This window comes from Engystomops pustulosus, chromosome 8 (genome assembly GCF_040894005.1).
Source record: "Engystomops pustulosus chromosome 8, aEngPut4.maternal, whole genome shotgun sequence".
NCBI classification, from domain to species: Eukaryota; Metazoa; Chordata; class Amphibia; order Anura; family Leptodactylidae; genus Engystomops; species Engystomops pustulosus.
Window position 1 is genome coordinate 46,085,116 of NC_092418.1, and position 71,552 is coordinate 46,156,667.

The window sequence follows — 71,552 nt, forward strand, 5'->3', positions numbered from 1 at the left end:
GACGCGACTCTGCCGGCAAGAGAACAGAGAAGAAAGAAGAAGAGCCGCTAAGACCCGCGCCAACGATCCGGACACCGGAGGGTGAGTATTAAGTTTTTTATTTTCTGCTTGATTCGTGTATAAGCCGAGATGAGTTTTTCAGCACATTTTTTGGTCTGAAAAACTCGGCTTACACACGAGTATATACGGTATACAATTTTCCAATATACTTTCTGTATCAATTCCTCATGGATTTCTAAATCTCTGCTGTCATTCTATAGAAAGCTTCTATGTTTACTTCCAGCGGACACAAATCTGACCATGGTCACACAGGTACGCGGCTCGTTATAACACACAACTCTTATTACCCTCTGTGATACTGATGAGCCGTACATCATGGTTAGATTTCTGTCCACTCAAAGTAAACATAGAAGCTTTCTATAGAATGACAGCTAGCAGAGATCTAGAAAACTGAGGAATTGATACAGAAAGAATATTGGAAAGTTGCATAACTTTTTATAATACAAAAAATAACATTAATTTGCTGAAATGGGACAACCCCTTTAAGAACAAACGCTCAGGACATACCCTGACCATAACCTGGGAACTACCTATACTGTCGAGCATACGAATCATAATGGTGGTGCAAAGGGTCGTCCAGCTGAATAGAGTAACCAGACATAAACATGATCCTTTGATCCTCCTGGCAGAAGGGTGAGAGAACCTGAGAAGACCATATGTGAAGAAAGCTCCTCTTATTCTCAAAAAATTTAGACTGCAGTGTGGAGGATAGGTCTATATCCACTTCCCACTGTGGGAGTTGGGATGCAACAATAAGCTGCCAAATGTGTATATTGTGTATATCAGAAGGGGCTTCCAGCAGGGCATAACTATTCAAAAGAGGACTTATCTCATGAAAATTGAGTGGGTAGATAGTGAAGATAAATAATATCTTAGTTGTCTGGCCCTTCAAATCCCCTAAGGTAATGGGTTGGTCACAGATCTGGCCAATGTTAGAAAAGAATTTCAGCTGCACTCAAGGTTCCTAAGAGCAGAGTGGTCCCATAATCCTTAAATGGAAGAAGTTATGGCCGTCCAGCCAAACTAAGCAATTGTGGGAGAAGAACCTTGGTGAGAGAGGTAAAGAAGAACCCCAAGATCACTGTGGCTGAGCTCCAGAGATGCGGTAGATGGGAGAAAGTTCCACCAGTCAACTAGTGGAGGCTTTATGGCAGAGTGTGCCGACGGAAGCCTCTCCTCAGTGCAAGACATATGAAAGCCTAAATACCGTTTGCACATGAAGGACTTCCTGACTATGAGAAATAAGATTCGCTGGTGTGATGAGACAAATATTGAACTTTTTGGTGTCAATTCTAAGCAGTATGTGTAAAGAAAACCAGGCATTGCTCATCACCTGCCAAATACAATCCCAACAGTGAAACACGGTGGTACCAGCACCATGCTATGGGGGTGTTTTTCTGGTGCGGGGACATGACGACTGGTTGCAATTGAAGGAAAGATGAATGCAGCCAAGTACAGAGATGTCTTGGATGAAAACCTCTGCCAGAGTGCTCTGGACCTCAGGTTCCAAAGGTTCAAATTACAATAAGACAATGACCCTAAGCACATACCTTGCATAAAGCAGTGGCTTCAGAACAACTCTGTGACCATTCTTGACTGGCTCAGCCAGAGCCCCAGCCTAGACCCAATTGAGCATCTTCTTGAGAGACTTAAAATAGCTTCCTCCAACATTTACCATCCAACGTGAGGTAAAACTTGTTGAATCATTCCCAAGAAGACTCATGGCTTTACTAGCTCAAAAGGTGCTTCTACTCAATACTGAGCAAAAGGTCTTTTTTTTTTTTATAAATTAGCAAAAATATCTACATCTCAGTTTTTTCTGTCAAGATGGGTTGCAGAGTGTGCATTAAAGAGCAAAGAAGAACTTGTTTTTTATTTTACCAATTGACTGCAATGAAACAAAGAGTGAAAAATTTGAAGGGGTCTAAATACTTTCTGTAAACACTGTAACATACAATATAATGGGCTATTAACCCCTTAACGCTCTGCGCCGTAGCTCTACGGCGCAGAGGTATAAGGGATGTATGAAGAGGGCTCACGGGCTGAGTCCTCTTCATACAAAGGTGGGGTTTTTTGCATTTTGCAGAAAACCCCCACCGCTAATAACCGCGGTCGGTGCTAGCACCGATCGCGGCCATTAACCCTCTCAACGCCTTTGCCGGCGCCGCCATCTTTATTACGATCGCCGCGCCCCCGAACGTCTGTAGTGGCGTGGTAATTAGTGTGATTTTTTCAATCATCGGGTTCCATTTATTCCGAGCCCGATCATGTAGTGCGGAATCCAAATTATTGTCTCTTACAAAAGTACAGTGTGATGTTAAATTGGTTTGAACCTTCCCTGAAAGTCCTCTTCAAAAGATGGCTGTCTGAATCCGTAAAGGACACCTGGGTTGGTCATCCTGACCCTGGCTCTTTGGAGCCAGCTATGGCATTGTCAGTCTGTATTGACCACCGCTTAAAGGATTATCTGATGGTAGATTATTACAACTCACCTCTCCATTCCATCACTGATCTCCTTTAAATATAACTTATGAATGGCTGCAAATGTAATGGCTTAGTAGAAATGAAATGTAACCTCCTTGCTCCGCCGATATATATTTTTTCAAACCCTGGCTCAGACTTCATAGGTAATCTGATGGTAGATTTGGTTTAAGGGATAGGCGCAAGTCTAGAGTAGACATGGCTCATTACTCTAGGTTCCATTCTCTATCTTCTAAAAAGTTTAGTCTCTCCTGCTGTTGTGTCTGAACAAGAGCAAAGGCATCAGGTATCTTCCGGGTCAGTCTCTAAGATATTGTAGCCAGTATCTTTGTCTATGAAAGATAGGACTATTGTCAGAACCGTTCAGTGTGAATTGTGCCTCTGGAGTCTGGACACACCCGATGACTATGGTCCAGCAGTTAATGAGTTACCTGGTCTTTGCTGGACTGATGCAGCTGATTTCAGCTCTAATCAGCACTAGTCCTATCAGCTTCTTGTCTGTCTCTCCAGCTTTACTTATAAGGCTGCCAGTGGCTCAATTGCGTGCTGGCTATTGTCTAAGTTCTTACCTGGATATCCCAGCTCCCCATATTTCCCTGTGACCTCTTTGTACCTTCTGTTATCGTTGCCGAACCTTTGCCTGACTTTGACTACCGTTTTTGCCTACTGAATTTGTACTGCGATTCTTCTGGTTTTGATTCTGGCTTGTCGACTACCCCTTATTGTGTTGTCTGTCTTGTCCAGTTACGTGTGTCACTTACATAGTATAGGGACCGCCACCGAGGTTGTCCGCAGTTGCTAGAGCTGTCTTGAGGCAAGTAGGTAGGGACAGTGGGAGGGGGTTCAGCCTCAGGGCTCACTGTCTGGTTGTCTTTCCCCCCACCAACTGACAGAATAGCCAGCCCAAAATATACTGTCGCTGTCATGGACAGCAGAACTACGTTGACAAATATTGTGGAACAGATGCAGCAAATCAACACCATGGTGCAGGAACTAGCTGTTCGGCTTCATGAGCAGGAGACGGCCCCACGTCAGTTTACCATGGCTTCCCCAGCACCACCTGAGCCACCTGTACAACTCCCAGATAAGTTCAGTGGGGATAGAAAGAGATTCTGTGCCTTTCGGGAAGGGTGTAAATTGTTTTTTAGATTGCGCCCCCGCTCTTCTGGGGATGAGGTCCAGAAGGTGGGCATAGTTATGTCTCTACTCCAGGGGTCACCACAGGAATGGGCTTTTTCGTTACCTCCTAGTTCTCCTGAGTTGCAGACGGTGGATGGGTTTTTTCAGGCCCTAGGGCTACTGTATGATGACCCGGATAGTGCAGCTAATGCTGAACGTCACTTGACAGGTCTGAGGCAGGGTAGGCGTCCTGTGGAGGAATATTGCTCGGAGTTTAGGCAGTGGAGTGGCCCCTCCACTTGGAATGACTCGGCACTCCGATTTCAGTTTCGTGTCGGACTGAATGATCGGTTGAAGGATCTGTTGGTAGCTTATCCCACTCCTAGTTCACTTGAGGATAGCATGACATTAGCTATCCGAGTTGACAGACGCTTGAGAGACAGGCTAAAGGAGAGAGGTACATCAGACGCTTTTAGACCTTCACCTATTCGTGTTACCAACCCTAGTCCTTCCCCTCCTGCTATACCCCCATCAGAGGAACCTATGCAAGTGGATTCTACTGATGCCAAGACCAGACGTGCATATCGTGTGTTGAACAACTTATGTTTCTACTGTGGGAAAGCAGGACATCGAGTCCGGCAATGTCCATCCCTTCCTGGACCACCGCCGGAAAACTTCTACGCCTGAGTGACTATCGAGGGGGTCACTCAGGCGAACAGGTAACCTTCACCAATAAGAATAAGTTATTATTGCCTATTTCATTGTCTTTGGGAGGGAGAAACATCTCTGGTTATGCTCAGATTGACTCGGGGTCTTCTGCTAATTTTGTTAACCCTATGTTCTTTTCCGGTCTAGAGGTGTGTCCCCTTCTGCTCCAATCTCCTGTTAATGTCACAGGAGCAGACTCAGCCCCCTTTGCTCAGGGGGATATATACGTTACATCACTCCCTGCCTTGAGGTTAAGGTGGGGGCAGTTCATGTGGAACGTATGAAGTTTTTGTGTCTGCATAACCTGTCGTCTGATGTGATCTTAGGTTTGCCTTGGTTGGAGAAGCACAATCCTGTTTTTAATTGGGCAAACCGGGAACTGGTGAAATGGGGGACTGAATGTGACTCCCATTGTGAGGTGGTTTCTTTTGCTGAGTGCTCTTCCATGGAAGAGGATATTCCGAGTTTTTTGTCCGATTATGCGGATGTATTTGATGAAAAAACTGTGGACGGATTGCCGCCACACAGATCATACGACTGTGCCATTGAATTAATTCCCGGCGCCAAGTTTCCTCGAGGTCGTATTTTTAACTTGTCTTGTCCGGAAAGGGAGGCTATGCGGGAGTATATTAAGGAAAGTCTCCAGAAGGGTCACATTCGCCCATCTTCATCCCCATTGGGAGCAGGGTTCTTTTTTGTGGGAAAGAAGGATGGGGGATTACGACCCTGTATAGATTATCGACAACTTAACAGAATCACTGTTAAGAATCAACACCCTCTACCCCTGATTCCTGACTTATTTAACCAAATTGTGGGGGCCAAATGGTTTTCCAAGATAGACTTGCGAGGGGCTTACAATTTGATTAGAATCAGAGAGGGTGATGAATGGAAGACCGCTTTCAATACACCAGAGGGTCATTTTGAATATCTAGTGATGCCTTTCGGTCTATGTAATGCCCCGGCGGTCTTTCAACATTTTGTGAATGATATATTTCGTCAGCATCTAGGTCGTTTTCTTGTGGTCTACTTAGATGACATTTTGATTTTTTCTCCCGACTGGGCTTCACACATAAAACATGTTCGTGTAGTGATGGAACTGCTTAGACAAAACAGTCTGTTTGCTAAGTTGTCTAAATGTCAGTTTGGTATCCAGGAGGTCTCTTTTTTAGGTTACTACATCACCCCTAATTCCTTCCGTATGGATCCCCTTAAGGTGGTGGCCATCGAAAAGTGGGAACGTCCCAATAATTTGAAGGCCTTACAAAGATTTCTGGGGTTCGCTAATTATTATAGGAAATTTATTAAGGGGTTTTCTGTTATAGCCAAACCACTTACTGATCTCACCAGGAAGGGGGCAGATCTTGTCAACTGGTCTCATGAGGCTATCCGAGCTTTTGACAAGCTCCGTAAGTGTTTTTCAGAGGCCCCAGTATTGACTCAACCTAATTTTGAACGTCCATTTATTGTGGAGGTGGACGCATCAGAGGTAGGGGTAGGAGCGGTGTTGTCCCAAGGATCGGACACTCTTACTAACCTGCGACCTATTGCGTTCTTCTCAAAGAAGTTCTCTCAAGCTGAATGTAACTATGATATCGGTAATAGAGAACTATTGGCCATCAAGTTGGCATTTGATGAATGGAGGCATTTCCTTGAAGGTGCCAAACATAAGGTGGTGGTACTCACTGATCATAAGAATCTGGTTTACCTAGACAATGCTAAACGTCTCTCGCCACGTCAAGCCCGATGGGCTTTGTTTTTTACCAGATTCGATTTTGAAGTCACTTACCGACCTGGTTCCCGTAATATCAAGGCTGACGCCTTGTCTCGTAGCTTTGATATAGAAAGTTCCCCCAGGACTCAATCTGATACTGTTTTAAGACCCGGGGTAGTAGTGTCTATTTTGCAACCTGACTTGGTGACCCTGATTGCAGAATCTCAGGGTCAAGCACCTCATAACACTCCAGACTCTTTGTTGTATGTACCGCCTAACCTTCGACTCCGAGTTCTTGAAGAGATTCATAGTTCAGTTTTGTCTGGTCATCCAGGTGTGGCAGGTACTAAGTATCTGCTCTCTCGCCATTACTGGTGGCCATCTTGGGCTCGAGATGTCAAGGCTTTTGTCGAAGCTTGTGAGGTTTGTGCTAGGTCCAAGGTCCCTCGTAGACCACCCGAGGGTCTGTTACATCCTCTACCGGTTCCTACGAGACCTTGGACGCATCTTTCTATGGATTTTATTACCGACTTGCCACTATCTAAGGGTAAGACAGTCATTTGGGTAGTGGTGGATAGATTTTCTAAGATGTGTCATCTCATCCCACTACGCAAACTGCCTAACGCTCGCACACTCGCCACACTTTTTATTAATCATATTCTACGTCTTCATGGGGTGCCTGAGAATGTTGTTTCCGACAGGGGTGTCCAGTTTGTGGCTAGGTTTTGGAGGGAGTTCTGTGGCAAATTAGGTATCTCTCTGTCCTTCTCGTCTGCATTCCATCCTCAGACCAATGGACAGACAGAGAGGACCAATCAATCGTTAGAGCAATTTCTAAGATGTTTTGTGGCTGATACTCAGAATAAGTGGAAAGACTTCATTTCTCTAGCAGAGTTTGCTATAAACAATCATGAACAACGTTCTATTAAGATGTCACCTTTCTTCTGTAATTATGGTTTTAACCCCAGGTACTCGTCTGTTCATTCTGCAGAATCTATTAATCCCTCAGCCGAGGCCATTTTCTCTAAACTGTGCACAGTTTGGGCCCAAGCTCATCAGAACTTGGTAAAAGCCCAAGAGGCTTATCAAAGACATGCTAATAAAAGACGTATATCTGGTCAGCAATATGTACTAGGTGAGAAGGTCTGGCTTTCAGCTAAAAATCTGAAACTTAGGGTGCAGTCAGGGAAACTGGCACCCAAATATATTGGACCTTATACCATTGTGGAAATCATTAATCCGGTAACCTTTAGGTTGAAACTACCCAATGCTCTTCGTATCCATCCTGTGTTTCATAAGTCTCTTCTTAAAAGATATGTGCCATCGGTGTTGCCTTCACCTCCTCCGGCTCCACTCATCGTCCAGGGGGAATTGGAGTATGAGGTGGAGAAAATTCTGAATTCCCGCTGGGTACAGGACTCCTTACAGTATCTGGTCCACTGGAAGGGTTTCGGACCGGAGGAGCGCACGTGGATCTCTGCTAAAGACATGCATGCGCCCCGTCTGGTCCGGCGGTACCATTTACATAATCCTTCTAAGCCTGGTCCAATGATTAAGGGTCCTGAGGCCCCTCATAAGAGGGGGGGTACTGTCAGAACCGTTCAGTGTGAATTGTGCCTCTGGAGTCTGGACACACCCGATGACTATGGTCCAGCAGTTAATGAGTTACCTGGTCTTTGCTGGACTGATGCAGCTGATTTCAGCTCTAATCAGCACTAGTCCTATCAGCTTCTTGTCTGTCTCTCCAGCTTTACTTATAAGGCTGCCAGTGGCTCAATTGCGTGCTGGCTATTGTCTAAGTTCTTACCTGGATATCCCAGCTCCCCATATTTCCCTGTGACCTCTTTGTACCTTCTGTTATCGTTGCCGAACCTTTGCCTGACTTTGACTACCGTTTTTGCCTACTGAATTTGTACTGCGATTCTTCTGGTTTTGATTCTGGCTTGTCGACTACCCCTTATTGTGTTGTCTGTCTTGTCCAGTTACGTGTGTCACTTACATAGTATAGGGACCGCCACCGAGGTTGTCCGCAGTTGCTAGAGCTGTCTTGAGGCAAGTAGGTAGGGACAGTGGGAGGGGGTTCAGCCTCAGGGCTCACTGTCTGGTTGTCTTTCCCCCCACCAACTGACAACTATGGTTGATTCTGGATCTGTTGCTAATGTTATTGATATTGCTTTTGTTTCTAGGGCAGGATTCGGTCACCCAGGATCGGTCACCCAGGATCCTCCGGGGGGGGGGGGGGGGTGTAGTTTCAAGACTCAAGAAATATCCATGCAAGTGGTTCTATCCACACTGAACTTGTAGTGTTTTTGTCATCTGATGTTTTGGATTTTCTTTGGTTAACTGTAAATAATCCTATTTTAGACTGGAGTATAGGGGAATTATTTAAATGGGGCCCTACGTGTTCTTCCCATTGTACTGCTTTGTTCATGTCTGTATTGAAAGAGGAAAAGCTGCCTGATTTATTTGCTGATTTCTTTGATGTGTTTGATAAGAAAACAGTCTTTACCACTGCATAGGTTTTATCCCAAGGGAAGGATTTTCAATCTGTCTCCCCCAGAATGTGAGCTTAAGTGTGAAGGGTCCCATCCGTCCCTCACATTCCACCTTGGGGGAATGTTTTTTCTGTGTCGGAAAAAAGTTATGGAATTAGACTTTGTATTGATCATCGTGAGCTCAATAACATCATGGTCAAAAATCAATATCCAGTGTCTTTAATTCCTGGTTCTCTAAAATTGATCTGCACAGAGCCTATAACCTGATTTGCATGAGAGGAGGGGATGAATGGAAGACTGCATTAAAAACACCAGAGGGACACTTTAAATATCTTTGTGATGCCCTTTGGGTTGTGTAATGCACCTGCAGTCTTCCAACAAATTGTTAACAACATTTTTTGTGATCTTTAGGGTTAATATGTAGTAGTTTATCCGTACAATATTATTATTTCTCCCCCCGACTGGACTAATGGAGTGTTCTCTCAAGACTACATAAAAATGTTTTGCTTGCTAAACTGTGTAAATGTCTGTTTGTGGTTAAAAAAAACCAAAAACTTTTTAAAGCCCTACACTGATTTCTGGTGTACACACAAGTGTATTAAAAATTGTATTGTTTTGGCTAAGCCGTTGACATATCGTACTAAAAAGGGTGCTGATTTTACCAATTGGACTTTAGAAGCTGAAAAAGAATTAGCACAGTTAAAAAAATGCTTTGTTACTTCGCCAGTTTTGGTCCAACCTGATTTGAATCATCCGTTTGTGGTAGAGGTTGATGTACCTCAGGTAAAAGTTCTCGCTAATCTTAAGCCTGTGGCTTTCTTTTTGAGAAAATTTGTTGTGGGCAACTGAGAGCTTTTGGCCATGGTGTTCAAGAAATGGAGACATTTCCTTGAGGGAGCAAAACCTGGTAACTTAGCATAGACTATAAAAACATGTTGTATTTGGATAACACTAAGCAGATTTCTCTTAGACAGGTTCGCTGGGCACCTTTCTTTACTTTTAATTTAATTTTAATTTGGTCATCTCATACCGCTCGGGCACAAAGAATATTAACCCCTTAACGCTCTGCGCCGTAGCTCTACGGCGCAGAGGTATAAGGGAAGTATGAAGAGGGCTCACGGGCTGAGTCCTCTTCATACAGAGGTGGGGGTTTTTGCATTTTGCACAAAACCCCCACCGCTAATAACCGCGGTCGGTGCTTGCACCGATCGCGGCTATTAACCCTCTAAACGCCGCCCGCAAAGTCGCGGGCGGCGTTTAAAAGACGGCGGCGCGCGGGCGCCGCCATCTTTTTTTCGATCGCCACGCCCCCGAACGTCATCGGGGGGCGGCGATCGGTTACCATGGTAGCCTCGGGTCTTCTCTTGACACGAGGCTACATGGTTTATGCAGGTTCGTTACAATGAGCCAGTGGCTCATTGTAATGTAAGACCTGCAAAAACGCCATATATTGCAATACTGTAGTATTGCAGTATATGGTAGGAGCGATCTGACTATCTAGGGTTAATGTACCCTAGATGGTCTAAAAAATAGTGAAAAAAAAAAGAAAAAAAAAAGTTTAAAAAATAAAAAAAATTAATAAAATATTAAAAGTTCAAATCACCCCCCTTTCCTTAGAACGGATATAAAACATAACAAACAGTAAAAATCACAGACATATTAGGTATCGCCGCGTCCCAAAATGCCCGATCTATCAAAATATAAAAACGGTTACGGCCGGCGGTGACCTCCGAGGCGGGAAATGGCGCCCAAATGTCCGAAATGCGACTTTTATACCTTTTTACATAACATAAAAAATGAAATAAAAAATGATCAAAATGTCGCACAGACCTCAAAATGGTAGCAAACGTCGCCTCATTTCGCAAAAAATGACCCCTCACACATTTCCGTGCGCCAAAGTATGAAAAAGTTATTAGCGTCAGAAGAAGGCAAAAAATTTTTTTTCTTTTTTGTACACATTCGTTTAATTTTTGAAAATGTATTAAAACACAATAAAACCTATATAAATTTGGTATCACCGCGATCGCACCGAACCAAAGAATAAAGTAGGCGTGTTATTTGGAGCGAAGAGTGAAAGTCGTAAAAACTGAGCCCACAAGAACGTGACGCACGTGCGGTTTTTTTTCAATTTTTCCACATTTGGAATTTTTTTTCAGCTTCGCAGTACACGGCATGTTAAAATAAATAACATTACGGGAAAGTAACATTTGTTACGCACAAAATAAGCCCTCACACAGGTCTGTACACGTAAAAATGAAAAAGTTATGGATTTTTGAAGTTGGAGAGCGAGAAATGAGCCGGAAAACCCTCCGTCCTTAAGGGGTTAAGGTAGATGCCCTTTCACGCACCTTTGGTTATAACAGCACCCCAGAGGTTGTCCCAGATAGAATCACCTGGAATTGTGATTTCTGTTATTAATCATGATCTTGCCACCTCTGTTGCTAACTCTCAGGATCTAGTGCCTACAAATACTCCTGTGGTTAAATAATATCTCTACCTTCAAGTGCTGGAAGAGATTGTTGGGCGTCTCCGACCCACAAGCTACTTTGAGTGTGTCGGGGAGTGGGCAAGGGTGTGAACACCTGACCCACCACATTTAATATAGTAAAAATAACTGCCAGTTCAGACTTGGTCTGCAGGTCAGAACTGATGGAGTTTGCACCCGTACAGATGCCGAAGCACTAGTGGGGGGAATTTTATGACTGGCATTAAAACCACCAGTCATAATGGGGCAAATTTACTTACCTGGTCCTGTCACGATCCCCGATTCGGATGGTCCGACGAGGATGAAGTCCGGCGCGATTCATGAAGATCGTGCGCCCGAGTTCCTGCATCCGTCGCTTCCCCACCGAGGTCTGCCGGAGTTCACCTTCTTCTTCCCGGTGCTTTTAAGTGCGTGTCTTATGACACAATTCTCAATGTTAAATCTTGCATGTTGTCCGAATCCGTTGGGCTGTCTTACGCCCCCCCCCCCCTTTTCTGTCGTGTGCAAGCCGGCGCCGATGCGTCAAAATCTAATCACGTGCGCCAAAAACCCGGGGCAATTCAGGGCAAATTGGAAAAATTCGGAGAACCCAACGGAAATGCGTATGACAGACCCTTAGTAAATGAGCCCCAATGTATTCCTACCATTTTTCTGTGTTAACCTGTGTTCTGTGTTAACCTGGTACACCCTGGTATTGCTAGCACTAAATATCTAGTAGAAAGGTCATAAAGCTGGTTCTTATGGTCACGTGATGTTCAAGAGTTTTTAACAGCATGTGAAGTATGTGTCAGGTCTAAGTTGCCCGAAGGCTACCAGAGGGACTCTTTCATTTTCCGCTGCTTAGAAAAAGCTAGACTAATATTTGTATGGATTTCATTACAGCTTTACCTATCTACCAGGGGAAAACTGTCATTTGGGAGCTTTGTGATAGATTCTCTAAAATGTGTCATCTTGTACCTCTCAGAAAACTGCTCAGGGCTAAACTATTAGCATCTTATCGGTCACATTCTGCGCCTGCATGGCATTGTGGAAAATATTCTCTCTGATCTGTGATTCTCCAATTTAGAATCTGAGACCTGAGTATGTTTTGAGGGAATGAGTGTGGCTATCTACCAAGAACCTGCATCTCAAAGTTCCATCTGAGAAATTTACTCCATGTTATAATGGTCCGTTTAGTATTACCAAAAATTTAAACTCTGTGTCTTTCAAATTACAATTATAGAATGCAGTGTAATGTAAAGTAAAGTTGGCTGAATTCCAGTCCGGTTCGAGAAACCCACTCTAACCTCCTCAGCTGAAACGGCGCTGCTGAACTCAGGCCAAGGGGACTCGTCCGTATGTGAGTATGCTGTCAAGTTCCGTACCCTGGCTTCCGAGCTCTCCTGGAATTACGCGGCCCTGTCCGCAACATTTAAAAAAGGACATCTCAGGTCAAAAACGCATTGGCTGCCCGGGACCTGCCGGGTACTATGAATGGTCTCATCACCCTCGCCACTCGGATTGACGTGCGGTTCATGGAGCATGCTGAATAGTTGCGTCACGAGCAACCGCAAGTCCGGCTTCCACGTCTACCTAGCTTGGCTCTGGTTTTTCCAAAGGCTGCTCCAGCCTCCGGCCGCACTGTCTGCAGAGGAGCCTATGCAAATGGACCGTGCCTGACTCACCATCCAGGAACGTTCCAGACGTTGTAAGGAGAGTCTCTGCTTGTATTGTGCCACTCCTAAGCACTTCATTGGGGCTGGTCCTGTTCGTCCCCTATGTCCAGGAAATGCCAGCACCTATGGCCCTGGGAGAAGCGTCCCTAGGTGTGACTACAGCTTCTCCAAGCCTGACAGTTTCTGTGCACCTCAGTGTCTCCTGTGCAAGCCTCATCATTTTTGGACTCTGGTTCTGTGGGGAACTTTGTGGATGCCACCCTTGTCTCCCGGCATCATTCCGGTGGTTCCGCTCAAGCCACCCCTTGCCATTTCCTCAGTCAGCGGACAGCTTCTCTCAGATCCGGTACCCCACTGATCAGTCTTCAAGTGGGAGTTCTTCACAAGGAGAAACTGTCCTACATTTTGCCACACTCCACCTCATCAGTCTTCCTGGGTCTTCCTTGGCTGCAACTCCATGCTCCGGTCCTCAACTGGAAGACTTTGGAGATCCTGAGTTGGGGATCCTAATGCCACTCGCTTTGCATTGGGAAACCTCTAGCTCTTCTGACTTCTTCTGTGTCACCCAACTCTCTGGCGGGTCTGCCAGCATGCTACCGGGACTTTGCTGATGTTTTTTCCAAAAAACAGGCAGAGACTTTGCCACCGCATTGTTCCTATGATTGCCCTGTGGATCTCCTGCTGGGTGCCTCTCCTCCTAGAGGCCGTGTCTACCCTCTATCTGTTCCTGAGATGGCTGCCACGTCCGAGAACATCAAAGAGAACCTGCAAAGAGGTTTTATTCGCAAGTCCTCCTCTCCTCCTGGCGTAGGTTTCTTTTTTGTCACCAAGAAGGACTGCTCTCTGCATCCCTGCATAGACTATCATGGGCTGAACAAGGTCACGGTTAAAAAACTTAACCCCCTGCCGTTGATTACAGAGGTCTTCGACCGTCTACGTGGTTCCAAAGTGTTCTCCAAGCTGTACCTACATGGGGCCTACAATCTCGTCCGGATACGCATGGAAGACGAATGGAAGACGGCATTAAACAGCCGTGATGGACATTTTGAATATTTAGCGATGCCATTGGGACTCTTTAATGCTCCTGTTGTCTTCCAGGAGTTTGTGAATGAAAATTTCAGGGACCTTCTGTATATGTGTGTCGTGGTCTACCTGGGCGACATCTTGGTCTATTCTCCAGACTTCAAGCCCCATCAGTCACATGTACATCAGGTTCTTGGCCTGCTATGGGCTAATCATCTCTAGGCCAAGCTTAAAAAATATCAGTTTCATCAGCGGAGCCTTCCTTTCCTCAGCTACATTATCTCTGATTGAGGCCTCCATATGGATCCTGCTAAATTGTCTGCAGTTCTTCAGTGGCCACACCCAGAGGTTTCTGGGTTTTGCAAACTATAATTGGCAGTTTATTCTGCATTCCTATTGTGGCATTTACCAAGAAAGGTGCCAATCCCCGTGCCTGGTCCTCTGCGGCTGAAGAGTCCTTCTCCAGGTTGAAGTCCACCTTTGCCTTGGCTCCTGTTCTCACGAGGATAGACTCTGAGAAACCCTTTCATCTTGAGGTGGATGCATCCTCCATGGGAGCTGGAGCAGTGCCTAAGGGCTGAACTCTCACATGCGATTTCTTTTCCAGGACTTTTTCTCTGGATTACTCTATTGGTGACAGAGAACTGTTAGCTATCAAACTTGCTCTGGAGGAGTATCGGTATCTACATGAAGGAGCTCTCCATCCCGTTTTTGTATACACAGAACACAAGAACCTACTGTACCTCCAGACAGCCCAGCGCCTGAATCTTATACAAGCCTGTTGGTCGTTGTTCTTCTCACGCTTCAATCTGTTAATCCACTTCTGTCCTGCGGAAAAGAATGTCAAGGCTGATGCCCTGTCCCATGCTTCGGATGTCGTTGGAGAGGAGCTAGTTCCTCGGCATATCATCTCTCCTGAACAACTTGTTGTTGCAGCACCGCTGGCTCTTCAGCAGTTACCTCCCGACAAGACGTATGTTAGACCTGCACTCTGGAAGAGAATCCTGTCTTGGGGAAATTCTCTGCGATTGGCTGGACACCCACGGGTGCAATGTACCGTGGCCCTCATATCTCGCTACTACTGGTGGCCAGACCCGGGCAAAGACGTCCGGGATTTTTTGGGTTCCTGCTCCTCCTGTGCCTATAACAAAGCCTCTCGTCTCAAACCGGCTGGACTGTTACTTCCGTTGCTGATACCCGGTCGCCCATGGTCTCATGTGGTCAATGGTCTCACTTTATCACTGATCTTCCTCTACCTTCTGACAATACTGTCATCTGGGTGGTGACAGACCAGTTTTCCAAGATGTCCCATTTTTTGTTCCCCTTCCAGTTCTTCCGTTTTCTTCACGGCTTGCCAGTTTGTTCTTCCAGCATATCTTCTGCATGGACTGCATGGACTTCCGCTGTAGATCATGTCCGACCGAGGGGTCCAGTTTGTGTCCAAGTGACGCTCCTTAATCAGCTGCAAGTTAATATGCACTTTTCTTCTGCCTACCACCCTCAGTCGAATGGTAAAGTAGAAAGGGTAAATCAGACTTTGGGCATTACCTCCGCCACTTCGTCTCAGCCCATCAAGACAAATGGGCTGATCTGCTACCATGGGCTGTGTTTTCCTATAACTCCCTGGACTCAGGGTCTGCTGGTCTGTTCTTTGTGGTCTATGGACAAATCCCTCGTCCTCCTCTTCCGCTGTCTACTCGTCTACTCCCTCTGATGTCCCTGCGGTAGAGGATCTGGTGCAGGACCTCAAATCTATTTGGGACCAGACCCGCCAGTCTCTTCTCCGAACCACAGATCGTCGGACTCCTCCTGTCTTTTCTCCAGGTAACAAGGTGTGATTATCTTCCGGCTGAAGACAAGCTTGGTCCCTTGGTCCTTTTGAAGTAATCAAGCGCATCAAACCAGTGTCCTATAAACTCCGCATTCCTCCATCTATGCGCATCCCAAACTCCTTCCATGTCTCCCTCCTGAAACTTGTAATCTTGACCTACTTATCTCAGCATCTCCTCCTCCTGCTCCTGAGCCTGACTCCCCAGAACTGGCAGTCGGGTTAAGTTTTTTGTACTTGCGATTCATTATCTATAAATGAACAACAACCTGTGCACGTCGACAAGCCCCGGATGAAGCCACCTGGTGAAACACGGAGTCGGGCTGCTAATGTCGAACGTGCAACCATTTTATTCTTATAAGGTCTTTTATCAGAAGTTTTTTTGTGAGTATACGAAATAAAAAGAAAAAGTTTTACGCAAAACCCTATTGCACCATTGTGTGTTCTTTCTCTCCTTATTGGTGAATGGACTTGAAGTGTTCCCTTTCCGGACCGTAGCGGAACCAACGTTGGAGGAGTTTGAGTTTTTGAGTCGGAAGACCGGACACTCGCACCACATCTCCAGTGGGAGCCGCAGGATCCACGGACGCATCGAGCTTAAAAAGAACACTACACCAAGGAGTGATAACGCGCAAATAAGGTTTTTTGCCTCTACTCGGGTACATATGTTTGAAAATGGAGAGGTACTGTGTCTTTTCTTATTGATTATTTTTTAATTATTTTTTATCTAATATTTACAGAGGACGTTGATGCAGAGGGACTTTTGCATTTTTTGTATGACTCCCCAGATGTCTACGAGGTTAAGGAGGTGTTGGACATTAAGATCATGAGAGGTAAGCGGTTCGGGCCCGAAGAGAGATTCTGGGAGCCAAAGGAGAATATTCTGGACTGTAGCCTCCTCCAGAGATTTCTTGGGACCAAGAAGAGGGGGAGGCCGAAGGGGGGGGGGGGGCGTACTGTCCCGAGAGTCCCCGTGATCCATGTCATGGATCGCAGCCACACCCGTGCCCCTCTCTGTGGCGGCGTCCCCGGCACTCCTTGTGTTCATTCCTGTTTCCTCCCTTGTTCCCACTCTTGAATTCCTGGTGTGACCTCGCACCTGATCTGTCACCTTGCATCTCTGCCACCAGCCTTGACTACGTGACTATCTCTGACCTCAAGCCTGGATCCCGATTCTGTACCTTGACCTTGGCTGCCACCATGGGCTAATCGCACCTCGATTGACACCATGCCACAGAAAGTCCATCCTGCTTTGTGGCGGGCTCTGGTAAAGATCAGGTACCACTTAGATTCTAGTCCCAGGTGTCGGCTAGTACCATCTCCTGCATTGGTCCAGGGGGTCCTGGAGAGGTGAATGCAGGACATACACCTATGGTAACTTAGTGCCTCCTAATGTACTACTGGCCAATAGCGGGTGCTTGGCATCCAGGTGCATGTGTATAGTAGAGGGACCTGTCATTGTATTAGACAGTACTCAGACAAGTAGGATTAGTTTTAGGTTATGCTAAAAGTTGTTTGACTGCAGAGTGTGACTAAAACACTTGATTTGGACTATAACCTGCATGTCCGAGCGTCTGCCAGAGCGATTCCCCACAAGGGGTAGTATTTATGGGGAGAGTTGTTACAGGGGGGGCAACTTAAAAATTTTAAATGGGAGCCCCCATTTTTTTTTTGCACATTCGAGTTAACCAGGAAAATTTATTTTGATTCAGTCTCCGATTTAAGTAATTTTCATTGACAGATGGCGCTGTAATTGCTGAAAATCAAAATGGGTAAACTATTTAAAAAATGGGGAGAAATACACATAGACAACTTTAAAATCTTAAATGGGAACCAGTTTTTATTGCATATTTGGAATCCCCAGGAATAATTACATTGATTTGTCAACCTTCCTTCTGTGTTTTATGTTTATCTGTCCTTTAATTTTAATAATGCGTCGATGAGATGACCATGTAAATTCATCTAATACACAAGTTAAATGAAGATGACTTTGATCATTGTTTGAATTTTTTTTAAAATATTCTGTAAGAGTGTGTGTATATATCTGTGTATGGGACACATTTATCACATGTGAAAAGTTATTTCTACGTGAGGCCAAAGGCTGCGCAGCACCCTGCCTGGTACATCAAGAGGCCAGAGCCTGAAAATGCAGCGGCAGGGTTAGCAGCAAGAGCGCCGTCATATGATAAATATCCCCCATATCCCCACATTTATCATATGCTGGCGCATAAATCACAGCTTGTATGGGTCTATAATAAATAATGATATATGTGCCGCTGAGGCCCTGATAAACATGCCCCAAGGTGTTTATTTTATACTACACAGTACAGTGCTGTATTTATTTTATGTTAAAAGGCGGTATGCTGTATGTATTATATGGTATATGGTGGCACGCAGTATATATTATATGGTATATGGCGGCACACTATATGCATTTTATGGTATATGGCGGCACACTGTATATATTATATGGTATATGCCAGCTCGCTGTATGTATTATATGGTAAATGGAGGCATGTTGTATATATTATATGGTATATGACGGCATACTGTATGTATTTTATGGAATATGGTGGCACGCTGTATGTATTATATGGTATATGGCAGCACGCTGTATGTATTATATGGTATATGGAGGCACACTTTATATATTATATGGTATATGATGGCACGCTGTATATATTATATAGTATATGGTGGTACACTGTAAGTACTGTAAGTATTGCTGTAAGTATTGTATGGAATATGGGGGCACGCTGTATATATTATATGGCGACACACTATATATTTTATGGAATATGGCGGCACGCTGTATATATTATATGGTATATGGCGGCACGCTGTATGTAGTATATGGAATATGGGGGCACGCTGTATATATTATATGGTATATGGCGGCACACTCTATATATTTTATGGAATATGGCGGCACACTGTATGTAGTATATGGTAAATGGAGGCACGTTGTATATATTATATGGTATATGACAGCACACTATATGTATTTTATGGAATATGGCGGCACGCTGTATGTATTATATGGTATATGAAGGCACACTATATATTATATGGTCTATGGCGGCACGCTGTATATATTATATAGTATATGGCGGTATGCTGTAAGTATTTTATGGAATATGGCGGCACGCTGTATGTATTATATAATATATGGCGGCACACTATATATTATATGGTATATGACGGTACGCTGTATGTATTATATGGAATAGGCGGCACGCTGTATGTATTATATAATATATGGCGGCACACTATATATTATATGGTATATGACGGTACGCTGTATGTATTGTATGGTATATGGCGGCACACTGTATGTATGTTATGGTATATGGCAGCACGTTGTATGTTTTTTATGGTAGATGGTGGCAAGCTGTATGTATTGTATGGTATATGGCGGCACACTGTATGTATTATATGGTATATGGCAGCACGTTGTATGTTTTTTATGGTAGATGGTGGCAAGCTGTATGTATTGTATGGTATATGGCGGCACACTGGATCTTTTATATATTACATGGAGGACGCAGTCTGATATATAAGAGACGAGGACTCACATTAACTCTTACAGGGCTCAACCCTTTTTTCATTTCTGTTTTTTACTCCCCTTGTTCCAAAAGCAATAACTTTTTTATATTAATGTTTACAAAGATGTATATGGGCTGGTTATCAGTGGGACAAATTCTACTTTTTACTGGTGCCATTTCATATTCCGTGGAAAACTAAAAAAAAATTGACAAAAGAACACATTGTGGGCTCTGTTTTTACGTGTTTTATTCTGCACTACTAATGACATTTTCTCCTTATTCTTTGGGTCAGTACAATAACAAGGATACACAATTGATATAGGTTTTGTTAGGTTTTAATAGATTTCAAAAATGTAAATTTTTTTTACATAAAAAATTTTTTTTATTTTGCAGTATGTGTGGGTGTATTTATTTACATCAATTTGGGACCTATATGACTGTATGATCTTTTTTTATTTAAATATTCATGGATGGAAAAATGGGGAAAAAGTGGTGATTCGGACATTTGGGCACTGTTTTCTTTTTACGATGTTCTCGGACGGAAATGATCTTTTTTGTATTTTGATAGAACAGGCATTTTGGGGAACGGTTATACCTATCATATTTATAATGTTTATTGTTTATTTTTATATATGATGTAAGGAAAGTGGATGATTTAAACTTTTTACTTTTTTATGTTTTTTATATATATTTTTGAAGAAGAGATCTAATTCCATCTTAGTTTCATAGTTTATACGGTTGAAAAAAGACACTTGTCCATCAAGTTCAACCAAGGAAGGGTAGGGATTGGATGAGGAAGGGATTTAGGGGAAACAATCCTATATAGCATAACAATCAATGTTATTTAGGTGTAGAAAGGCATCTAGACCCTTCTTGAAGCTCTCCGCTGTCCCTGCTGTGACCAGCGCCTGAGGCAGGCTATTCCACAGATTGACAGTTCTCATAGTAAAAAAGCCCTGTCGCCTCCGGTGATTAAACTTTGGTTTCTCCAAACGGAGACAGTGCCCCCTCGTCTTTTGATTTGATTTAATCTGGAACAACTTACCACCATATTTTTTGTATGGACCATTCATATATTTATATAAATTAATCATGTCCCCTCGTAGTCGTCTCTTTTCCAGACTAAATAAATCTAGTTGTTTTAATCTTTCCTCATAACTAAGACCCTTCATACCCCTTATCAGTTTTGTGGCTCTACGTTGAACCCTCTCCAGCTCCAGGGCTCCCTTTTTATGGACCGGTGCCCAGAACTGGACAGCATATTCCAGGTGAGGCCGAACCAGTGCCTTGTATAGTGGTAATATTACATCCCTATCACGAGAGTCCATTCCTCTTTTGATACATGACATGATCCTACTAGCTTTAGAGGCAGCTGATTGACATTGCATGCTGTTATTCAATTTATGATCTACTAGTACCCCCAGGTCCTTCTCAACAAGGGACTCTCCCAGATTTACTCCCCCAAGGACATATTTTGCCTTTGGATTATTGGCCCCCAGGTGCATAACATTACATTTATCCACATTAAACCTCATTTGCCAAGTGGATGAACAAACATTCAGTTTGTCCAAGTCACCCTGCAGCCTATGAACATCCTCCATAGACTGTATTACACTACACAGTTTGGTGTCATCTGCAAAAATAGACACAGTGCTATTAATTCCTACCTCTATATCATTAATAAATATATTAAATAGTAGTGGGCCAAGCACAGAACCCTGGGGTACACCACTCATAACTGGTGACCATTCCGAGTAGGAATCATTGACCACAACTCTCTGGATACGATCCTTCAGCCAGTTTTCAATCCAATTGCAAATGATTTCTGCCAAACCAATAGCCCTAATTTTACCCATCAGGCGTCTATGAGGGACAGTGTCAAATGCCTTTGCAAAGTCCAAGAACACAATATCCACAGCTGCTCCTCCATCCAGGCACCTGCTCACCTCTTCATAGAAGCAGATAAGGTTAGTTTGACAACTTCTATTCTTAGTAAACCCATGCTGGCTGTCACTTATTATACCATTTGATGTCACATACTCCAGTATATAGTCTTTTACTAACCCTTCCAACACTTTCCCCACAATGGAAGTTGAGCTTACAGGCCTGTAATTGCCTGTAATTTTTAAAATTAAAAAAAAAATTACCACTATTTCAGACTTTCCAGGGTACTATAACTCTGCAGGGTGTGATTGATAATATTATATACTGCAACATAGTATACAGTCATGGCCAAAAGTTTTGAGAATGATACAAATGTGAATTTTTACAAAGTCTACTGCATCAGGTTTTATAATGGCAATTTGCATATACTCCAGAATGTTACAATTAATTGCAATTAATTGCAAAGTCAATATTTGCCTAGAAAATGAACTTTTTCCCCCAAAACACATTTCAACTTCATTGCAGGCCTGCCTTAAAAAGAGCAACTAACATTGTTTCAGTGATTTCTCCAGTAACACAGGTGTGGGTGTTGATGGGGACAGGGCTGGAGATCAATATGTCATGATTAAGTAAGAATCACACCACTGGACAAAGGAGGCTGATGCTTGGCATCATTGTTTCTCTTCTCTTAACCATGGTTATCTCTAAAGAAACACGAGCAGCCATCATTGCACTGCACAAAACTGGCCTAACAGGGAAGAGTATCGCTGCTAGAAAGATTGCACCTCAGTCAACAATCTATTCCATCGTCAAGGAATTCAAGGAGAGAGGCTCCATTGTTACCAAAAAGGCTCCAGGGTGCCCAAAAGGACCAGCAAGCACCAGGACCGTCTCTTAAAAGTGTTTCAGTTTCGGGATCGGGCTACCAGCAGTGCAGAGCTTGCTTAGGAATGGCAGCAGGCAGGTGTGAGTGCATCTGCATGCACTGTGAGGGGGAGACTCTTGGAGCAAGACCTGGTGTCAAGAAGGGCAGCAAATAAGCCACTTCTCTCCAGAAAAAAACATCAGGGACAGACAGGTATTCTGCAAAAGGTACAGGGAGTGGACGGCTGAGGACTGGGGTAAAGTCATTTTCTCTGATGAATCCCTTTCCGATTGTTTGGAACATCTGGAAAACAGCTTGTTCGGAGAAGACAAGGTGAGCGATACCACCAGTCTTGTCTCATGCCAACTGTAAAGCATCCTGAAACCATTCATGTGTGGGGCGGCTTCTCAGCCAAGGGAATGGGCTCTCTCACAGTCTTGCCTAAAAACATATCCATGAATAAAGAATGGTACCAGAATGTCCTCCAAGAGCAACTTCTCCCAACCGTCCAAGAGCAGCAGGTGATAACTAAATGGCCCAAAACATTTTGGGTCCATGCCCTGGAAACTCCCCAGATCTTAATCCTATCAAAAACTTGTGGTCAATCATCAAGAGACGGGTGGACAAAAAAACCCCAACAAACTGTGACAAAATGCAAGCATTGATTGTGCAGGAATGGACTGCTATCAGTCAGGATTTGGTCCAGAAGTTGATAGAGAGCTGCCAGGGAGAATTGCAGAGGTCCTGAAGAAGAAGGGTCAACACTGCAAATATTGACCTGCTGCATTAACTGAATGTAACTGTCAATAAAAGCTTTTGTTACTCATAATATGATTGCACTTGTATTTCTGTATGTGATAAAAACATCTAACAAACACACATAAAAACCAGAGGGCAACAGATCATGTGAAAATATAATATTTGTGTCATTCTCAAAACTTTTGGCCATGACTGTATTGCAGTATATAGCAATTTTCCAGCAGATCTGTAATAGCCTGCCATCTGCTGGCTCTTAGAGATCATTACACATGGCAAGCCTACAAGTCTCAATGAGACTGTAGGCTGCCATGGCAACCAATCACTGCCCTCCGATGATGTCACAGGAGGGGCGTCGATCTGCCATCCAAGATGGCGGCACCCATGAAATTGTAAGCTAGGTATTATACAGCCAACATCCGCTGTGTATGGAGAGAGCTCAGCCCATGACATTATAGTACGTCCTGGTGCGCGAAGGGGTTAAACCAGCACCACAAGTAGAACAAAAAACTACAACATACATGTTGTTTTTGGGTTACACTGAATATAGTTTCTACATAACAAATTTGATCCCCCCCCACGTCACCTCCAGTTTGTGAAAATACAGCATCAACTTTAGTATCATTGGATGGATTTTTAAAAAAATATTTGACACATGTTTTACTGTCGGATGTCCACACTTGCGTTGCAGATCACGTCAGAGTCTGATCAGGGTGCGATCAGAGTTTGGTCAGTGAAAAACGCACATTTTGCATCAGAGTGCAATCAGTTTTCAGTCAGAGTTTGTTCAGTGTCTCAGTTTTTCATGTGCGTTTTAAATGCAATTTCAATGCGTTTTTCACGCGCAGAAAATGCGCGTGAAATGGACTCAGGACTGAGCTCTATCTTTTCTATGGCAATTGATGCGTGAAAAACGCATTGCACTTGCAAGTGTCTCAGAGTGTAATGCGTTTTTGATGCGTCTCCATAGACTTGTATGGTGTGTTTTTCACGCGCATGACTTGCAAAAGACCCATTGGTTACAATGGGTCAGAGTGCAATGCAAGTTCTGCGAGTCAAAAGCATGCGCAGAAAACGCACGTGAAAAACGCAAGTGTGAAAGGGGCCTTAGATTTTAAGTAATTACAGAGCCATCTGTCAATGAAAATTATTTGTATCAAAAAATTTGAAACTATAATGTCATGGGGGTGTGTATGAAGAGAGCTCACAGGCCGGCACTGATTGAGGCAGTTAACCTGATAAGTGCCACAATCGTACCCGACCACACACTTAACTTACCTTCCCATGGGAGCAACATCATCGGAGGGCGACGATCGGTTGCCATGGCAGCCTAAAGCCTCATTGAGCCTTGTAGGTATGCCATGTGTAATGATCTCTAATAGCTAGCAGGTGCCAGGTGATTAGAGATCAGCAGTAAAATTGCTATATACAGGCAGTCCCTGGGTTACGTACAAGATAGCTTCTGCAGGTTTGTTCTTAAATTGAATCTGTATGTAAGTCAGAACTGCATACTTTATAATTGTAACCACAGCCAATAAGCTATGTGACAATTGGATTTTAAAAATGTTGGATTGTTATAAGAACCAGGATTAACAATAAAGCTTCATTACAGACACATTTGATAATTTTTATAGCTGTTTATCGTAGCCCAAGGCTAAAGTACAGTTAATTACCAACATCCAGAGGTCCGTTTTAACTAGGGGTCGTCTGTATGTCGGGTGTTCTTAAGTAGGGGACCACCTGTACTGGAATACAGTAGTATTGCAGTATATAATATTAGCATGCAGACCCTGTATGGTTAAAGTACCCTGGAGGTTCTGAAATAATGGTAAATTTTTATTTTTTTTTTGTAAAAAGTAAACGTTTAAATCACCCCCTTTCCATAGAAGACATATCAAAATGAATAAACAATAAAAATAATAAACATGATAGGTATCGCCGCATCCTAATATGCCCATTCTATCAAAATATAAAAAAGCTTATTCCCGGCCATAGACAGAAAATAGCGCCAAAATGTCTGAATTGCCCCTTTTTCCCATCCATGAATATTTGAATTAAAAAAATGAACAGTAATAAAGGTCCCAAATTCATATATATTAATCTGCCCCACACACTGCAAAAAATAACACCTTACATAGGTCCATACACCATAGTGTAATTTTATTTTTTACATTTTTTTTTTAATCAATTACAACGTATTTAAATTTGGTGTCCCTGTGATCGTAGCGACCCAAAGAATAAAGAGAAAGTGTCATTTGAAACGCAGAATATAACCCATAAAAACAGAGCCCGCAATAAAACTCTGCATCTGTTTTTTTTGTCAATTTATCTGTAATTTTTTTCCAGCTTTCCAGTACAATTCATGGAATATTAAATGGCGCCACTAAAAAGTACAATTTGTCTCGCAGATAACAAGCCCCCACACATCTTTGTAAACGTAAAAAATTTAAAAGTTATTGCTTTTGGAATGAGGCGAGTAAACATGTGTTTTGTTAACACATGTGTTAAAAAACGTAACAGTAATGTAATTAGGCAAATCACCTCTCATCAGCTGTTGTAATGTGTTTCAAACACAATGAAAATGCAACCAAAACGCACCGTGTGAACACGCCCTAAGGGTTAAAAAAACAAATATTAAGCAGATGTGTACACATAGGGCAGTGGTAACAATGTATCTGAACTCAGCCTAATCAATACATGCAATAACACAAAATCACAGATCAACATTTTTAATTTGCAGCTCCTACAGACATGAAAACCACACAGATCACAGTGACTTCTCCTTCACCTGGGCTACGGAAATGGATGAGCCGCCCCCTGCAATGCACATGCATTTTGGTTAAATTTCTCATGATTTGTTTGCAACATGTTTTCCAAATGCAATTCAAGCACAAGGTCGCACCACAGCCTAAAAATGGTTTCACGTGGCAAAATTTCATAAGCATTCTATGCTTATTACTTTGTGTCTTATTTTACAAATACAGGTGCTAAATGATGACCTTTGACCTAATGATAGCAACTGATCTGCGCCCTGCAATGGATTGGGTGGTTACCTAATATAGAAACATGATGTTCACATTGTGTAGGATTTTTCACGGTTCTTGACTTTTTTTTTCCCCTAAGCTAAAACAAAATAAAGAGACTGATGTCCTAAGAGTGTGACGTATGAAGTTATTTTATTGTCTCTACATGGAATGATACAGGCGCAGCATGCAGCCGTCTTCCTGTACAGGGCGATGCTTCATGTTACTAGGACCAGTGACAATCACATCCTTCCAGTAAGGACCCAATGAACGCCCCCAGCATGCACAGCGCAGCTGCTCCACTTCCTCCCTGCAGGATATAACGGAGGTGATTACACGCGGAAGTGACCTCACCAGTGCGGGGAGGACGGAACCCGGCAGTGAGACTCGCTCAGCGATAGGCTGTCAGTCCTGCCAATCACTGTATGCACACTAGCGCTGAGAAAGCACGCCTCCGCGAGTGACGTCTCTCGAAGCCAATCCACAACTGAGACAATAACCGTCCCGTCACACGAGGGCGGAAACAGCAGGTATGATTGACAGTTAGGCACGCCCCTGGAGTGCGCAGAACGCCATGGAGAGCGACAAGGTGGGCGGGGACCTTAGCGGAATGGCAACATGCGCAGCCAATGACAAAGTGATTTGGATTGAAAGGCCCCGGGAGGGGGTCGGCCTTTCCTCGTCGTGTGGCGCGGCCGGCGGGAGAGGTGGGATTCCTGGTCTGCTTCGCCTCCGGAGACTGGGGAGACGGGGATAGCCTTAGTGATACCAGGGAGGCCGCAGCGAGGAGCGCGACATTGTCCAGCGTGTGCCGGGCCGGACTGGAGGCGCCTCTTCCCTGTGCGCTGCGCAGTGGCGTCAGGCGCTTTGTCTGCATCCCAGGCGGGTGAGGCGGAGACACGAGTAGGAGGAGGGAGTGGGGGAGCGACCCCACAGGGTGGAGGTACGGGGTACGGAGCAGGTATGGGATTGTGTACATAACACGGGGCAGGATGGAGCCTGTGCCCCCGGTGATTGCAGGCGGATGCGGGTACCCAGCCTGGCAGGAGCCGCAGCATCCCTTCAATGGACGCATGGTGACCACAAAGGGCTGATGTCTGCACCCCCGGGCGTGTCTCCCTCCAGATGTGGCGGCCCCTGCTGCAGTGCACATGTCGCATGACATTACACCTGGGCTGCTCCCTGTGTGCTGTCACTGTCATCCTCCATGCAGGCACCTGTCCTCCCCTCCAGGAATGGGGAATCCCTCTGTATCACATGGTCTGGACATGGGGATCACTTGCTGTTGTGGCCCCCATCACAATCCGTGACGCGCCTGTACACACATTGCTAGCGTAGCTGTGACACAGGGATTTGCGCAAGATGTGATCTTCACCTGTGTAATATGAAGTCATTTTATTAATGTACATTGCAATGGAGTGCTAGACATGCAATGTGCAACGCTGTCTTTGGGTGGCGCCATCTCACCACACACAGGTTTTTATTGTCCACATCATGGCTGTGCAGATGACCTCATCTGATGATGGTTTAGATGTAGATTTCACTAAAAAAAAAACCAAAATGTATGGATAAGCCATTTTAAAAATCTACACAGAATGTTCTAAGCTCGCTACAATATAAGGGACTTGTAACATCAATTTGTAGCTTTTTTTTTTTTTTTAACGATTTATTGCGAACTGACAGATGTGTATCTGGAGGTTCTGTATAGGTAGCCAACATCTGCTGTTCTTGGGCCGCAAACAGATCCTTGGTCCATTTGTGTGGGCAATATCCAGTGTGTAATCCATTGCCAAGCCTTGTCATCATTTTAGAACCACAGAAAAAAGCAAATCAGCCTGTTAAAGGAATCACATGATGGTGCTACCTAGTATCTGATCCACCATTATGCACGACACATGTATTCCCAATGTTGGAGCCACAAACAATGGGCAGGAATAGAGATGCTTTCTACGGCATCTACATGGATTTGTGAAAAACTCGTTCATTTGTATTGTATTAGTTTTAAAAAAAAAAAAAATTACACAAACGGTTGTTTACATGTAGCCTTATTGTATATTTTTATGGTCCACACAAATCCATATAGGACTGAGATGGCACAGAAGGGGATCTGTTGCTATCTTGTAGTTTTCTTTTACCCTCCACGTGAAATGTGAGTATCTATCCTGGGTGGACATTCCTTTATAGGACAGAAGGAGCTCTTTGTGTAAGACACTACTATGGACCTTATTACTTTCAATGTTTTAACTATGGAGAATAGCTGTCCAAATGGACAAGTATGGGGTAGAATTCGGAGGTATCTTAGATGACAGGACAATATCTGGTCACTGACAGGTGCTGTTGAGGACATTGTGGTCATGTATCTAATCTTAATAACCCTGCAGCTGCTATGCTTCATACAGCTGCCGACGCTGCAGTGTTTTATAAAATTGGAGAGAAAAACATTTGTGGTTTTTCTATAATGTATATGTACCTGCCCATGACCCCCTTTTTATGAAGATCCGACAACCCTTCTATAACATGTAGCATCCCCTTCTCTCATGAGATAGAAAGAGATGCTGCTTCAGACATGATGGGAACCATTAAATTTGAATGGTATCACTTCAATATTTTCTAGGTTTCACTACCACACACATTGACCTCCCCTTTAACATGTAAACTACTTGTAAATGTCTCCTCTAAGTGGGCACACAATGAGTTGGCAAAGCAGAACTGAAATTTGGTCTCTGTAATGCTGACCTCATATTGAATTACTGAATCCACATAAACTATTTGGCTGGGCATTTAAGCTTGTTGCCCTCTGAGTATTGTCCAACCAACTCGCTTCATGCACCTGCAGGATTTACCAGTACAATGAGCTCAGGTGAGGTTCTGGTTCAGTCCAATAAATACCACAAGCACATGGAGCGACTTTGTTGGACCAACCTCGCTTGTGGTTGGTGGGATTAGATTGTGAGCCCCATGGGGACAGGGACTGATTTGGCAAGCTCTGTGCAGCGTTGTGGAATATGTTGGAGATATATACATTCCAGGAAAATGGGCTTCTACCTTTAGAAAATAAAAGATCTGATGCTAGAAAAAGCTCATCCAATCCAATGTGGATGCCCCATACAAGGAAGATGGTTTTGTCGCTCTTTCTCGCTATTAATGTGAAAATGGGATTGATTGGGTTATTGCTATATATGCCGTAGCCACTTTTTTCCTGGATTAAATTGTCCATTAATTGGAATTCTTCCAGGGGATTGCATCCAATAGAAAGATCTTTATGTTGCCGTCAGTTTCTGTGCAATGTTTATCCTTTACTACTTGTATAAGGTAAAATAAGAAACTTTCCTAGCTTTAGCTTGCACATTAGCTCAGATGTCTTGCAATCAGCAGATGGGTGCATCCTCATAGCTGGTAAGAGCAGTAAGCAGCCCCTGCACCATTGCTTCCTTGTGTAATGAGAGCTCTTGCTGATCAGTTGTCCCAATATATCCATATATTTCAGTTGAGTAGATGGTCCCACATACTGCACAGTTGTTGTATTAGGGATAGGGTAAGTGACGGCCGACCTGACAGTTATCCTGATGGCTGCCATGGGCACGATTTGTGTAGCATTAATGTGGATGGCTGTGCGTAAAGTACTGCAGCAGCAGATAAAAGGGCGCTGTGTGTACATGCTAAAAATAGTTATTGACTGCTGCGGCGGGTGAAGTTGGGAAGCTCCTACCTGTTCACTCATCAGCTTTTATGATGATGTTTCTTCCACTTGTTATGTGATGGAAAATATAATGGACCTTGTTGCCCGCAGCAACCAGAGCTTGTCTTTCATTGTTCCAGCGCAGTTTAGAAATCGAATGCTGAAGCGGCCAATATCATTGTGTCTATCGACATCTGCTATGCACCCCCTTTTTAAACGTATTAAAAGTTGTCATCCTGCATGATGCCTGCAATGTCTGGAGTGATGTTCATGCAGATGTATACCTATTCCTTATACTGACTATTCTATAAAATATCATTATGCTTTGATACAGTTTCTTTATATTAGCTTTCTTGGAACGTTAGCCGTTCTCCTCTATTCTTCATTCACGGCCGTTCAGACGTGAAGTAGGTGTGTATATTTGTGTCCGTGTAAAATGTTGCAGATTTTTTTCTCCCAGTCTAGATATGTAGTTTGTAATCTGCAAATATCTGCCAGTTAATACAAAGCAATATGTTTTGGTGGATTTTCTTATTGATGTAGAGGCCTCATTGGAGAGTAGTCTGTAAGTGCAGACTGTGCAATAACAGATATAGACATGACTGCTGTGTCTTGGGACCAGTCATGAAGCGCCGACATCCTTACTAAAATGTTATGTGGATTATGGCACGTCAAATGTTGGCTTCCATTGCAAAGCTATAGACGCTGGCGTACTGCTGTGTTGAGTGATGTGAACATGGTCTTATTGTGCCGGTATCTGTGCTCAGATCTTCATGAGGCAACTTGAGGCATTCCAGCATCATGACACACATAAGAAGGAAGTTACAGAACAATGGAGCTGGAGTATAAGGGTCTGAACTGTGCACACACATATATATGGAACCTGTGTAATGTCCTGTACACGTGTCCTTAATTTTCTGTAGATTTGGCTTGTTTCTTAGGGAGTATATTGCGATATTATTAGTAGTGACAATGGCACATTGCTGTTTTTTGTGTTAAAAGAATCACCTGGATGAATATTAAATTATTTCCCTTTTCTCTCCTAAATAACACATACTTTCTTGCTTATTTTTAGGACTCCATCACATACATGATACACATGTGTCAGCGGTAGGCTTCTTACAAAAAGTTTGGACACCCTGCATAAGGAGGAGGGCGGGGCATCTGGCCCTGTCCTCCTCCTCTCCGGAGAGCAGCCTCTTGTGTCTTCGGACCCCCACACTGAGAGAGTGGATGTGGGTTTGTCATGAGTCCGGCCGGCTGCTCCCATGTGAACAGCTTTAAAGTGGAGAATTGGAAGCAGAATCTACGTGCGATATACCAGTGCTTTGTCTGGAGTGGGACGCCTGAAACTCGGAAAAGAAAGGTAATTTTGAATTATTTCTTTGTTTCCCCTTGGGAAGGAGCGTATATCATTATACGCAGACAACCTTTTATTTATATGTGGGATGTCTGGACATCACCCCCCTTTTGTCCTTGATACAGGATTTTGGAACATATTCTGGATTCCAAATAAATTGGAGCAAATCAGCAGTCTTGCCTCATGCAGAAATAGCCCTGGAGGTTCAGTGGGAAGTGGCGCAGCTACAGGTGGTTAGCTCCTTCAGATATTTGGGAGTGCAAGTAATGGCTAGGCCCGCGGACTTCCTAACCAACAACTTAGACCCATTGCTTGCCCGACTCAGAAGTAAGGTTTCCACGTGTCTCTTATTTGAGAGGAAATCTGGTAAAATGATCTTTGTGGCTCAAGTATTATATATCCTACACAATACCCTATGTGGATACCTCAAAGATACTTCCAAAATATTCTGACCATCTTCAGGGCTTTAGTGTGGAAGCAAATTTTCGTCATGCATACCATACAAATATCTGCAAAGAACAAAATATGCAGGGGGCTGCTACTACCAAACCCCTGTATGTATTTTAGAAGTTCACAATTGCAACACTTCAAGGGTTGGGTAAGGCAGGATGGTTGGGCAGTGGTGGTCATATTGATTTGCCACTGGTCAAGGTACTCTGTCCTGCGATGGCTCTAGATAAAATGCACAATAAAACACTCCCCAGATTACAGCTAATGAATAAAGTGTGGAAAACGTTCAGGGACCTCACTCAGAACAGCGGCCCAACAAAACATAGCCCCCCTTGACGTAACCCCAACTTACCGGAAACATTTAGACTGGAAGGGAGGACGCAGCCGGCATGATATCATTTATAAACTCCTGGTAATTGGGCAAATATGTGGATCAATTTCCATATGGTTCTTGCGTTAAGTGGGAGGCAGATGTGGGCCCCGTAGATGATGATGGATGGAGACGTATGATGGAAGTGGTCCCCCTGTTGTCTCCTAGCGAGGGGCAACGCATGTCACAATTCATAATCTATAGTCTACAAAACCCGGCCATGTTTCATAAGGCAACGCATGTCACAATTCATAATCTATAGTCTACAAAACCCGGCCATGTTTCATAAATATGGTGTAAGGTCTGACTCTAACTGGCGCTGATGTGAACAACCTGATGCTCATTCTCCACTTGATGTGGGCAACTGGTGGAATATTGGGGAGGGGGGTGGTATTGAGATTATTACAGCAAGTATTTCAAATTGAAGTAGACGCCAACCCTAGAACAGGCTACCTCTGCATTGTATCAGGCTCACAAGGAAATACTATTCCACTGGATCAGCCGCACAACACCCACTCTGCGGGAATATAAAAATAGAATGAATAATATACGCCTAGAATATGGAGTTTATCCGAAACAAAAAGCAGTTAAGAAATTTTAGACTTTTGGGACCCGCGGTCCCAGATCGCCCTGGTCTAATAAGCAAAACGCTTAATGCATGTAATGGCGCACTTGAGGTTATAGGTTGATACATGAGTAATAGGAGAGCTGTTGGGAGATGCCTCCGGACAGGGGGACAAAGGGGGTGGGCCAGCCGGCTGCGACCGGGTTTTGGGCTGGGTTTTCATTTCACGTCTTGTATGTACCGCTGGCATAGTGTCTTCTGTCAGTATGTACTAAATGTGTAAATGTATGTGATGGCTACATGTACTTTGTTGTTAAAAAGAAATAAACCCTGTTAATAAAAATGTTACAATTAAAAAAAAAAAAAGGAAAGCATGATTCTAAATATGTGTTTATTAGGAGCTGTGCTCTGGTATTTTACTAAAAAAAAAAAAATTACACCAGAGCTCCTCCAAGGTTTGGCTTTAACATTCCCTGCTCCCTTTGCTCTCCCACTCCACTATGTAGAAATGATATTGCTGCAGCACAGCCAGACGGTGGAAGAGAGACAAGGGCTCTGTGGTGGGGTGTGTGGGGGAAGGCTTCTAGAGCCCTTGTAGTTTACATAAAATGTGTTTTTGGGGTTTTTAGTTTTTGTACAGCACCTCATAAACATAACTTTTTATTTGCAGCGCTGGGATCTATCCAGCCTCATTAAAGGGTAATTTGCTACTAAATAACTGGGTAGATTTAATTTAAGGCGGAGGACATTTGGGTCCTCTCTGTTCCCATTCAGAAATGCTGCCGACATCCTATTATAAAAGCAGGACTTTGTCTCCTGCGTAAAGGGTGTTCCCCCTATAGTCCAGTAAAAAGCCTGAGCACAAGAAGAGGTATTTTTGTAGCTTGTGATTTGTTTTTTTTATTTCCTGAAAAACGTGTAACATTGTGATGTTTCAGCAAATCTGCCTTCCTCAAACACATGTATGTATGTATGTATGTATTAATGTGGGTTACATGGCGCAAGGTCAACGTGCATCTGCACCCCAGGAGTTGCGCATTTAGAAAGGCTGAAACTCGCTTTAGTTTTTTATAGATGGAAAAGGCTTTACCAAGATTTAAGTACACTAATATTTTGTGTAATTTCATTTCTTTTACTGCATCAGCAGAAAAAAAAAATTCAAAAACCTGCTCCATCAAAAATCGTTTGTATGTCAGGTATTACATTTTAGCTTGATGCTTCATGTAATGCTCAGTGTGAGCCCCATACAACCCAGTGTAGATCCGGGACCTCCACAGCGGGGTTGCCATGGGAATTCCTCCAGTGTGTGAGCAGCCATGTTTTATATATCAGAGTGGTTTAACTCTTTATGTGCTACAGCTTTAATTATTTATATTACTCGTCCTTTTACACAATGGTGAAGGGCTCTATCTGATGTTAACCAGGGGTCCCAGGTTTGGGATGACCTGTCTGAATAATCCAGTCACCGAAATCTGAGTGCTATCCTGATATTCAAAATCTACAAAGAAAGTTTTTATTTATAATCCTAGAAATTTTAATTTAACTTTTTTTTTTTTTTAATCCATGTTTTCTGTTTTCATTGCAAGTTATTCTTGACTCAAACCTGAATCGTGCTGACACTGAACTGCTTCTTCCACAGGCCAAGTCGTGCATTTGTCATATGTGTGGCGCCCACCTGAACAGACTTCATTCTTGCCTGTACTGTGTGTTCTTTGGTTGTTTCACAAAAAAACATATTCACGAGCACGCTAAAGTTAAGAGACATAATCTAGGTGAGTGGTGATGTGTCTGCATTTTGCCCTGTCCCTCACTCTTGGAAAGGGCACCCAATGTGGAGTTCATTGCTGAGGGTTGGCATTTAAAGGGTTATTCTTATGTGCGTTTTCACATGTAATATATTTGTTATATATGTCTTCAATTGGATGTTAAGAAAAAAAATGTCCCTGTGTGAAGATAATTTCCCGTAAATGTAGCCATTTTGTCTCATTGAAAAGAGATGGCTGTTCTTTTATACGACCACCCCCACCCCCTGGCAGTGGTGGCCGCGAATGCAATATTAAGTCCTGTCAGATTACCTGGATTCAGTGTTCATTGGTTGTGGGACATGCAGTCACTCTCGCATATTTCACATGCAAAAACAGCTTTTCTTTGCACAATCACTACGGTAGCAGTGGTCCTATCCAAGGACCGCTGACCTCTATTTCTGAGGGAGCATTTAGTTACATTTATGGGACGTTATCTTTTTTTTCCCATGGGTCATGCGGTGACACTTTCGTTCTCGGCAAGCAGTGAAGAACCGCAGTGCTCAACCGTATGCTGTGGCATCTTCCAAATTGTTGTTGGACTGTGGCCAATCCCATATTGATTACTTAATCAACAGTTAGTTGATCAGTATTTACATTTCAGAATACCACTATGTGTCTTTGTGGACATACAGTGCCTTGTGAAAGTATTTGGGGCCCCTTGAACTGTTGCCACATTTCAGGCTTCAAATATAAAGATTTAAAAAGTTGCTTTTTTTTGTGTGAAAAAAAAGAAGTGGGACACAATTGTAAATTGGAATAAAGCGTATTGGATATTTTAAACTTTTGAAAAAAATAAACTGGCGGGTACAATATTTAAGGGGCCCTTAAGTTTCAGTGCAGAAAACTCCAGCTCCAGAAGTTGAGAAGTGAGGATCTCTGAATGAGCCAATGTTGTCCTAAATGACTGATGATAACTATAATCCACGTACACATACACTAATGTGTGTAATGAAGTCTCCGTATAAACACACCTGCTCTGCCATAGTTTTAGGGTTCTGCATCATGAAGACCAAGGAACACACTGGGCAGGTCCGTGATACTGTTGTAGAGAAATTTAAAGCCGGATTTGGATGCAAAAAGATTTCACAAACTTTAAACATCCCGTGGAGCACTCTGCAAGCGATCATATTGTAATAGAAGACGTATCAGACCACTGCAAATCTCCCGTCCGTCCCTATAAACTTTCAACTTGACAAGAAGACTGATCAGAGACGCAGCCAAGAGAACCATGATCCCTCTGGATGAACTGCAGAGATCTACAGCTGAGGTGGGAGAGTCTGTCCATAGGACAACAATCAGCCATACACTGCATAAATCTGCCCTTTATGGAAGAGCCATTTCTCAGATATCCATAAAAAGTCTTTTGCCACAAACCATCTGGGAGATGCCAAACATGTGAAAGAAGGTGCTCTGGTCAGATGAAACCAAAATAGAAATTTCTGGCGATATGTTTGGCATAAAAGCAGCACAGCTGATAATGCTGAACACGCCATCCCCACTGTCACGCATGGTGATGGCAGCATCATTGTTTAGGCCTGCTTTTCTACAAGTAAGCAGTCTGCAAAAGACTGGGAATGAGATTTATCTTCCAACAAGACAATGATTCCAGGCATAAATCAAAATCTACAGTGGAAGATCAACAAATAAACGTATCCAGGTGTTAGATTGGCCAAGTCAAAAGAGCTGAAAACTGCTGTTCACAAACACTCTCTATCCAACCTCACTGAGCTCGTTGTTTTCCAAGTAATATGGGCAAGAATTTCAGTCTCTCTGTGTGAAACTGATAGACAAGCCCCAAGCGACTTGCAGCTGTAATGGCAGTAAAAGGTGGCGCTAAAAAATATTGCACGTGTGTCCCACTTGTTGATTCTTCTTCAAAAAAATATAATTTTATATATTTGTTTGAAGCCTGAAATGTGGCAAAAGTTCAAGGGGGCTGAATATTCTCGCAACACGCTGTACATATTATCATTCACACTAAGCTTGTTTGTTGGCTTCTTCCATCACTGAGACTTGTGTGTTGCTAGGCAAGGAATGAAAGGTGATTCAACCTGACGAAGAACATTGCTGCTATATTTGTCACTATTATACGGCAGCATGTTATGAATATGCTCCTATGTAAGTGGAGCCCTATAATATCTCTACAATGGGTAGCTTTATGGCTTTCATTTTAAATGGAAGTCCAACATTTTATCTGCTTCAGTCCCTTTTTTCAGTTTACTGAAATATTGGGTTCAAATTTAAAAATTATGCACTGTAGTGGTTATTCCAAGCAAGTTATGGCAAATAAATTCTACGGTTTGTCATGTGCTTGTTTGTAACAAGTACAATCTGTGGTTTACAAGTAGCATGACTTATTTTCCTGCATTGTGCTTACTACTTTAAATTTGTTTTCTGCAGCCATAGATTTGTTGTATGGGGGTATTTACTGCTTTATGTGTCAAGACTACATATATGATAAAGAAATGGAGCAAGTTGCCAAAGAAGAACAAAGAAAGGCTTGGAAACTGCAAGGTATGTCTTCTGATTGCTCCCCTCCTCACCAAAAACTATTTGTGCTTCCTAGTGTCAGTGAGGTTGGCCATTTTTTCAATATACATCTAAATGTTTTGCACCACTGTCACACGTGGCATTAACACATGCATTTCAAAATGCAATGCAACAGCTTAAAGGGGTTATCTGCGTCTTAAAAATTACTGAGGGCTGGTCTGGGGAGAGCTGTTTAAAAATAATAAACATGTACTTGCCTTCTCCGGCGCAGGCCATCTTCTCTGTGCGCCGGTTTCATTACAAGGGCGCACAGAGAGCTTCCGGCCGGCCAGAAGCTCCCATCAGACACAATTTTCCAGCGCTAACAACGCGCTGAGAGATGTGGACTGATGGGAGGAGCCGGCCACAGCGCGGACCAGAAGCTCCCGGTGTGCGTCTTCTGTGCCCCTGGGGAATGGATCGCAGGGACCGTGGCGCGGGACATCGGCGGCGCCGGAGGAAGTTAGCACAAGTTTATTTTAAATCTCCTCCCACAGCCCGACCCTAAGAAATTTTTAAAACCCTGATAACCCCTTTAAGAGAGATTTGCTTTATTTAATTGGTATTAACACTTATGTTTACAAAAGTCGCACTAGTGTATGGGTATAGTATACAAACAACGCAAGACACCGGATTCTGGTTACCGATCGCTTGTGTTTACATAGAAACGGATACACGATCAGACAGAGCCCCATACACTAGCGCTGCGTTTGTAAATGGAGTGCTAGCAGTACGTGTTATCGCACCCTTCGGGTGATGCCACACATGGTGTTTTTGGTCCGTTTTTCCCAATTATCTTAATAGATAAACAGGTTGTAAGCAGCCATATGCATGGTAAACGGATGTTTAAAAACGGACCAAAAACGCCACGTGTGACATCGCCCTTAACAATGCTATCATAAGGTCCTGGCAGGATGATCGTTAATGGACAGAAAGAGGAGCCTCCATCTGCAGCCAATTTATGTCTGGCTGGTGCCACACGTAGTGCTTTGTCTGCGCTTGCAAACGCAGACAAAGCCGCGCCCACCGGGCCTCGGCCCAATCGCATCGGCGTTTCTATGGAAACGCCTGCGATCGGGAACGGGCCGCCGGTGTTTTGCGTTAATTTAACGCAAAACACCGGCGGCTCGTTCTCGATCGCAGGCGTTTCCAAAGAAACGCTGATGCGATGGGGCCGAGGCCCGGTGGGCGCGGCTTTGTTTGCGTTTGCAAGCGCAGACAAGGCACTACGTGTGGCACCAGCCTTACTTGTCAAGAAAGCGGTGCAGAACTTTTTAATAGATGTATGTTGGAAAATACCTTATACCGTGCCCTGACACGTACACACACATTACCTCATGTTTTTTGTAAAGTGGCGAACTTTCATTTTTTTGTGTGTTTGTTTTTTGGTTCCCCGTCAGTTTCTTCTTTTATTAGCACGTTGGGGAATAAATGGTCTGATATTGTAGCTCCAGTCCTTACACAATTCAGGACAGTCTCTAGATGAAAGCAAGCCAAGCCCTTTCATTTAAATTTGGTACATTTGGAAACACATAGGAAGTGTTCACGTGTGGCATTTTCATTTGCATTTTGAAAAGCAATGCAAATGTTGCATTTGTTAACGGAGTGTGTAATGCAGCCTTTGCGTTTCAAAACCTCATGTGTGTGAACGTGGCCTTCGAGGTAATGGCAGTCCAGATTCAGTGTTCTGGTTTCCTAGGTGCTCTAGTGTCAGCTGGTGCTAGAAGCAGATGGCTGCATACACTGTTGCCATGCAGCGATGTTGGCTCTCTCAATAAATTTTATGCTTGTATAGACTTTTGTTTTGTTTTTTTTCTTGTTCTGGATTTTTGTTAAAACAAATCCCCCAAAGGTAAAATAGTGCTGCTAATCCATAATCATAAATCCATAATCATTTCCTTAATAAACAGCACCTATTGCAAAGAATTTACATGCTTCTAAGTATGGGGATCGTTTGCTATAAGTGTCACTGGATAGTTTTTTATTTGAAGTCCAGCAATGTAGTCACAGTAATGGAAATAGACCTGCTATGCATTGAGGATAATTTGGTGCTTGCCCCTCACTAATCCTTCACTGCATTTAGCCATAATTTTGGAATAGAGGCTGTTTTTTGTTTTATCCTTTACCAGCTGTAGCATGTCATTGCTACGGCGAGTACTAAAGTGGTGGTAGAAATTATTTTGAATAGCTAACATTTTATTTTATTTTTAAAGCTTTTGCTCCATCCTTGGTATCTCCTTACCAGTATGCAATGACAGGTAAGATAATTGTGTTTTTTTTGGGGGGGTGGGGGATGTTGTTATCCTTTTTCTGTTGTACCCATTTCTTGGCATCCTTCAAACTTGGAGGCTTACTTAATGTCCAGCACAACCCTGTACGAATCAATAGACTATACCTCCATACTACACCCAGCCCCTGGATATGTGTGACATTTGTTTTTTTTCTGCTTGTTATGTTGTTGTTCTTTGTATATACCTGATGGTCATGAATGTGTTTATTATGGAATTGTTTTTTTAACCTGATGAAGGGTTTGGTATGACACTGAAACACAGTTTGTATGCACACAAACCTTCTGGAGCTTTCTTTCGAGGTGCTGTGGAGTGTGTTCAACTCTTTGCACCCTTTAATATGCATTGTTCTGCTGATTGTGGTGTAGATGGCTCCACCTAGAGTAGCCAATGCATTATTTTAAAAATCTGTAAGATGGGTGTTGCCAGGCTGTCTGCAGCACCCAGTGACCACTCCTGACAGTGGAGAGATCATTATAATGGTTGCAATTGTATCTTTTTCTGTCTCTAAAAGTGGTCCTTGTTTCAGCCCTTATAATTCTTCTACATTTACTTGTTTATTTTTCTAGGTGTTGGAGAAAAGTATTCAACATGGGAGCCAACAAAGAGGGAGCTAGAGCTGTTACGACATAATCCCAAGAGAAGGAAAATAACGGCAAACTGCACCATTGGTAAGCGGGGGAATGCAGATACTCCATACCTGTCCTAACTCTTTCAGCGTCACTATAGTTTATCTGTTGGGATCACAGGAGCAGGTTGGGTCTGAAGACACTGAGGAGACAGGAGATGCAGTTTACTACAAGCATTTGATTAGATGCAGCAGCAATAAGACATGTGATCTCCAAATGTAATAGGGTTAGGCAGAGCTGCTATCTATCATCGGACTCTGTACAGCTTTGCTCAAAAATGTCTTCTCCCAGGAGGGTTGTTTCCCCTGTAACTGGGGCTCTTATTGAAGTATAGTACTAGCTGTAGTGAGGGAGGATTTGGGCTACCTGCACATGAACAAAGCAAAAATTTGCTGACAATAACAGATGATATTGTCTTGTCTTCGAGGCCTATTTGCTTCCGTCTGTCATTTGTTTATCAATGATCTTCATAAATTGTATGTATGATATATAATATATTGTAATCTAGGACTGACTCCTTCCTTAAAGGACATCTACCACCAGGGTCAAGGATTGTAGACTGGCTACCGACTGGGGGGCAAGATTGCTATTGATGCACCTCCCACCCTATACTCAAATTAATTGGTTTTCCCAGTTTTTTGTGATAAGATTAACTTCTTCGGTTTATGCTTGTGTATATACGGTAGTGTTCTAACAACCTTCTTTTTTTTTTTTTTTTTTTGTGAATATTTTGTCACAGGTTTGCGAGGTTTAATCAATCTTGGGAACACGTGTTTTATGAACTGTATTGTCCAGGCACTTACCCACACTCCCCTGCTAAGAGACTTTTTCCTTTCTGACCGTCACAAATGTGAAATGCAAAGCCCGAACTCTTGCTTGGTTTGTGAAATGTCAACACTCTTTCAGGAGGTAAGTACTTTGGAGCTGAATGTGGAGTTTCTTTTTTTTTAACAGCTTATTCTGATAAGAATTGCCCTCAACCTAATTAAACATAATTTCTGTGGCATTTTGCACCTGCCATGGTCATTCTAGATTGGACGACATAATGCATCACACACAAGAACTCTCTAAAATAATGGGTCACTAACCAAAGCTATCTAATGTGCTGTATCTATATTACTTTTTATTTTATACTTAAATATATTTCTATAATTTCATATGTTTATGTTCAAAGGAAAAGGTGTTTTATACTTTTGGTGCAATGTCCTCTTCACCATTAGGTGGCGATGATGCATGTGTGTTCAAAAATTCTTACTTCTCTAGTGTTTAGTTTTTGATACTACAGGGATGTCTTAGCGTATATTTATAAAGTGCATATTATGCATGCATTTCCATTAAAAACATAATCGTATAAATAACTCCCAATGCTGTCACAAACAAAACTATAGCCTGCATTGAATTGTTCTACAAAGCAGGTTTAGGATAAAATGACAGAATTTACTCTTTTTGTATCTCTTGACAAGCTCTGCTTTTTAGATCAGAAAGCTTAAAAAAAATCTATATATATATTTTATGAGGGTTGTTGTAAAAGTCCAGCATAATGTGGCAGGTCTTTCCCACAAATTTTCTCCCTCCCCCTTCATCAAATGAAATATCTGCAGTCAGGGGCGGACTGGCCATAGACTTTACCGGGAGACTTCCCGGTGGGCCGGTGCCCTGAGCAGCTGATGGGGCCGGTCCCTTCCTCCGCTTGGCCCCTCCTCCTCTCCCTCACTACATGTGTCGAGCTGTCGGGCAGATCACTTCTTATGCTCAGGCTCCTGCACTGCCCTCCCTCCCTGATGCATCCATATGATAAACTAACCTTATGATATGGATGCACAGCAGGGGTGGCAGTGCAGGAGCCTGTTCTCCCCTGCAGATGTCAGCCCTAGCGCTGAGCTCCTCACAGGCCCAGCCCTGCACATTACACAGGAGACCACGCCCCCACAGCACAGCCCGGGCCTAGCAGCATGGAGGAAGAGGTGAGTGCTGGAGGGGTGGAAGGGGGGCTGGTGCCTGCTGTGTGTGTGTGTGAGATGATGCTGGTGCTTGATGCTGTGTGTATGGGAGATGAGGCTGGTGTCTGCTGTGTATGTGTATGGGAGATGGGGCTGGTGCATGCTGTGTATGTGTATGGGAGATGGGGCTGGTGCATGCTGTGTATGTGTATGGGAGATGGGGCTGGTGCATGCTGTGTATGTGTATGGGAGATGGGGCTGGTGCATGCTGTGTATGAGAGATGGGGCTGGTGCATGCTGTGTATGGGAGATGGGGCTGGTGCCTGCTGTGTATGTGTATGGGAGATGGGGCTGGTGCATGCTGTGTATGTGTATGGGAGATGGGGCTGGTGCATGCTGTGTATGTGTATGGGAGATGGGGCTGGTGCATGCTGTGTATGTGTATGGGAGATGGGGCTGGTGCATGCTGTGTGTGTGTATGAGAGATGGGGCTGGTGCATGCTGTGTGTGTGTGTATGGGAGATGGGGCTGGTGCATGCTGTGTGTGTGTGTATGGGAGATGGGGCTGGTGCATGCTGTATATGTGTATGGGAGATGGGGCTGGTGCATGCTGTGTATGGGAGATGGGGCTGGTGCATGCTGTGTATGTGTATGGGAGATGGGGCTGGTGCATGCTGTGTATGTGTATGGGAGATGGGGCTGGTGCATGCTGTGTATGTGTATGGGAGATGGGGCTGGTGTCTGCTGTGTATGTGTATGGGAGATGGGGCTGGTGCATGCTGTGTATGTGTATGGGAGATGGGGCTGGTGCATGCTGTGTATGTGTATGGGAGATGGGGCTGGTGTCTGCTGTGTATGTGTATGGGAGATGGGGCTGGTGCATGCTGTGTATGTGTATGGGAGATGGGGCTGGTGCATGCTGTGTATGTGTATGGGAGATGGGGCTGGTGCATGCTGTGTATGAGAGATGGGGCTGGTGCATGCTGTGTATGGGAGATGGGGCTGGTGCCTGCTGTGTATGTGTATGGGAGATGGGGCTGGTGCATGCTGTGTATGTGTATGGGAGATGGGGCTGGTGCATGCTGTGTATGTGTATGGGAGATGGGGCTGGTGCATGCTGTGTATGTGTATGGGAGATGGGGCTGGTGCATGCTGTGTGTGTGTATGGGAGATGGGGCTGGTGCATGCTGTGTGTGTGTATGAGAGATGGGGCTGGTGCATGCTGTGTGTGTGTGTATGGGAGATGGGGCTGGTGCATGCTGTGTGTGTGTGTATGGGAGATGGGGCTGGTGCATGATGTGTATGTGTATGGGAGATGGGGCTGGTGCATGCTGTGTATGGGAGATGGGGCTGGTGCATGCTGTGTATGTGTATGGGAGATGGGGCTGGTGCATGCTGTGTATGTGTATGGGAGATGGGGTTGGTGTCTGCTATGTATGTGTATGGGAGATGGGGCTGGTGCATGCTGTGTATGTGTATGGGAGATGGGGCTGGTGCATGCTGTGTATGTGTATGGGAGATGGGGCTGGTGTCTGCTGTGTATGGGAGATGGGGCTGGTACATGCTGTGTATGTGTATGGGAGCTGGGGCTGGTGTCTGCTGTGTATGTGTATGGGAGATGGGGCTGGTGCATGCTGTGTATGAGAGATGGGGCTGGTGCATGCTGTGTATGGGAGATGGGGCTGGTGCATGCTGTGTATGTGTATGGGAGATGGTGCTGGTGCATGCTGTGTATGTGTATGGGAGATGGGGCTGGTGCATGCTGTGTATGGGAGATGGGGCTGGTGCCTGCTGTGTGTGTGTATGGGAGATGGGGCTGGTGCATGCTGTGTATGTGTATGGGAGATGGGGCTGGTGCATGCTGTGTATGTGTATGGGAGATGGGGCTGGTGCATGCTGTGTATAAGAGATGGGGCTGGTGCATGCTGTGTATGGGAGATGGGGCTGGTGCATGCTGTGTATGTGTATGGGAGATGGGGCTGGTGCATGCTGTGTATGTGTATGGGAGATGGGGCTGGTGCCTGCTGTGTGTGTGTATGGGAGATGGGGCTGGTGCCTGCTGTGTGTGTGTATGGGAGATGGGGCTGGTGCATGCTGTGTATGTGTATGGGAGATGGGGCTGGTGCATGCTGTGTATGTGTATGGGAGATGGGGCTGGTGCATGCTGTGTATGTGTATGGGAGATGGGGCTGGTGCATGCTGTGTATGTGTATGGGAGATGGGGCTGGTGCATGCTGTGTATGTGTATGGGAGATGGGGCTGGTGCATGCTGTGTGTGTGTATGGGAGATGGGGCTGGTGCATGCTGTGTGTGTGTATGAGAGATGGGGCTGGTGCATGCTGTGTGTGTGTGTATGGGAGATGGGGCTGGTGCATGCTGTGTGTGTGTGTATGGGAGATGGGGCTGGTGCATGATGTGTATGTGTATGGGAGATGGGGCTGGTGCATGCTGTGTATGGGAGATGGGGCTGGTGCATGCTGTGTATGTGTATGGGAGATGGGGCTGGTGCATGCTGTGTATGTGTATGGGAGATGGGGTTGGTGTCTGCTATGTATGTGTATGGGAGATGGGGCTGGTGCATGCTGTGTATGTGTATGGGAGATGGGGCTGGTGCATGCTGTGTATGTGTATGGGAGATGGGGCTGGTGTCTGCTGTGTATGGGAGATGGGGCTGGTACATGCTGTGTATGTGTATGGGAGCTGGGGCTGGTGTCTGCTGTGTATGTGTATGGGAGATGGGGCTGGTGCATGCTGTGTATGAGAGATGGGGCTGGTGCATGCTGTGTATGGGAGATGGGGCTGGTGCATGCTGTGTATGTGTATGGGAGATGGTGCTGGTGCATGCTGTGTATGTGTATGGGAGATGGGGCTGGTGCATGCTGTGTATGGGAGATGGGGCTGGTGCCTGCTGTGTGTGTGTATGGGAGATGGGGCTGGTGCATGCTGTGTATGTGTATGGGAGATGGGGCTGGTGCATGCTGTGTATGTGTATGGGAGATGGGGCTGGTGTCTGCTGTGTATGTGTATGGGAGATGGGGCTGGTGCATGCTGTGTATAAGAGATGGGGCTGGTGCATGCTGTGTATGGGAGATGGGGCTGGTGCATGCTGTGTATGTGTATGGGAGATGGGGCTGGTGCATGCTGTGTATGTGTATGGGAGATGGGGCTGGTGCCTGCTGTGTGTGTGTATGGGAGATGGGGCTGGTGCCTGCTGTGTGTGTGTATGGGAGATGGGGCTGGTGCATGCTGTGTATGTGTATGGGAGATGGGGCTGGTGCATGCTGTGTATGTGTATGGGAGATGGGGCTGGTGCATGCTGTGTATGTGTATGGGAGATGGGGCTGGTGCATGCTGTGTATGTGTATGGGAGATGGGGCTGGTGCATGCTGTGTATGTGTATGGGAGATGGGGCTGGTGCATGCTGTGTATGTGTATGGGAGATAGGGCTGGTGCATGCTGTGTATGGGAGATGGGGCTGGTGCATGCTGTGTATGTGTATGGGAGATGGGGCTGGTGTCTGCTGTGTATGTGTATGGGAGATGGGGCTGGTGCATGCTGTGTATGGGAGATGGGGCTGGTGCATGCTGTGTATGGGAGATGGGGCTGGTGCATGCTGTGTATGGGAGATGGGGCTGGTGCATGCTGTGTATGGGAGATGGGGCTGGTGCATGCTGTGTGTGTATGTATGGGAGATGGGGCTGTTGCATGCTGTGTGTGTGTGTGTGTATGAGAGATGGGGCTGGTGCCTGCTGTGTGTGTGTGTGTGTGTGTGTGTGTGTGTGGGGAGATGGTGCTGGTGCCTGCTGTGCGTGTGTGGGGAGATGGTGCTGGTGCCTGGTGTGTGTGTATAAGAGATGCCGCTGGTGCCTGCTGCTGTGTGTGTGTGTGTGTGTGGGGAGATGGTGCTGGTGCCTGCTGTGTGTGTGTGTGGGGAGATGGTGCTGGTGCCTGCTGTGTGTGTATAAGAGATGGTGCTTGTGTGTGTGTGTGTGTGTGTGTGTGTGTGTGTGTGTGTGTGGAGAGATGGGGTTGGTGCCTGCTGTGTGTGTGTGGGGAGATGGCGCTGGTGCCTGCTGTATGTGTGTGGGGGGAGATTGTGCTAGTGCCTGCTGTGTGTGTGTGAGAGGAGAGATGGGGCTGGTGTCTGCTGTGTGTGTGTGTGTGAGGAGAGATGGGGCTGGTGTCTGCTGTGTGTGTGTGTGTGTGTGAGGAGAGATGGGGCTGGTGTGTGCTGTGTGTGTGTGTGAGAGGAGAGATGGGGCTGGTGTCTGCTCTGTGTGTGTGTGTGTGTGAGGAGAGATGGGGCTGGTGTCTGCTGTGTGTGTGAGGAGAGATGGGGCTGGTGTCTGCTGTGTGTGTGTGTGTGAGGAGAGATGGGGCTGGTGTGTGCTGTGTGTGTGTGAGAGGAGAGATGGGGCTGGTGTGTGCTGTGTGTGTGTGAGAGGAGAGATGGGGCTGGTGTGTGCTGTGTGTGTGTGAGAGGAGAGATGGGGCTGGTGTGTGCTGTGTGTGTGTGAGAGGAGAGATGGGGCTGGTGTGTGCTGTGTGTGTGTGAGAGGAGAGATGGGGCTGGTGTGTGCTGTGTGTGTGTGAGAGGAGAGATGGGGCTGGTGTCTGCTGTGTGTGTGTGTGAGGAGAGATGGGGCTGGTGTCTGGTGTGTGTGTGAGGAGAGATGGGGCTGGTGTCTGCTGTGTGTGTGTGAGGAGAGATGGGGCTGGTGTGTGCGGTGTGTGTGTGTGAGAGGAGAGATGGGGCTGGTGTCTGCTGTGTGTGTATGTGTGTGTGAGGAGAGATGGGGCTGGTGTCTGCTGTGTGTGTATGTGTGTGTGAGGAGAGATGGGGCTGGTGTCTGCTGTGTGTGTGTGTGTGAGGAGAGATGGGGCTGGTGTCTGCTGTGTGTGTGTGTGTGAGGAGAGATGGGGCTGGTGTGTGCTGTGTGTGTGAGAGAGGAGAGATGGGGCTGGTGTCTGCTGTGTGTGTGTGTGAGGAGAGATGGGGCTGGTGTGTGCTGTGTGTGTGTGTGAGGAGAGATGGGGCTGGTGTGTGCTGTGTGTGTGTGTGTATGGGAGATGGGGCTGGTGTCTGCTGTGTGTGTGTGTGAGGAGAGATGGGGCTGGTGTGTGCTGTGTGTGTGTGTGTATGGGAGATGGGGCTGGCGCCTGCTGTGTGTGTGTGGGGGGGGGGGGGGGGGTCACACATTGTGTGTTGGCCTGGGTTTTCATTGTGTTTGAAACGCAGTAATGTAATTAGTAAATCACCCCTCCTCAGCTGTTGTAATGCGTTTCAAACACAATGAAAACCCAGGCCAACACGCAATGTGTGAATGCGCCCTTAGCGTTTTGATTCCGTTTTGTAACTGAATCAAAACGCATCGTGGCGGGCCACGGCCGATCGCATATGCGTTTCTATGCAAGCGTATATGATTGGCAATCAGCACGTATTGTGCAAATGCGGGACACCGGGCACTCATTGTGATGCATGCATTTACGTACAAATACATGCGATCCATCCCAGTGCGTCTTGATTCAGTTACTAAACGGAATCAAAACACTAACGTGTGGCATCACCCTTATTGTCACTTATGGTTAGTTGACTCTGCCTACTTGTGATGGCCACACCTAAAGTAAATTGGCCCCGCCTATATCATGGGGCCACTTTTAATCTTTTTCCATGGCCACTTTAAATTCCCAGTCCGCCCCTGTCTGCAGTGTCCATTCATGCCTGATGAACAAGACTTTCCAGATAATTCCCCTCTAAATTGTCATTATGTCTATTTTGCATATTCTTTATTCATGGGTTGTAATTGTTGAGCTCAATACAACTCTCTACTTTTCTGGGTGTTAAATAACTTCTAGTTTTTAAACAATCCTGATCTGTTTCGAAGTCTCCTTTCCATATAATACTTCAGTCCTCAATATAACATTCGTACCATGTCACGAATCACCAAGGGATATTGCTCAGAGTACATATAACAGAGAAATACTCAGGATGCAAGCCACCAGGATTTGCCCATAGTCTCACTGCTCTTACAGTAAAGAACCTTTGTCTATGTTGATGGTAAAATCGCCTCTCCTCTAGGCGTAGAGGATGCCCCCTTGTCCTGGTCACAGGCCGAGGTATAAAAAGATCTTTGGAGAGATCCTTGTACTGTCCGTTCAGGTATTTGTACATTGTAATGAGGTCTCCCCTCAGTCGTCTTTTTTCTAAACTGAATAATCCCAAATTTTGTAATCTGTCAGTGTATTCTAGTCCCCCCATTCCCCTAATAATCCTGGTTGCTCTCCTCTGCACCCGTTCCAGCTCTACTATATCCTTTTTATACACTGGTGCCCAAAACTGTACACAATATTCCATGTGTGGTCTGACCAGGGATTTGTATAAGGGCAAAACTATGTCTTTATCATGAGAATCTATTCCTCTTTACACATTCCATAATTATTGCTTTAGCAACTGTCTGGCTCTGGTCAATAAAATTTTAGTTTACCATCCAACAATACCCGAAGGTCTCTTTCTGCTGAAGTTTTACCAAATAATTTACTGTTAACTCTAGAACATAATTATATAATTTTTGTTTTCACGGCGCAAATGCATAACCTTACATTTATCTAGATCTGATCTGCAGTGACTTGGTTTTCTTTATCTCCTCACTACTTAGTTCTACTCTGGGCACCGATCTCCACACATTCCGTATAGGCTACTGCACCTTGTATGGACACACGCACGGCATTTAGCAGGGTACGAGCAACAGGATGCACATGAATTTCTAATTGCTGCATTAGATGTACTGCACAGACACTGCAAAGGTAAGTGTCTAATGTCCACCTCCAGCACAATTATACCAATTACTGTATATACTCGAGTATAAGCCGACCCAAGTATAAGCCGAGGCACCTAATTTTACCACAAAAACCTGGTAAAACCTATATTTTTTTACTCGAGTATAAGCCGAATTTGGGTTTTCAGCACATTTTTTGTGCTGAAAAACTAGGCTTATACTCGAGTATATATGGTACATAAAGTACATATGCTCGACATGTTTGTAATCACTAGTGGAGTATATAGCCTTCACTCTAGCGTTCATATACAACAAATTGCAGGGTGTTATCTACAGTTTAAAAGCTATTATATTTCATATTTTTTTTAATGTCTAAGATTCACTGGTAATGTGCTATGTGTATTCATGTTTTATTATACTTTAGAATATATTAATCAGTAAAATGCTTTTTATCTGTTTTTCTTTTCCAGGTGATGACAATGGGAAAAAGGCCAACAATCCGAACCACTGTAACTGCATTATAGACCAAATTTTCACAGGAGGCCTCCAGTCTGATGTAACCTGTCAAGTGTGCCAGTAAGTCAATACTTCACTTTAGTCTTTCTAAAAACAGACCTTTTATTATAATGGATAATGGCACTGTAACACATTCACTATATTGGCAGACCTTTAAATGGTTCTCCTGTAAACTAATCACACAGTAGTGTATCATCAGATTTGTAGACCGGTCGTCGTCTTATGACATTTTGGAGATTCTTGAAATTGGGGGTCACAACCTAATGTACAAATGCATGTGCAAATTTGCAATATAAGTATATAGGAAGAGGATTTATCATTAACCAGGCTTAAAACTCTTTAAAACTCTTAAACTTTTTCTACGTCTGTATTTTTCATGGTGGTTTATACTGCTTGATAAATGTGGAATATGAGATGTTGATGTCTGTGGATTTGAGAGTCCTTGGTAAAAAGTCACAAGTTTTTTTGCAACTGATTCCAAAGCGTTTCCTACAACAACTTACATCTGGAAACATCTGCTAAACCCGGCATAGGCTAGTGAACAGGTCAAATGCCTCAATGGGCAATAATTCCCCCAGAGGATTTCGTACTTGGCTGTAGTGGTGCTGAGTTTGTGACTCGGAAGTCTTCTTTGTGACCCACATGTCCAAATTCCTAAAGTCTGATTCCTGTTGAGAAAAACTGAATGGAGTAAATCCGTGAATGATTATTTTGAAGACTTACTCTTGCTGGTTGTTGATTGTTCTCATACACATCGTTTATTGACTGCATGCTGGGAGAGACACCATTGCATACCATTCATGTGGAGGGGATTTATCAATAATTTATTGGCACTTGATATATGTTGGGAGGAGAAGGGATAACATCAAGCGCTGCTGCATAACGCACAAGCGCATGAAAGGCGCATGTCCAAAGCTAAGCATCTCGTTGAAGACTTGTTATGGAAATGCGTCAAACTGGAAAATTCCATAAAAGCATTACCACTTCTAGAAGAACAAAGTATGGGAAACCCATATACTGTTGTAATTATTTTATATTTTACAAATCATTTCTCCTCAATGTCAATTTATTTCAGTGGGGTTTCCACAACAATAGATCCATTTTGGGACATTAGCTTGGATTTACCTGGCTCTTCAAGCCCATTTTGGCCCTTGAGCCCCGGCGGTGACAGTGGTGTGGTGAACGGAGAAAGTCATGTGTCTGGGACAACAACACTAACAGATTGTCTGCGAAGGTAATGGATCACTGTAAAAATATCATACATATGGGGACTATCCACACACATTGAAGGGGTATTCTCATCTGGGCATTGACATTTAATAATATATAATTTCTTCAGTTGGATTTTATTTAAAAAAAATGTACCTGAGTGTAGTCATGTTGACTCCTTAAAAACAAGACATCTGTCTTTGGATACGACCTCCACTGTTGAAGTGATATAACAAGTGAAACTGTTTTTGTATATGAAAGATGTCCCTCATCCATCCTCTGGTAATAAACGCTGATTTCGGGTGGTCCACGCTCCTCCATGGCACATGTCTGGCCACCTCTGCCAGGGTGTAGGGATGTTCATATCCAAGGACAGCAATATTGTTTCCAAGGGAAAACATGGCTAACATGGCTGCATTGATGAAATATATCTATATGGCAGATGAACTTAAGGTGAATGTCCAGATGAGCATTAGCACAATTGTGAATATGTAAATTACACAGGACCCTTAAGGTGTAGATACATTGGAACAATGATGGGTTAGAATGCACTATTATAGCTATGCTCACCTGGTGGAGCTGATCTAGCTTGTCATAGGTCATGACCTCTGGAGTCAGCGATGTCCATTAGTAAGTTTTGGGCACAAAAAAGTGCAGGGTTGATGGTGCGCTGCTAGGTCAAAAGATCACACGATTACAAGATTATGACAAATTTTTATAAGATGATGACATCTTTTAGGTAAAAGGAGGAAACCTGTTTGCTGGTTTGGTCAGGCCAAATAATTAGAGGGCTCATAACCCGGCTGCCAAAAGATCCTTTGACCCACCTACCCAAATAGACACCATCTGTAATGAGACTTTGATTAAGCAGGAATAATGGTATATAAAGGTCCATATTTCTGAATTTCTAAGTACGGGACATTACTTGGGACATAACAACCGCAATAAATGGGCTAAGAAATTTACATGTTATAAATCTTAGTGTGTGTATATTGTGATGCAATGCTTTGTCGTGTAGCTACATGAATTTCTGTCCTCATCTAGGTTTACGCGGCCAGAGCATCTAGGAAGTAGTGCCAAAATCAAATGCAGTGGTTGCCATAGTTACCAAGAGTCGACTAAGCAGCTCACTATGAAAAAACTGCCAATTGTGGCTTGTTTTCATCTCAAAGTAAGAACACAACACCGCTGCTTCTTGTCGATTGCTTCTGGTCATCCTATAAGGCCTGGCACTCTCTAACACATGAAAAGTCATCCATTTGTTACATATGTATACAGTCTGTCTGCAGGAGATGGACTAGGAAGCCATGACACACCATTGTCTCCTTGTCCACCTTATCTGCATAGCGGACATCATACTGCAGACCACAAGCACCAAAAATACATGGGATGAATTGGGTGTGTCAAGAACTGGGCATCTGGGTGAATGGACCCCAAGCAATAGAAATAACCGGGGACGTTGCCACACATTCCTGCCTTTTGAGTGACGCACATGCGTGACCGGTCATACATTTACTACTATGGGGCTGCCTCATACGAGAGTACAGACAGCCACTTATTTATTTACATCATTGCTTCTGGTCTCCTGATCACGCTCTAAAATAAGCTCACACTGTATATAAAACTTGTGTAGTTTTTTACTAGCTTGTATGTGGAAAACACATCCTTTGTAATGGGATATCTTTACTCTAGGGTAGGATTCACACTGCCGTTGCCTGCCGTACCGTAGCACAACTGGCACAGAGCAGTGCGCGGGGTTAGGAGGAGGACGTGAGCGTTGCTCACCCCTGCCCCTCTCCATAGGGATATATGGCGGACGGCGAGGTATACCGTGAAAAGATAGGACATGTCCTATCTTTTCATGTTGTACGGAACGGTATGGTGCCTCACTGGTGCTGCACTGTACCGCTCCCGTAAAACGATGTGCGCCCATTGCCGTCTATGCGGGACATATTTACGACAACAATTTCTCGTGTGGTGTAGTGGGTAGAGTTACCATGCTATTTCATGCTGTATAGCACTGTGCCAGTTCTAGTAGGGCCACTGATGTAATCTATTTGGTGGCATGACTTGGAGGCAGACCTTTTTATTTAGTGGATAGTAATGTTCAGTGATATTCAGGCTCAAGAAAAAATATCTGACGTACTTCATCAGATTAAAAAATTGCATTTCGGACAGGAGCACTGATAAATACACTTAAACGTATATTTCAATATTTCATCGTAGTATACAACACAACAACAAATTACGTTACGTATGTTATATAAATTAATCTCCTGTTAATGCATTTCAAAAGCCATGTTTTTTAAATTTAATATTGTGGCTAAAATTAGTTGGAAATGGGGTTACATATAAATTGGCATATTTTGTTTTTAAAGCGATCGGCTTCTCATTTTCAAATGAATAAAAGGTTTTACAAGTGTTAGAAAATGTGTGCATAAATCTACAATAAGTGAAGCGCTTGGAAGAAAATGGATGTGATCTGTTATGTGTTCTAGTACTACAGATCTAGGCTCATGGGTAGAGATGAGCAGACCCAACATTTGGGTTCAGCTGTGCAACCCGTACATATTGCAGGGTTAGTGGCTGGACAGCCAATCGTAGCAACTAGCCATGGCTATCATCTCTACTCATGGGTTTTCTAAGTGTCGTAGGGTTAGTGAAGATGGGACGAACCAGTCCTGTTGTCACAAATCAATTACTATGTCTAGGAATGCTGCACATTTCTATCATACTTAATAATCTTGCACATGCTCTGTACTATACCCTGATATCAAAGGGTTAACAAAATGATATAGCTATATTAGAGAATTTAGCACAGCACAATGAGGATAAGTAACTTTTTTTAAAACGCAAACTTAAAAAAACATCAACAAATAAAAAATGAATACATAAAACTGTACATAACCCTAATGAGTAACATGTAATGTAACAAATTTGCAAAGGCCCTTGCATCCAAATTTTAAGGAGGGGGGGAGTAATGTTTCTCATTGCATAAAAATGTTAGTTATGGTACTAGTAGTCCTCATAAAAAACTGCTTATGGTACTTGTAGTCCTCCTTAAATGATCTACTTAAGATTTTTTAAGTAAAAAAGTTACTTACCCTTGCGCTGTCCCTAAATTCCATAAATGACTATTTCTGACCCATTTTTTCATATCTGCATATTTTTGATAAGACCAAACAGTCCTAAAAACTTTTTTTTTTTTTTTTTTTCCTTACGCAGCGGTTTGAACATTCGGCTAAATTAAGACGGAAGATTACAACATATGTGTCATTCCCTTTGGAGTTAGATATGACACCATTCATGGCCTCAAGGTATGAATCTGTCTAGTGGACTGGAAAGGGATATTAAAATATTCATGTTTTGTACTGTGTGGAGCAGGATATTATGTAATTTACCAATACAGACGGTCCCCTACTTAAGGACACCCGACTTGCATACAATCCATAGTTACAGACAGACCCCTCTGACCTCTGGTGAAGCTCTCTGAATGCTTTACTATAGTCCCAGGCTGCAATGATCAGCTGTAAGATGTCTGTAATGAAGCTTTATGGATAATCCTTGGTCCCAATACAGCAAAAAATGTTTAAGCTCCAATTGTCACTGGGGCCAAAATTTTTTCTGTCTGGATCTACAATTATAAAATATACAGTTTCGACTTACATACAAATTCCACTTAACAACAAACCTCCGGACCCTATCTTGTATGTAACCCGGGGACTGCCTGTATACATCTTTGTGTAAAGTTCTGCACTGCTTTCTCAATATTTAAAGAGAAGCCTTGTCTGCCCCCCTCATCAGCCCTCATCTGCTGGTGGAGGGTCATGTGATCTATAACTGGCGATTGTGTATGGAGAGGTAGATCACATGACCCTCCATCTGTGGCCATTTTATGTACAGGAATTTCTGGGTGATGAGGTAAGACAGGAGACTTCACATATAAAGAAAGCAGAGTTATTAATAAATAACCCCCACCCAGTAAACCTGATTTCCGACTGACTTGGGCTCTTCACATACCAACAAAAACTCTAACTTCAAGCTTCTTATAGGGGTTGTCCAGGCATGACAAGTTATTCCTTATCCACAAATCAGCAAGTTATCCCTTTATCAGTTCTAGTTCTAAGCAGTTCTTGTAAAATTATACTACAATGTTTTCTTGTATCCACTTTAATTTAATTCCAGTAGTGTTTGGCAAAGGTTGGTAGTCACTTAATTATTAGACCCCCAAAAATGCTTTTCTATACTGAATATCTCCCATAATCTTCCCTATACTATGTTGGACTTCAGGATCTGCTCATCCTGTTGGATGTCCTGGAAGTGTTAGTTGTGTAGGACAGCAGTCAGTTTCTGTGGAACATTTCTGGGGACTTGCAAGCTGCCTTTTCCATCAGACTAGCAGCATGCAGATATATTTACCTAGGGGGTAAAATCCTGATTACAATTACTTGTCAATTGTGTCTTTTGCAAGCTGCTCAGTCCCCTTCAGAATAACCCATATCTCTGCTTTCCTTAAAGGAAACCTACCACTTGAAGTGGCAGGTATAAGAAGGAAATACCGAGCACCAGCTCAGGGTGAGCTGGTGCCGGAGCTTATTTTTGTGAGTGTTTTAAACCGCTGTATCGCGGTTTAAAACACACTTTTTAAACTTTATGGCCGAAGCTGCTTTGGCGCAGGGAGGTACGCGCTCGGCGCTTACCATGCGCGCGGCTACATAGGAAGTGAAGGAGAGCCGCGCGCATGGTAAGTGCCGAGCGCGTACCTCCCTGCGCCGAAGCAGCTTCGACTATAAAGTTTAAAAAGTGTGTTTTAAATTGCGATACAGCGGTTTAAAACACTCACAAAAATAAGCTCCGGCACCAGCTCACCCTGAGCTGGTGCTCGGTATTTCCTTCTTATACCTGCCACTTCAAGTGGTAGGTTTCCTTTAAAGTGAACCTGTCACCAGGAATTTTTAGTTGGTGACAGCCTCTGCTATGCTAATTTAAAAATGCCTTTGTCAGCATTATGAATAATTTCAGTACTTTTATAAAACTTTATTACACATTACCTGGCTTTCTGCAAGTAATGTGTGGTGAGTCATATGGGATTCCTCTATTCCACCTCATCACCCTTCCCTCCCTGTCTGTCCAATACACATGACAACATGGTGAGAGGAGGGATCTGGATGAGGGTGGATGAGCTGCCAACGCCTGGTACTAACCACATGTCGCATGCAGTGAGCCAGGTAATGTGAAAAAAAGTTCTGGAAAGTATTGAAATGATTCGGAATGCTGACAAACGCATGTAATATATTAGAACCTATCACCAGCTTAAAATGACACTGGTGACGTTATCCCTATGAAAGATAAATACTGCCAAGATCGAGGATTGTAAACCAGGCGCACTGACATGCCACCCCTTATGGGTTCTGTTGTTGTTTAAGCTTCTTATGCCCTCGTTTTTACATAGTGGTTTTTTTGGTTTGTTTTTTTAGAAATTCTGCAAATTACCATAATTTATAATATAATTTATATAATTATATAATACATTATGTAGTATAATATGTGTAGTGAAAAATACGTGAATATGGTTTTACTTGCCAGTTGATAGAAATGCTTATTACATGAATAAGCAAAATTCATATTCAAATGGATCATTAAAATATAAGCTGTAAATAAATATAAGTGTAATTGGTTATATAAAATTTTTCACCCCTTAGCAGAAAATAAATGTTGTGGTCATACAGTATAATGAATCAGTCCTGTGACTTTGTCCCTGTGGAGGAGACACAGGACAGAAGATGGCCGCAGGTCACATGTCCACGTCACATGTCCTGCACCTGCCTGGGCAGGTCATGTGATCATCACTATGTTTGGCTGTAGCCACAGTAGTTAGCTATCCTTCTATATTGGAAGCCTCTCTGTTTACCTCCAGTGGATAGAAATCTGTCCATGGTCAGGTGATGGACATGCAGGTGCTGCAGCCATTACACAAAAAATGTCAATTTACTGAAAGTCGACAAGTTTGTAATATACTATGACTTTCTTTGGAGAGCTCTATAGCAGATTTTTGGTCTGAAATATTCTCACTCGTATCCCAATTTGTTTTGTAGCAAAGAAAGCAGAATGAATGGTCAGTATCAGCAGCCTCAAGACAGTCTAAACAATGACAATAAGTAAGTGGTTTCAAATTTAGATGTGTTTTTTTTTTTTTAATCTAGTCTACAGGGATCCATCAGTTTACCCACCCTACAAATCCTTCTCTGTGTTTTCTCCCCCCAGGTATTCCTTGTTTGCAGTAGTTAATCACCAGGGAACCTTGGAGAGTGGGCATTACACTAGCTTCATCAGACAACACAAAGACCAGTGGTTTAAGTGTGATGATGCGATTATCACCAAGGCTAGCATTAAAGATGTCCTAGATAGCGAAGGGTGAGTTGGTTATTGTCTATAATGTGCTCCTTGTTATAAAAATGGAAGAGCATTTTGCAAAGTGCGGATCACGTTGGAACAAGTGTTTTTCCTTTTTAGAAGCAACAATGAAAGTTTTCTTTTCAATGTCATATTGACTTATAGAAACCTCTTCTCCTTATTTCTTTTAGGTATTTGCTTTTTTATCACAAGCAGTTTCTGGAGTATGAGTAACTATATCTGCGTTTGTCTGAAATGTGAAAAAAAATAAAAAAATTCAAGCAAGACTTCTTCGACACACAGACCTACCTGAATTTTTCAGACAAAGCCGACATTGGACGGGAGCAATGCCGGTGACGCATCTGCCCATTGACTCTTGAACAGGTGGAAGAACTTAAAGTTGCAGCACACAAATGGGAGAGCTAAAACAGGAAAGGGGCAGAGGGATAATTAAAGTCTGGTACTAAACATCTCTCATCGTGCTTCTGGGATTATGTATGGGAAGGCTGGGGAGGGGAGGGGGGAGGAGACATCTCCAGATACCATCTCTAAAACATCCTCTCCATTTGGTGCTTGAGTTGCATCTGACCAAACATGGCAGTTATGATAAAGGAAGCCAAGGCCATCTGTTGATGCACATTGGACTGAGAGCTTAAGCCGAGCAACCAGGTTGGTATCTACAAATCAAGGCTGAAAAAAGCAAAAGAGTATTTTGCAAGTATCTCTATTTGTGATTTTAGTTATGAATAAATACAGTATGAAACTACTAAGCTATCATCTGTCTTTCTCAGCCAGCATTAAGAAATCCTGGATTGTGGACAGATTGAACAGTTACAGGGGACTTGTATCCTGTATATGTTATAATGTGGACTGCTCCTGAAAACTCAGGAATCATTATTATATTTTGTTGTTCCTTTCTTTTCCCATCATGGATGTTTTTGTTTGCATTGAATTGCAATATATTGTCTTTTTCATGAAATTTTATTTCATCAATGCAGTCATCAGTAAAAGCGAAAAGGCAGTAAATGCATCAGCACGTCTTTAATGTATATACGCTCTGCTGTCGGCGTGTGATGTCTGGTATTTTATTCATGTTTTAAGTTATTTAAGAAGCGTTGCCTAGCAGAACTAAAAAATGAAACATTTATGAGCATCTTTTCAATTCGGAGTAAAATGCTGCAATACATTTGGCCTCTATAATACGCCTGCTAACAGGAAGATAACATATGAGGGCTTGGCTTTTATTTCTCCGGAGAAGGTTGTTGTGGACACTTGTGAACATCCACTGAAAACAAGAAAGCATTAGTACTGGCATTGCCATTCCCTTCATACAGATCTGACCGCTGAGAAAATGAGTTACATGGTGCCCTGTTTTTAACAAATCCTACGAAAGGAGTTTCGTCAGAAGACAGATTTGCTGGAGACTGGGTGCTTAATTTATTTGGTGTGAGAACTGGGCCACTTCTTTACAGTTCTGTTTTAAAAGAGAATTCACTTCTGTTTAAGCCAAAGTTATTTGATTTTAAATCTGCTAGAACAGTGATGGCGAACCTTTTAGCCCCAAGTGCCCAAAAAGCAACCCAAAACCCCCCCATATTTATCACGAGGTGCCAACCAAAAATAAAAGCAGTAACTTACTGCTCCCTGTTCTTCAACAATTATATTGGCCTCCTGAGGACAGCAACAGAGTAGAAAGATGGAAAATTTGCATCATTTTAGCTTCTTTCCAGTGTCCCACAGAGAATCGTGGGGCCAGCAGAAGGTCCTCCAAAGATAATTCGGCCCTGTCTATTCATTTTCTCTTTCTACAGTCCCAAGTAGCGAAGTAAGTATCAAAATATGACTGAAAGCAGCATCTTTTAAGTAGCTTTGAACTGTTTGGTGTGCTGAGGCCATAGGTTCGCCACCACTGTGCTAGAAGGACATAAAGGGGCAGATTAATAATAATGGCCAAGCCCCCGTGTCCTGCCAAATACATGAAGACACTCAGGCATCTTGATGTATCTGGTGGGTGGCGCGGCTAGCAGGCAAAACTACGCCATGTCCGACTTGCCATTGTTTTGCGTGCAAGTATCCATATTTTTCAAAATTACTCAGGCACAGGTCCACATGGCTTGGAGGTGGTGCAGTCGCTGTAAAAATTCTTTGACTGCTTCTGCGTCAGAAAACTAGCTTAGAATCAGTGATAAGTCTCACCAACTGTGTCCATGTTCCCATTCACTTTTCATAAGTGAACACATAATGTAGATATTCATGCAAGGAATGTGCATGAATGTCCTCCTCAACTGCCTGGGAAATCTAGATACGTTGGCCTTGCTATGTGGAGATTTAAAGGGGTATTCCCATCTGGGCATTTACATTTGTAAATGAATTTAATTAAATGTGAACATTTCTTCAATTGGATGTTATTAACAAAAAATGTTCCCGTGTGAAGATAATTTCTCATAAATGTTGCCATGTTGTCCCTTAGAAATTAGACATTTTGGCAGCTGTGGCCAGACATGCTCTATAGTCCTGCCTGACCACCTGGCTTCATTGATCATTACTACAGGACGTCTGTGGGACCTTGAGTAACTCCTCGGACATTTAATATTCAGAAACTTTTTGTTTCCTTGTGCAATCCCTCCAGCAGAGGTGGCCGTATCCAAGGACACAGTCTTTTTAATTCTAAGGGACCATATGACTACATTTATGAGAGATTTTCTTAACACAGGAACATTTTTTTTAATAACATCCAATTGAAGAAATGTTTTATATATGGCAGATTAATGAAACTGAATGAGAAGGCCCAGACGAGAATACCCCTTTAACTTTGTACCAGTCATATTTGGGGTTGTACCAAGTTGGGGAAAGGCTCCTGAGTGAATGGGGCCAGACCTAGTCTCTCACTCATTTAAATCAGTTGCATACACTATACTGACAAGGGGCATCAAAACCGCACTGTCTAAAATGTGGAATCTGTTCCTTTTGGATAGATCTACTGGTTTGCATCATGTCATTGATCTTTACTCATGCTTGATGTTAAGGGGGGGGGGCTGCCTTACAATGTAGCAAAGAGGCAGTGTTTTGCTTATTCCATCCTGGGCCCTCCAGCAATCTCGAGAATGGGGTTCCTGGGTAACCAGGATAACATCCATGGATAACAAATATTAGAAGACTACTGCAGTCACAGTTCCTGGGTCTTAGTAAGTTTCCATGGTTTATTATGCTTGATTTTGCTAGTAGATTTCCTTTTAAAGCAAACCTTACCAGTAATGTCATTTTTAGCTGTTCCAATAGCCTATGCTAGGCGGGTAATGTGAGCTATTATAAGTACTATTGGAACCTGTCACCAGGTAAAACTGATCCCCCAAGTAATTCTAACAAATTATTTATATCTATTTACCTTGCAATTTAACTTTTTCATGTAACTTTTCAATACAGTTCGGGGGTAAGAGAGGTTCAGGATCTGGTGGTGCAATATAATTGCAGTTCTGTTCAGCATATTATCCCCTGCTTCATCACACATGCAGACTGTTAATCCTGAGTCTGCATTCACACTTTGCGGTTGTATTGCATTTAGAAATGCAATGCAAATGTAAGTGGGCAGGAATCGGCCCCATCACATATGCGTTTCCACTGAAACGCATGCGATCCGTAACAATCACTGTGTATGATCTGTAAACAATGCAAAACAATAGGTGTTTGTTACCAATCACATGCACTAGACCAGCCCCACCATAGACTAGACTCTCTGGTTTCCCATGGATCTGACCATAAAGTTAAACGGAAGGACTGATGGAGACCGATTTAGAATATATAAAATATAACTATAAAATGCTGTTGTTTTTTGTTTTGTTAACATAGAATGCCAAAATCAGAGTACAGGCGGTCCCCTACTTAAGGACACCCGACTTACAGACAACCCATAGTTACAGACAGACCCCTCTGACCTCTGGTGAAGCTCTCTGGATGCTTTACTATAGTCCCAGACTGCAATGATCAGCAGTAAGATGTCTGTAATGAAGCTTTATTGATAATCCTTGGTCCCATTACAGCAAAAAATGTTTAAACTCCGATTGTCACTGGGGCCAAAATTTTTTTTTTTTTCCTCGATCTACAATTATAAAATATACAGTTTCGACTTGCATACAAATTCAACTTAAGAACGACCCTCTGGACCCTATCTTGTACGTAACCCGGGGACTGCCTATATATTTAAGTATTTTATCATGGGAATACTCTTTAAAAGAAACCTACCATTTGATAAATTATGAAGCAAGCATACCTTGAGACTGCTGTAACTACAGTGATGCAGAATCATATCTTGATTAATCCCTATGCTGCATGTTTTGCTGAAAAATTTATAACATTCAGGATAATGAAGCTCTGTCGCTCCTTTGCCTGGCTGGGGGCTTCTCCTCGTACATTAGTTCTGCACTGCACCAAATAATGATTTAATCAGTGTTATGCCTGACAGGCAGAAGTAATCAATCAGGCAGCTGCTGTGTATGAGCAAGTGTATAAGCTAAGGATGATTAGTCCTCTCTGGACAGTTCTGGAAGCTCCACGTGTAATGTGCTTTTGTATGGCAGACAGAAAATGTTATAATTGTTTTTTCAGCAAAACCACTTGAAACCGAGATTAAAAAAGATATGTTTCTGCATCGGTGTAGCTACAACATTCTTAAGGTATGATTGGTTCACAATGCATAAAATCAAATGGTGAGATTTTCTTTTAAAATCTGTTTAAATACATTTATGTATTTTGTTTACCAAAACACAGAAGAAATGTGATGGAAGAAATATTGCTGATACCAGTGTGCTTGAGACTTTGCAGGTATGTTATTGACAAGTTGCAGGGTAATGAAGTTATTTTTCAGTGCATAGTAGTACAATACACACTATACACCAGTGGTTCTCAACCTTTCTAAGGCCGTGACCCCGCAATACAGTTCCTCATGTTGCGGTGACCCCAAATCATGTACAAGGAAATAACTACTATAATTCTGTCCCCTATGTACAGGAATATAACTCCTAGAATACTGCCTCCCTATGTACAAGGATATAACTCCTAGAATACTGCCTCCCTATGTACAAGGATATAACTCCTAGAATACTGCCTCCCTATGTACAAGGATATAACTCCTAGAATACTGCCTCCCTATGTACAAGGATATAACTCCTAGAATACTGCCTCCCTATGTACAAGGATATAACTCCTAGAATACTGCCTCCCTATGTACAAGGATATAACTCCTAGAATACTGCCCCCTATGACCAGAGGGTCATGTGATGATGACATTACCACAGGTCCTCCAGCTTCCCCTATATGCAGCAGCCTACAGGTCCTCAAGCAGTGAGTTCTTATTACACACATTTTATTCCATTTTAATAGAAAAGCGACCCCTGTGTTTTGGTTGTTCGACCCCTGCCGGGGTCGCGACCCACAGGTTGAGAACAGCTGCTATATACAGTAACAATTATAGGGGGGCGTGGCTTAGCGATGGCGGAGTAAGTCGCACTGACTGCGAGCTCCCGGCCATTCCCGCCAGATACCTGCAGCACACAGCGCTCTGAGCCCCGATCCCACCATGGTCCACAGGAGGGGACCGAGGAAGACCACGGCACCCCCAGCAGCCGACCCGGGAGCCATCACTAAATTCCTCAGGACAGCGGAGCTGCCTGAGGACGAGGCGCACGAGGCTCCCAAGATGGCGGCCGCGACCGCCCGTCATCCACACACCGCAGCGCCATCCTCTCAACAGGAGCTGGGTGAAGTGGAGGAGCCAGCCCCGCAGTCCCCGGGCACCACGGTGAGTGCCCCTTCTGAGGGGCATCATGAAGAATACCCCCCACTATCGGGGAGAGGAGGAGATGTGCCTTCATCCCAGGCCTCCCCTTCTTTAACCTGGCCTTCCACTCCTCACAGGGCCTTACCTCCCACCCCCACTACAAGCCAGGGGGGCAATGTTTCCCCATCCCAGGGGGCAAGTGCCTCCCAACAAGAATGGGACTGGAAAGCACACATACGTGCCATGCCAACCAGGCACGAAATTAATAATCTTTTTTCAAGGTTAGAGGAATCTCATAAGAGGGACATTGCTGGTTTGCAAAAAGAAATACATCACATTGGCCACAGGGTGGCAGAAGCGGAGTCTGCCCAGGAGAAAATTCTAGATCAATTGGACACTCACTCACAAGTTCTACAGGAACATGCATCCCATATCTCTAGCATTTTGACACATCTGGAAGATATTGAGAATAGACACCGCCGTAACAATCTAAGGATTAGAGGCGTGAATGAAGACGTGGAACCATCTAAACTTGAGGAGTGGGCTCAGGCGTTTTTTGCAGAGATCTTGAACCAACCTTCTGCCTCTCCAATTGAACTGGATCGTATCCACCGCACACTGGGCCCTAAGCCAGCGGCTTCTGAACGTCCCAGAGACATCCTATGCCGAGTCCATTTTTTCAAGGAAAAAGAGGAGATACTCCGCCGTGCTAGGGAGCTCAAGGATATCACGTTCCGTGGATCCAAAATTATTGTTCTCCCAGACCTAGCGAAGAGAACCCTTCAACTGCGGAGGGCCTTGCGTCCTCTATTGACGGAATTACAATCCAGGGACATCCCGTACAGATGGGGCTACCCGTTTCAACTGATCGCTCAGAAAAATGGGAAGTCGGCTGTCTTCAGATCCCTCGGTGATCTTCCGAAATTCCTGGGGACGTTCGAGCTGCCACAGATAGCCCTACCTGAGTGGCCTGTAATCAACTCGGCCCCGGTTCAACCGCCGAGAGAGAAGTGGCAGGAAGCACGCAGAAGAGGCTCTGACCGAGCTGCGAATCACTCTACAGGAACCTGAACGGGGTTTTTTTTTTTATACTTTTATATTTGATAGGTGTTACCTGCTATGCTTTCTTTACCATGCTGTTATAATCTTTTTCCACGTGGCTTTATAATAACACCTATACTCCTCGATTTATCACAGGATACGATACCTGTGGGAGTTTAACAGGGACCTTTATAATCTTTAATTATTTGAATAACTTGCTAACTTAGAAGCGCTTAATATACTTTCTTTTGTAATATGAATACACTTTTTTTTCTGGCGGAGATGTGCCGGGAGACTCGCCCCCCATTGGTCTCCTCGTCTCCCCCTTAGGGTTGCGGTGCTGGACATCGCCTTGGCTTTTTATGCCTTATCTTAGATCTACTAGGCTCACTAGGAGCCTAGGTTGTACATTTTTTCATGTATGTTATGATCGTCATGTTTGTTCATCCCTCTCTTCCCTCCCCGTTCTTTCCTGGTCTAACCTCCTCCATCCCCTCACTACATCATCTTCTCATGATCTAAGCTCTCCTTTACCTAAACTATGGCGGTATTAACTTTCTGTACATACAATGCCAGGGGTCTAAATAAACCAGAGAAACGAAGCCAAATATTATATCGTCTCCATAAGAGACGAGTTCTGGTAGCAATGTTTCAAGAGACTCACTTTAAAGTGGACAGCATCCCCAAATTACATAATAAGTACTACCCTGTATGGCACCACTGCCCTCACCCCTCTAGGAAGGCTTGTGGAGTTTCCATAGCTTTTCACAAGTCGTTCCATCCGTCCATACTGACCACGGAAATAGACATGGAAGGCCGCTACATATTTCTTAAAATTGATTTACTGGGAAATGTTTTCACACTTGCTAATGTTTATTTTCCTAACCAGGGCCAGGTGTCTTTTGGCTTGGGGGTTCTGAAAAAATTGGCTGTCTTTGCTGAAGGATCTGCACTGATTCTAGGAGGCGATTTCAACGTCCCTCTTGATCCTGCACTGGACTCATCCACAGGTAGGTCCTCACTCTCTCACCTGGCACTACGTAGACTGAGACGCTCATTATTAAACCTCAAATTAGTGGATATGTGGAGGGTGCTTCACCCGGGAGTCAGAGATTATAGCCACCATTCTCAAGCACACAACAGCTATAGCCGCCTAGATTACCTCTTCGTATCACACTAACTGTTAGATCGGGGTCCTAAGAGTTCTATCGATTCCGCCCTTTGGTCAGATCATGCCCCAGTGTACGGGTGGCTAGGTCACCTGGGCAAACGCACTAAGGAATTCTCCTGGAGATTAAATGACAACCTGCTAAATGATGCCCTATGTGAAGCTGAAGTCCGGGGTGTAATCACGGACTTTATCTCCACAAATCAGGCTCCACATCTTACAATGCCAGTTAGATGGGAGATTTTAAAGGGATCTATCCGAGGGGTGTTTATGGCACATGGGGCGCGTCTTAAAAAGGAAAATTCCGCAAAACTGAGCTCCTTATTCTCGGAATTGGGTTCTAAAGAAACCGCTAATAAATCTTCCCCAACTGATCTTTTGAAGTCGGAAATTTCAACTATTAGACACAAGATCCTCCAAATATTAGATCAAAAGAGCCTATGTTTTAGAGATAAGGTGAGAAAAGACTACTTCGAGTATGGGGATAAGTGCGGGAAATTGCTAGCCAAAACCTTACATCCTAGGACCCCTCAGGCACCAGTAATGTCCATATACTCACCTCAGGGCACCTTAGTTAACTCACCGAATGAGATACTCCGGGAATTTAGTAACTTCTACTCCGCTCTGTATAGTCTGGATGTTCCAGCTGCTGACCCTGTACGGTTCGTAGAGGAGATCTCAGGTTATCTGGAATCTCATTTCCCAAACTCTATTTCCCCAGAGGAAGCCTCTACGATTGATAATGACTTCACCTCAGAAGAAATTCTGCAGGTAATAAAGGAACTGAAAATGGGCAAGAGCCCGGGGCCAGATGGCTTCACACCTAGATTTTATAGAGTCTTCGGGGAAGCCCTAGCTACACCTCTGACGGATTTCTTCAACTCTATAGACATCGACAGTCCCTTTGACCCACAATCTCTTAGAGCCCACATTTCGGTTATCCCTAAACCGGGTAAGGACCCCAACCACTGCGGAAACTATAGGCCCATCTCCTTGATCAATATCGATCTCAAAATATACTCCAAGATTTTAGCCCTACGCATCTCCCCATTTATTCCAAACTTAATTCACCCTGAACAGGTGGGCTTTGTTCCGGGTCGCGAGGCAAGGGACAATACCCTAAAAACGCTCACCCTAATCTCGTGGGCTCGGCGCTCGGGGACCCCTTTATGTCTGCTTACGGTGGACGCCGAAAAAGCTTTTGATAGGGTACATTGGGGGTTCCTGGGGGCCACTCTCACGAGGTTGGGGTTGGGAGCAAAGACGAGGAACAGAATTATGGCCCTCTACACAAATCCGTCAGCGTGTGTCAGGGTTAATGGGTCGGTATCCTCCCCCTTTCCCATCCGTAACGGCACGAGGCAGGGGTGTCCATTGTCACCACTCCTTTATATCCTGGTGATGGAGTCTTTGGCTTGTGCACTTCGTGATAACCCATCCATTAGAGGCCTAGAGGTCAAAGGAAAACCCTATAAACTCTCACTGTTCGCTGATGACTTACTCATTTATGTTTCGGATCCGGTAGTAAGTTTACCTAATATTATGAGGGAGTTTGAGGCGTACAGTAGAGTAAGCAATTTTAAGGTTAATGTCCAAAAATCTGAGATCTTGAACATTAATATCCCGAATCATCTGGTCTCCTCCCTGTCCTCCTCCCTTCCTTTTAAATGGGCAAATGGGCATATCAAATATCTTGGAGTGCACATTCCATCAGATCCTAACCAAATCTACGCTTTGAACTACGCGCCTCTGCTTAGGAACATTGAAACTGATCTCAAATCATGGAGTTCTCTCTCCCTTTCTTGGTTTGGTAGGATGAATACACTTAAGATAGACTCCCTGCCTAAGATCCTGTACATTTTCCAGACGGTTCCCTTAGATCTAAGCACCGCTTTCCTAGATCGTCTCAGGAAACTAGCTACTAAATTTGTTTGGAAAAACTCCCCCCCACGGATAAAACATAGTATTTTAACAAGACACAAAGAACTAGGGGGGGCAGGCCTCCCAGATTTCTCACGCTACCATAGAGCGGTCATTAGTAAAGTGGTACTTGACCTGACAAGTCGAAACAGTGGGAAGCTATGGGTAGACCTGGAATGTTCCTTACTGAATAATGGCCATCTCCCAGATCTGTTTTGGCTCCCTCCTAGGAGTGATTGGGATTCCTACAATATTTCACCACTAATGCTGCACATCTTGAAAGTCTGGGGCAAATTCGCCATCAAGGTCAAACTTATTAATGTCCCCGGTCCTCTGTCTCCGGTTATGGGTCTTCCCGGAATGCCGGAAACCTTAAATAGATGCCCTATTTTACTAAATGACAATGGTCGTCATAAGACTCTGGGAGAGATTTTATCCACAACAGGGATACGCTCTCTAAACGACATCTTGGGAGATAGGAGACCTTATCCTGGGGTATGGCTACACTATCTTCAACTACGTAGTGCTGTTCAAGCTCTGACTCCCGGGGGAACCTTGACCTCCACACCTACGGCTTTTGAGTCCATCTGCAGCTCGGCCAAACTGACGCCTCATGGAGTGTCTCTAGTCTATGGGATGTTGTCGGGTTGCGGGGGGGAGGACTTACCACTGCCATATATGAGGGCATGGGAAACGGAACTGGGTAAAACCTTCACCAAGGAACAATGGGAAAGGTCCCTCCTTCTAACCCATAAGATGTCGGTGTCCAACAAAATCCAGGAGACTAATTTTAAAATCCTTACCAGATGGTATAGAACCCCCACTCGCCTACATAGCATGTTCCCTTCGGTTTCTCCTATTTGCTGGCGATGTCACAAGGAAAGGGGCACCATGCTTCACGTGTGGTGGGATTGTGGAGTGGTGGCATCAGTGTGGAACGCCATTTGGGATCTTTACAAGCAGTTATACGGCTCCACAGGGAGCATTTCTCCTGATATTGCTCTGTTATCAATGCTCCCAGGGCGGCTCAGAGACATCAAAAAAGGCCTCCTGCGACACTGTATAGTGGCAATGAGACAGGTAATCCCTAGATTGTGGAAATCCACTTCTCCACCTACCAGACTATTGTGGGTGGAGGAGATGGACAGACTGAGACGAATGGAGGAACTGAGAGCATTAGATAACAATCTATATGATGTTTTTCATAAAACCTGGTATAGATGGGACACTTTCAGGAACTCACCTGCTCTAACCTCCTGGATATAGATGTCGTAATTGTGGGCTTCGCCGTTTCTGCAACTTGAGATACTCCCCAACCGTGATGTGTAGTGATTGATCCCCTGTCTCCCCCTTCCTCTTTCCCCTCCCCCCCCCCTTTTTCCTTTCTCCCTATCCCCCTTATTCCTTTTTTTTTTTTTCTCCACTTCTAGATGTTTAGTTAATGTTAGATACGTTTATATTTGCTTGGTTGAGCTTGAGTCCTACTTGATTATGATTCCTTGTCATAAATAAATATGGGGCTGCGACCCGAACATGTGCCTGACTTGTAGGCTTCTCACTCGCTAGCAATAAAGTTTATTGAACCATACAGTAACAATTATAGATACAAGTGACAGTTGGTATTTTCAGTTGTATTCATGGTTTGTGAGGAAATATAAAACTGAATCGATGTATGTAGCTGTGAGAACCAGATTAGATTGCATCCAGTTTTTATTACAAATGCAAATTCTTTATAAAGTTGGGATGGAGAGTTTTGTGTTGTTTTTTTTCAATTGATTTACACATTTTACAGTATGTAAGTTTATTTTTTTTATGTAGGGGACTGGCTGTATACTGTGCTGTGACCAATGCATTTACCACCCTCTGCTTATTCTCGAGTCAATAGATTTTCCCAGTATTTGGTGGTAAAATTAGGGGCCTTGGCTTATACTTGGGTCGGCTTATACTCAAGTCTATATACAGTTACTTATTTTCACTGTTGGCCCTTACTGGAAGGTTCAGCTGTGTAGGAGCTTACGATAGTACCGCAGCCTTCAAGCTAAATTACATCGGATTTGGCTGTGTCTAGGAGGGCATCGGCCTTCATAATACTGGAGGAGGGCTACTGCCTTTCCCTGTGTCTTGCTGTGTCTAATGGGTGATGGAGAACACATTTAACCCCTGTAGGACCCAGTTTTTCAAATCCGCCATGTGTCACTATATGCAATTATAATTTTAGAACACTTTACCTTACCAAGGTGATTTTCTGATTGTTTTATGATATGGAGCACCTTTTGTGGTATATTTTGTGGTAAATTAGCGTTTTTTTAATGGTTTGATTTCTAAATGTTATGCTCATTATATACGGTAGTCTTACCTCCCAAATAGATTACAAACATTAACCACATGTCTGCTGTATGTTAATGTAATTTTTATTTTATCAGGATGTTAGCAGGCTTACAAAACAACCAGCAATTTTCCAGTTTTCCCCAAAAATTTAAGATTCAATTATTTTAGAGACTTATTCATATTTATAGGGGGTTTAAAACTTACTGTATATACTCGTGTATAAGCCGAGTTTTTCAGCACAAAAAATGTGGTGAAAAACGTCCCCTCAGCTTATACACGAGTCTATTACGAGTACTTAAAAAAATAAACATGTACTCGCCCTCCGGCAGCCCGATGCTCCACGCGGGGGGCTGGCTGGCTGGCTGTATGCTACATGGGGTCTGGCTGGCTGTATGCTACATGGGGTCTGGCTGGCTGGCTGGATACTACTGGGTTCTGGCTGGCTGGATACTACTAGGGGGTGGCTATATACTACATGGGGCTGGCTGTTTGTATACTACAGGGGCTGGCTGTATACTGCAAGGGGACAGGCTGGCTATATACTACTGGGGGCTTGCTGGCTATATACTGAGGGAACTGTGACCAATGCATTTCCCCACCATCGGCTTATACTCGAGTCAATAGTTTTTCCCCAGTTTTTGTTGGTAAAATTAGGTGTCTCTGCTTATACTCAGGTCAGCTTATACTCAAGTATATACAGTATTATAAACTCTCCATAAAGTACATTTTTAAATTGTACCTTTGTTAAGCTTTTTAACTGTTTAAGCATCGAACATGAAATAAAACAAAATGGAGGTTCTATACAGATTTTTCAGTTCTGTCCCCCATGATGGCACTTTTCGAGGTTCCCCTCCTCTGCAGCCTCTTTCTAGAGTAATCCTGTCTCTACCTAGGGTGTTTTTTGTTTTGTTTTTTTTCTCCCCTCATTCCAAAAGCAATAACTTTTTTTTTTTTTTTACATTTACAGAGATGTGTGAGGGCTTGTTATCTCCAGGACAAATTTTTAGTGCTGCCATTTAATATTCCATGCCATGTACTGGAAAAAAAATTCCAAATGCAGCGAAATTGACATAAAAACACATTTGTGACGGTTTCTTGTGGGCTCTGTTTTACAGTTTTTATCCTCTGCTCCAAATGACACTTGCTCTTTATTCTTAGGGTATTTACGATCACAGGGAGGGCAAATTTATATAGGTGTTTTTTTTTTTAGGGTTTAATAGATTTAAAAAAAAAAAAATCTAAATCTAAAAATATTTTGCCAAATTCTGAAGCCAATTACTTTTTCACACATTGGTGTATGGACCTGTGTAAGGTGTCATTTTTTGTGGTACGCGTATTAATTTATATCAATTTGCAACATATATGACTATTCAATCATTTGTATTCAAATGTTCATGGATTGAAAAATTGGGGGGGGGGGGAGGAGAGTGGCGGTTAAGATTCGGCGCTATTTTTCATTAGTGTTCATGGACAAGAATAATCTTTTTTTAGATTTTGATGGGTATCACCGGATCCCAAAATGCCTGTTCTATCATGTTTGATTTTTACTGTTTTATTTTTGTGTTCTAGGGAAAGGGGAAAATGTTCTAGGGAAAATTTACCCTGCAGGGTCTGACTGCTAATACTATTCTGCAATACTACTGTATTGCCGTACATAGCAATTGTACTGCTGATCACTAATCGCTTGCCATCTTCTGGGTATTAGAGATCATTACACATGGCCTCAATGAGATGGTAGGCTTCCATGGCAACTGATCACCACTTTCCATTGTTGAGCTCTTTCCATACATTTCCCCCCCACCCCCTACAGCACCAGGATGTTATAGTATGTCCTGATGCGTGTAGGGGTTAAACATTTCTCAACTTCCTGTCCCTAGGTAAGGTCAAGGTACAACCTCCAGGTGCTGTCAAGGTGGACTCATGCAAACACAATTAGCAGTTAGTCTAATTTATATTTTATCAATGTTTGACCCTAAAATGTTGTGCAATCTTTCTCAAGTCTGACAATGCCCCAGGTGTGGATGTAAACTACCTTATGTGCCCATAAAGCACAGTAGGGAAGGAGCACCTCATGCTTTTGGAGGGCAAATTTTGCTGAAACAAACTTCAGGTGCTGTGTAGCATTTGCTGAGCCTGTAACATACTAGAACAAGAGAAACCCCCTAAAAGTGACCCCATTTGAAAGCTAAGCCCCACCCCCAAGGAGTATAGTATCACTGTTTTGGAGTTTCTGTACTGCATTGATTACATTCTATTAACTTTTTTGGCCACAATGAAGAAACAAATCTAAATTATTTAGTTTTTAATTTTATACACGGTATAGCATGGATGTCATGTTATTTATGTTCTGTGGGTCAGTAGTACAATTATGGCGTTATCCCATTTTATATACTTTTTTTGTTTGTTTTATGTGGCAAACTTTTTTAGGGCTTTTTTTTTTTTTTTTTGCAGAAGGAGTTACTTGTTTTTGGACTCTTTGTGATGTGATGACATCATCATACTTTCATAGTTTATACGGTTGAAAACATAACCATCAATGTTATTTAGGTGTAAAAAGGCATCTGGACGCTTCTTGAAGCTCTCCGCTGTCCCTGCTGTGACCAGAGCCTGAGGGAGGCTATTCCACAGATTGAGTGTTCTCATAGTAAAAAAGTCCTCGCCTCTGGTGATTAATACTTGCCCCCTCGTCATTTGATTTATCTGGAACAACTTTCCACAATATTACATCATTTCCACCTTCAATGGACTTTGGGACTGCCATGGAGACGGACATGTCACTTTCCCATATGAGAAGACTAATACAATAAAAAATACATTATAGTCAGTGGCTTGGCAAAGACTTTGCACTGTTGCCCCTCAGCTTTACATTGCGCCACTGAGCCCAAGTGATGTAGGAGGGACATGCCAGCAGATATGAGGTAAAGACACTGCCTTGCATGGATAGCACATGCTCTTGGGACACCCTTCTTTTTCAGGCAGGGTGCTTGGTTGGCTTACAAACTTTATTTTCTGGGGATAGAAACTATGTTTTTGGTTTTTTTTTAGCTAAACAGTATGGGCACAAGTTGGTATAAGGGTGTTTTCATAGTGGTGGTTTTTTTTGTCTAGATCAATGATTTTTTTTTTTTCACTGAACCCATTTTGGCTTATGGACACATACAGATTGTTTTTCTCT

The 71,552-nt window shown here is 43.6% G+C and overlaps 1 protein-coding gene across 3 annotated transcripts; it reads left to right on the plus strand.

The window, feature by feature from the left end:
• Positions 1 to 26,151: 26,151 nt before the first annotated feature.
• USP22 (ubiquitin specific peptidase 22) lies at positions 26,152 to 56,913 on the plus strand. Of its 3 annotated transcripts, none has more exons than XM_072120828.1 (15): positions 26,152 to 26,227; positions 30,393 to 30,683; positions 33,702 to 33,834; positions 36,268 to 36,381; positions 38,610 to 38,654; positions 39,254 to 39,355; positions 40,053 to 40,222; positions 47,910 to 48,057; positions 48,500 to 48,605; positions 49,621 to 49,779; positions 50,799 to 50,925; positions 52,980 to 53,071; positions 55,850 to 55,912; positions 56,019 to 56,168; positions 56,339 to 56,913. In XM_072120828.1, exons 2-15 carry the CDS (start codon positions 30,564 to 30,566, stop codon positions 56,379 to 56,381), a joined length of 1,572 nt encoding a protein of 523 aa, XP_071976929.1. In that variant the 5' UTR covers positions 26,152 to 26,227; positions 30,393 to 30,563; the 3' UTR covers positions 56,382 to 56,913. The 3 variants fall into 3 exon arrangements, with proteins under 3 accessions (XP_071976929.1, XP_071976926.1, XP_071976928.1); XM_072120825.1 differs by lacking the exon at positions 26,152 to 26,227 and adding an exon at positions 26,283 to 26,524; XM_072120827.1 differs by lacking the exon at positions 26,152 to 26,227 and adding an exon at positions 26,283 to 26,520.
• Positions 56,914 to 71,552: the final 14,639 nt, after the last annotated feature.

What these genes read in the sequence shown, in the direction of transcription:
- USP22 (XM_072120828.1), top strand. Translation starts at nt 30,564, where the DNA reads ATGAGTCCGGCCGGCTGCTCCCATGTGAACAGCTTTAAAGTGGAGAAT. An exon ending in TGTCAACACTCTTTCAGGAG is followed by an intron (nt 40,223 to 47,909) that starts GTAAGTACTTTG and finishes CTCACTACTTAG; the next exon opens with TTCTACTCTGGGCACCGATC. An exon ending in AGTCTAAACAATGACAATAA is followed by an intron (nt 55,913 to 56,018) that starts GTAAGTGGTTTC and finishes TTCTCCCCCCAG; the next exon opens with GTATTCCTTGTTTGCAGTAG.